Source organism: Xenopus laevis, chromosome 8L (assembly GCF_017654675.1).
Source record: "Xenopus laevis strain J_2021 chromosome 8L, Xenopus_laevis_v10.1, whole genome shotgun sequence".
NCBI lineage: Eukaryota > Metazoa > Chordata > Amphibia > Anura > Pipidae > Xenopus > Xenopus laevis.
In genome coordinates, this window is record NC_054385.1 from 14,659,961 (window position 1) to 14,732,049 (window position 72,089).

Consider the following 72,089-nt stretch of genomic DNA (forward strand, 5'->3'; position numbering starts at 1 on the left):
GAAAAAGCGAGCAAAATAATAACAATAAATGAGAAGGGGTTCAGTCAGTCTATTTTCGGTTGCTGATCCTCAAAAACCAGGTACCATTTTCGGTTGCAGTCTGCAGAATTGGCTAATAAATTACAGATTATACAAAACAAATAACAAATGCTGATTCATTCAGTATGATGTAGAGAGTGATATTCTGAGACAATCTGCAATTGGTTTTCATTTTTATTATTTGTGATTGTTGCGTTATTTATAGTTTTTCATTCAGCAGTTCTCAGGTTGCAATTTCAGCAATCTGGTTGCTAGGGTCTAAATTCCCCTAGCAACCATACAAGTGATTTAAATAAGAGACTGGAATATGAATAGGAGAGGACCTGAATAGAAAGATGAGTAATAAAAAGTAGCAATACATTTGTAGCCTTACAGAGCGTTGGTTTTTTAGATGGGGTCAGTGACCCCCATTTGAAAGCTGGAAAAAGTCAGGAGACAAATAATTAAACAAAACTATACTTTCCATCTTTCAAATGGGGGTCATTGTCCCCATCTAAAACAGAGCCGGGCAAGGACTTCCACCAGCGCACCCCCCCCCCCCCCCGTTCTGTAGGACCATTTCCCACCTAATCACTCACAGTTTTTTTTAATAAAGAAACCTTACAACACATTAATTAATTAAAAATTTATTTTTTATAAATATGTAATGTTAACAAACAAAAATAAAGTACACTCTACTTTACTGTACCTGCCAGCCAGCAGCACCCAAAATATTGCCCCCAATCTGTACCTGTGCCAGCCAGCAGCACCCAAAATATTGCCCCCAATCTGTACCTGTGCCAGCCAGAAGCACCAAAATATTGCCCCCCTGAAGTCTGTACCTGTTGTGCCAAAAAATGCATTGCCCCCCAGCCCCCCCCCAAGTCTGTACCTGTTGTGTGCCAAACAGCTTCAACTCCAAAACCAGCAGCAGCAGTCAGCAGAATAGTCACCAGGCAGCCACCGACAGTTTTAGTCAGGAGTCAGCTCAGCTCAAGCCTCAGGAGAGAGCAAAGAATGCTGCACCACCCGCACGACGCGCCAGGCCAGGTCACCTGACCTGGTCACCGTGACCACACAGGCGCATTGTCGCGCACAGCTCGCTCCTGACGTCACTGCACCCGCCGGCGCTCCTCTTGCTGCAGCCTGCAGGCACATGATTGGATGCGCAATTGCGCATTACGTGCGCTGCTGCCTCTGAAGAAGGATCCGACGGATCCAGCCAGCAGGGCAAGTAAGAGACTGGCTGGGTCTCGGGGAGTCGGGAAGGGTGGAAAGCAGAGTGGAACTCTGCTGGGGGCCTGGGGCAGCCGCATACGGGAAAAGGGAGTTAAAAATTAAAAAAATTTTAAAAAAATTTAAAAAATGTAAAAAAAATATATATATTTTTTTTCTTTTCAAAATTGCGCCCCCCATGACTGCGCCCTAGGCGGGCGCCTACTCTGCCTACCCCTAGGTCCGGCCCTGATCTAAAAAAAAAACAAATGCTCTGCAATGCTACACGTTTATTTGCTACTTTTTATTACTCATTCATTTTATTCAGGCCTCTCCTATTCATATGCCAGTCTCTTATTCAAATCAGTGCATGGTTGCTAAGGCAATTCGGAGCTTAGCAACCAGTTTGCTGACATAGAGCTGCTGAATGAAAAGCTAAATAACTCAAAAAACACAAATCATAAAAAAACACTTGCAAATTGTCTCAGAATATCACTTTCTAATTCATACTATATGTAAATGTAAAGGTGAACAACTGGTGGCGTGGCTTGGAGCCGTATGGGAGCAGACGTGTGAGAGCTTAGCTCCGATCCCCGGCCTAAACTATCCTGCAAAAATCCTAGGCATCAACCCGCAAAACGGACGCTGGAAGTTCTCCCTTGGATCCCCTTCAGAGAACCCTTATGGGGCAAAATCGAGCGCAAAAGCGAGCCTCAGAAGCCGCGGCCAAATTAGAAAGATATAGCAGAGAGGCCTACTCCAGCCAAGATGGCGACTCAGAGGACCTCCCGGTAAAGGAGCCTACACTGACTGATCTACTTACAGAAATCAGATCATCAAAGGATTCCTGGACCTCTCTAATCTGTGCCAAGACGGAGGAGCTCGAAGTTGATTTATCGATTATAAAGTTAGACCTTCAGAAACTGCGCTAAAGAACATCCAGCCTGGAACGCAGACTAAGTTCAGTGGAGGATATCTGCAACCCGCTACCCGAGAACATCCAACAGTTAAAGCAGTCGATACAAACCTGCGCTAGTAAATCGGATGATCTCGAAAACAGGCTGCGACGCAACAATCTTCGATTCATCGGATTTCCAGAGAGGGCGGAAGACACCTCCCCAGAAAGTTTCATAGAAACATGGCTGACTGAGCAGTTCTGAAGGGAGGCCTTTTCGCCAGCATTTGCAGTCGAGAGGGCGCATCGGATCCCTACAAAAGCCCTGATACCAGGAGCTGCTCCCAAACCAATCATCGCAAGAATGCTGAACCCGCGATAGAGATATTGCGCTTACACAGGCCCAGAAAAAGGAATCCTTATCCTATCTAACAGGGAGAATCTCTATCTTTGGCGATTTCTCAGCGGAGATACAGCGTCAACGAGCTCGCTTCATCGACTGCAAGTGACGGCTGAGAGAAATGGGCCTGTAATATGCGATGTTATATCCGGCACCTCTAAGAGTGATTGCCGACAACACTTTTTTTCACATCACCGCAAGAGCTTAATGGATGGATCGAGATAAAGTTGAAGAAGTAAAACTCCCTACACCGCCTGTTTCCCGGGTGACAGTCTCCTAGATCAACGTTGTCAAGGTTGGATCGTTACCAGGTTGTATAATCCGTGAGACCCAATTGGGCTTGCGGCTTCCTCAACTGACATTGTTCTATTTCCAGAACTCTATCTCCTCTTCATTCTTCGCTATTGACTGTTACTATGCTATGCTATTAATCCCAGGGGGAAGGGGAAATAAAAAAAAAATTAAAAAAAACGCAAATTATTGCACAGACATATAAGCTACTGAAAGAATAATGGGAAATTGCAGGGCCGCCCATGTGATATTCCTATGACCGGGGAGGGGGGGGTCACAGGCACCCAAGTAAAAAAAAAAAGGAAGCACCACCCGTTAATACATTGATTAACCAAAGTTCACGGCCTCTTAGGCCAGGTGCTAAGCCAGAGTTCCAAACAAATGCTGTAAACGTTACTTGTTAACTGTTTGGGAATGCAAATCAGCCAGCAGTTTCAAAACTGGTCTGATGGGGAGGGAAAAGGGGTTTATATACAAGGGTTAAAAATGTTCAAGGTTTTCACAAAAAAAATGTTCAAGTATGTTCATTTCAGTATAACACATGTGGGTCACTCCACTGCTACAAATGGAAGACAACTGACAGTAAACATACAAAAAAAACCAAATGACCAAGGTACTTAGTTGGAATGTACATGGATTAAACGACTGCATAAAACGCCGGCTAGTTATGGATTTCATTAAAAAAATCAGGTGCCAAAATTAGGCATCTACATCCAGATGTGAGCCAATTTTCCTGTTACTCTCAATCGCATACGGTTCTGTCGCGTATTGACTTTGCTTTTGTCAGCCGAAGAGCACTACACTGGGTAAGGGGAGCCAAATACCTAACCAGGGGGGTGTCTCATCACGCGCCCGTAGAAGTCCAAATTATGATGGAAAACTTACAGGTCAAACCACGTTGGTCCTTGAACCCTGCCTGGTTAAATATACTAGATAACCAAAAAGCCATAGATGATGCTATAGTTGAATATATGTTACTTAATGAGCATACGGTGGATCACTTAGTACTTTGGGATGCCCTAAAGGCACATATTAGAGGGCTGTTCAACCACGAGATTAACTCATTTAAAAAACAATCCAGCTTGGAACAGGTACAACTAGAACAAGCAATTAATAGGATCAAGCTGGAGGTGATAAATGACCCGACTGCTGGGAAATTTGCTGAGTTATATAAGGCGCAAAATAAATATGAGGAACTGCTAAAGGGGAAAGCCCAAGCCAGTTTGGATTTTAGGAAACTAGCCATAAATGACTGTGGTGACAGAGCTGGAAAGATGTTAGCTCACCTAGCCAAAACAAACACCACCCCTCCAGCTATTAATATACTAAAAACCCAAGAGGGACTGCTCACCACCGAGCCCAAGCAAATACAAAGTATACTGGTTCAATTCTACACTGTTTTATACAAATCTACACTAACTGCCGAAACTATGCCGCTAGTAGTAAATTTTCTAGATACGGTTAAACTGCCACTTCTAACTGCAGAATATAGAGAATTCCTGGAAACAGACCTATCCCTTATGGAGAAACAGGAAGCAATAGATACATTTCCCTCTGGGAAAGCCTCAGGAGAGGATGGAATCCCGATTGAGATATATAAAAAGCATGCAAGAACACTGGTCCCAATCCTACTAAAAGTGTTTGGAGAGGCAGTATCTAAAGGCCATCTTCCTGCTACAATGTACCAAGCAGCAATTGCTCTACTCCCCAAACCCGGCAAAGACCAGACACTAACTGAGTCATATAGACCCATATCATTGCTGACGGCAGATGTCAAAATACTGGCAAAAATATTGGCCACGAGACTGAAAATAGTAATCTATACCTTAGTCAGGGATGACCAAATGGGGTTCATGCCGGGGAAAACTACTGCCCTCAATGTCAGAAAATTAATGCACAGTCTCACAACCTCGCATACCAACTCGGGCTCCAGGGCCATTGCTGCCTTGGACATTGCCAAGGCCTTTGATATGGTGGAATGGCCGTATCTGTGGAAGGTCTTGGCGGCGTTTGGACTAGGCCCCAGGTTTATTGCATTGGTGCAACTCTTGTATAAGGCCCCATGGCTTCTCTTAGGGTAGGGGGTGGGGATTCTCCCTCCTTTCTGCTTACTAGAGGAACGAGGCAGGGTTGCCCCCTGACCCCTTTGTTGTTCGCTCTAGCAATAGAGCCCGTAATAAACCTCATAAAAATGTCCATACAACCTAAAGTTCTATATATGCTGTGGCACTCTCCTACAACGCCCCCAAAATCGTTTTTCGGTAAGCTGGAATCCCAAATAAAGGAGTTCATATGGGGCAAGGGAAGGCACAGAATTGGGATATCCCTTCTGAAATGTCCAAATCAGGGTGGAGGGGTGTCACTCCCGGACTTTCATGTGTTATATTTAGCAGCACAACTATCTCATGTCAGCCCATTAACTCCAGAGGGTCCGTGTACTCTGCTATTTAATTTATGGGGACTACAATACCCACCTAATCTTAAGGCATGGCAGGCTTTGCTCCTAGCACCAAAATCAACAGGGCATAATCCCATAGGCAAAGCAACAAGAGAGGCTTATGTAACAGCTAAGAAAATTATGCATAACCCTTGCCTAGATCCTTCTACCCCCCTGTGGAGCAATAGAATATGTGGGGACCTAGCTGACCTACCCCTGCCTAAATGCTGGGCGGAATGTGGTATCGTAACCATAGGAGATGTCTGGGAAGAGGTCAGAATGAAGCCTTTTATAACTCTGATAAACCAATTTGCCCTACCTGAAGCACAATGGCTAGTGTATGCAAGAGTGCAGGGGCAGCTTCAAAAAAACCATAGACTCACTCCTCTCATATTGTAGGAAAACCCATTAATAAACCACATAAGGTCGGGGACCGGAAAATGCAAAGTGTCAACTATATACAAAACAATACAGAGGAAAGGATGCAGTGACGTTACCCATAAAAGTAGAACTAACTGGGAAAGAGATTTAGGGGACTTGACGAACACCCAATGGGCTCTAGCGCTTAAAACCCATAAGCAAATCTCCAAGGACTGTAGACATGAGATGTTACAACTATATATGATCCACAGAGCTTACTATACTAGAGAAAAACTTCATAAAATATACCCGATGTTTTCACCAATATGTCTAAGATGTAAGCAGGAGACGGGGACCCTCATCCACACTCTATGGTCATGCCCAATGATAACACCATTTTGGGAAGAGATCACTAGTATACTTAGCAAGGTCATGGGCACACAGGTAAACGTTGTGTCTACTAGGGGTTTTCACTAGCCCCGATTTACAACCAGCTAAACACTTCCTTGGTAAAGCTCTATTCCAAGCCCGCAGGCTAATTACAAAACATTGGAAAGCTGACGCCGCACCCAATGTGAAACTATGAGAATCTGAGCTACATGAAGCAGGAATACTAGAAAAGTACATCTATAGGAGAAGGGATAAACTCGCAGTATTTACGAGAATTTGGGGAAAGTGGTTTGAGTACTGCTCGGAGAAGGAATAACATGACCGGCCAATGTGTGTTGTAATAAATTTTCTGTAATAGTATATGAGTTAAGGGGGGCCTGTACAGAAAAACAAGCATCTATCTTGTTGCATCCATAAAGTTTTAAAATATATCCAATCTGCGTATTGGAAACCTCCAATGTCTTATGCCTGCATATGCCAATTGTACTGTTGAATCTGAAATAAACTTAACTTGAACAAAAAAAGGTGAACAACCCCTTTTAGAAAAACAGCCACAAATATAAATAAAAATAATTGAAAAGAAGTCTTTACTACTGATGAACTACCCAAAAACAACTGAACAACTTGTTGAAGGTGAACAAACCTTTTTAAAAAAAAGGGGGTTCTATGGAGTAATAGGGTGACTTTATGTGCAGCAATAAAGGATTTAAAGGAGAAGCAAACCCTTTTTATTAAAATCCCCTACCCCCTACCCTACATAGACCCTCTCCCTGCTCCCTAGGTGTTACCCTTTGGTAAATGCCCCTAAGTCTTTACTTACTCCTCATTGCAGATTCAGGGCATTCACGGGCGCCGTCTTCTTCTCTTCTGTAATATTCCGGTCTTCTTCGTCACATGCACAGTTGTTCGGGACTGGAAGTTTGCGCCAACCAAGATTACCGTAGAGAAAAAGATGGTGCCCATTTTTTGTGGGGTAAACACAGAAATATAGGTGTACACCCCAAAACCATATATTTTTAGAAAGTACACATTCTACCGATTCTAAAATGGGTACCCATGCCTTTCTGCTCCAAACTACTGAGTCGCAAGGCTTTCTCAAAATTGGCGGTTTTGGTGAAATATCTGAAAATTGCCTCAAAGCTTCAACTTTCCAGAAAGTACACATTCTGACTAATCCAATATGGGTAAATATGTGTTTCTACTGCAAACTGCCAAACTGTAAAGCAATGCTGAACATAACGGTTTTTATCAAATTTCTGAAAATTGTCACAAAGCTTGAATTGTACCCCATTATATGCCCCACATTTTGTAACATATCAGCATGAAACATCCTAAATATGAACGACAGGGGTCTACTGAACACTTTGATGCCCAATATGTATAGATATACCAAACTATGTGGCGCATGGAGACGCCCAAATGACAATAGTGTATATACATGACGCGCTGGCTGCTGCAATATATGCACCCCGGTATGTGTATTATGTGACATAAGACCCCCTGACAGTACAGAGACCCTAGAAAACCATATATTTTCAGAAAGTACACATTCTGACGAATCCAATATGGGTAAATATGTATTTCTACTGCAAACTGCCAAACTGCAAAGCAATGCTGAAGTAACAAAATCGTCACAAAGCTTGAATTTTACCCCATTATATGCCCCACATTTCATAACGTATCAGCATAAAACATCCTAAATATGAACGACAGGCGTCTACTGAACACTTTGATGCCCAATATGCATAGATATACCAAACTATGTGGCACACGGAGACACTCAAATGGATATATAGTAGTTAAAATTTACAAAGCAAAACAAAATAAGACAGAAAAGCGTAAAACACAAATAAATCCAATAAAACCACAAAAATCAACTTTTTTTTCCCAGACTAGTGTAATCGGCCGTCAGAAGCACAGCTTGAATATTTTAGCTGGGCCAAATAGGTTAAACGGACAGAAACAAGTGAACACAACATATGCAGAGCTGAAAATGAAATAAAATGGCTAAAAATTAGAAAAAAAAAGGCTAAAAATGCACCAAAATTGCAATATAATCACCAAAATAACATACAAAAGGTATTGCACAGTACAGTTATCGAATACGCTATTTCGTAATGGCAATAAAACATGTTTTTTTCAGACAAAAAAGAGACGATGGGGGGGCGTGGTTTGATGGCACACTGAGCAGGTCGCGCTTTTACTGAGCTCCGGAATCTTTTTCGCCCACATCATATCATATGACGACCAGAAACAGCAAAATGGGCAAAACTAACAAACCTTCGACACCCGGACCCAGCCTGAAACCGACTGGGCCTAGTAAAGATATAGAGGAATTCTTTGGTAAATCGCAGACTGACCTGGACGGGCCGGATGAAACCAACATGGCCGATGAAGAAATGCAAAGTGTGCCACTGACCCAGAGCGGAGATCAGACTGACCAGAACTCTATACAAGCCCTGCTTCAAGAGTTACCGAGTAAAGCAGATCTGGCTAAATTGCTCGCCGAGATAAAGACATCACTCAAGCAAGAGGTATCTGTTATACCACAAGTTCTCCTCTCTGGAAGAAACGCAAGCAGAAATGCAATCTACAACAGCCGCGCTTTCTGCAAGGCTTGACTCACAGAACCGACAGATCTTTTTCCTGAAAAGGGCAGCAGAGGATGCTGAAAATAGGAGCCGCCGCTGTAACATACGGATTCGGGGTGTCCCTGGGGACGTCGAGCTACCAGAGGGGGGACGACTTGTGGAAGTCATATTCCGGCAACTACTAGGCCTGGATAAAGATCGCCCCGTACGTATCGACAGATTCCACAGAGTGGCGTCAGCTAGGGCCGGATTCCCCCCGAGATATACTTTGCTGCCTTCATCACTACAGCCAAAAGGAAGACATCCTCCGGGAAGCCAGGGAAGCTGGAGAACTTAAAATTGAAGAGATTCGGATTGAACTATTTCAAGACCTAGCATTCTCCACGATAGTGCAACGACGCCTCTTGAAGGGCCTAACCGAGACACTGCGGCTCCGCAAGATTCCCTACAAATGGGCGCATCCGTTCGCCTTGTCAGCACGCCATGATGGTCGTTGGCAGCATCTGCGTGAGCCGGCGGAGGCCGAGAGATTCGGCACGGCAATCGGTATACCAACGCCAGATGTCACCGGCTGGGCTAATTACCTATACGGGAACAATCAACCAGTGAACATGGACCGCTGAATGTTGTACGGTAATATGAACGGTATTGCAGTCCCAATAGACTAACTGGTTGAACCAATTCCTATAACTGCCATATCTTTATGGGACCACTCTGGGCAGTACAGTTTAAAGTTTTTCTCCTTTAAATGTTTGCCATATTGTTTGTTATATGTTTTAGCACAAGGTCTTGCATACCAAACAGTGTAATAATGCTGTTTCTCCCTTTACATGCTTGCGTTAAGTTTTTTTGTTTTTTTTTATAGGGGTTCTATAGCCATATACGAGTGGGTACTAACCCCTTGGGAGACCATGGCCCCATCACCTAGTCTAACACCCTACACATAGCGCACCCTTAGCCCTGACCCTGTCTCTGGGAGCCTGTTGGGACACATGGTCAAGAGATCTCACTCGTACTACAAACAGATGGCATAATGATGACATTAAGGGCCCCTGGAGTGAGTTAGGCATGGCTCAACTCATAAGACCATAGGAGAACACTATTGCATTATGTTTGAAAGAGACCCGAGCTGAACTACACTCTACTCTATTTTCAATGCGAATACCCATGCACTCAGCCATTGTCGCTGACTTTCAATGTTTTTTTTGCTGAAGAAATCGGAAGATGTTTGGCGCAGAGGCTCTGGAGCTACACCTGTTACGGTTTACCCTTCTTTCCACCTCCCCCCAGCACTTACGCTCCTAAATTGCTGGCTACACTAAGTGATTCCTGTCACTCCCCGTGAGCAAGAGCGAACAACTACACCCTCACATCTGTTGAGGGACACCCCCCCTTTTTTGCCACCTACTCATTCCTAACTCCCGCTTTCCTCAACCCTCTCTCTAATTCTACCCAGCACTCTCACTCTCTGACCTTCCCCATACCCCGCACCCCTTAACACCCCCCCTTTTTTTTTTTCTCTCTCCTCCTCCTTCTCCACCCCAACCTCTCTATACACCCTCACCCAGCTTGACCCCCCCCTCTAAATAAATCTATCACCCCAACCACACAGCAAGATGGCACCATTGGATGGCTCAACGACGGACAAAGCTTGCACACCGGTCAGAATACTTAGCCTCAATGTAAAATGGCTTAAACTCCCCACAAAAGAGAATATTGCTCTCGGCAGAACTCAAACGGCACAAATCACAAGTAGCGTTCATACAGGAGACGCACTTCAAGAATACGAACGTACCTAAATGGGCAAATAAATATTACCCTACCATCTATTATAGCCACCCACAACAGAGCAAAACCAAAGGTGTAGCCATATTATTTGCAAAGAACTTCCACTTGAAAGTCCTGGCCACAAAGGCCGACCCGCGAGGCAGATATATGTTTCTTAAGGGCACCCTAGACAAGGCCATAATCACATTTGCAAAGCTGTATTTGCCAAATGAGAACCAGGACACTGAATGCAACCGTATTCTAGAAGCCTTACGGGACTTTTCGGAAGGACAATTGATACTTGGGGGGGACTTCAACATACCCCTAGAACCACACTTAGACTGCTCTGTAGGCAAAACTAGTGCGGCGGTGAAAGTAATCCGCAAGATTACACATATGCTGCATGAATGGCAGCTGGTTGACGCCTGGAGACTACTTAAACCCCAAGAAAGGGACTACACCTTCTATTCTGCACGACATTCCAGATATACCAGGATAGACTATATCTTTGTGTCACAACACCACCTGGACACTCTGGCAAAGGCGGATATCCATACCCGCTCTTGGACGGACCATGCACCCATCACCTTGGATGTGGCAATCGGAGGCAACCACGGCAAGTACAATAATTGGAGGCTAAACGAAACAGTCCTGAAAGATGTCTCTACTCTGAAAGACATAAGGCAAGCACTGACCAATTACTTTGAAGATAATGACAACGACGAGGTTAGCCCCATTATGGTCTGGGAAGCACATAAATGCTATATGAGAGGGATACGAATACAAATAGGCGCTCGACGCAAACGGGCCTGTACAGCACAATACGATGCCCATATAGCTCAGATCCGGAATACCGAGATGGTTTGCAAGACCAACCCAACACCTGAAGAGACCCAGAAATTGGCCGATTTGAGGAAAGAATTAACGGACCTTCACGGTTTCTATGTGGAAAAAGTGATAACTAGAATGAAACATTATTATTACTACGAGCATGGCGACAAGTGTAGCAAACTCCTGGTTCGCCTTCTGCGGTCCCAAGTCACTCAAAACCACATCTACAGCCTTAAGTTCAAAACTGGAGAAAGTCTACATCATACGCCTCAAATCCTAAAGGAATTCCACACTTTCTACCAGGCATTGTACCAAATAGAGCAGTCAAATGCCACGAAGGGAGCGCTCCATGAAGGGGACATCGCCCAATTCCTCAGCTCTACACCCCTACCCAAACTAACACTTGCTTTAGAAGAGGATATCACCATGGAAGAAGTACGGACAGCCATAGGCGCTACGCCGACAGGCAAAAGTCCGGGACCTGACGGCTTCACCGTGATGTACTATAAAGAGTTTGCAGGAATCCTGATCCCCTTCTTGACTAGAGCTTTTAACTCATTACAAAACCAAGCGAAATTCTCTAGGCAATCCCTGGAGGCGCATATTACTCTTCTACTCAAGGCCAACAAAAATCCGGAAGACCCAAGTAGCTACCATCCGATCTCTTTGATCAATGCAGATATAAAGCTTTTAGCAAAAATATTAGCCACAAGGATCCAAACGTATCTGGGGACACTAATTAATCTCGATCAAGCTGGATTTGTCCCAGGTAGAGAATCTAGAGACAATATAAATAAGCTAATTAACATACTCCACTACTGAAAGGTTAAACGCATCCCCCTTATGTTACTGTCGACAGACGCCGAAAAGGCCTTCGACATTTAAGTTGGCAATACCTATTCCGATGCATTAAGGAATTTGGCTTTGGCCCTCGTCTTTGCCATTAAATAGAGGCACTATATAGCGGTCCAGCTGCTCGAATTAAGGTGAATGGCACACTCTCTGAATATGTTGACATCCGGAATGGCACCAGACAAGGGTGCCCGCTCTCGCCCACCCTTTTCATATTGGCGCTGGAGCCCCTTCTCACCCAGATTCGGTTATACCCTGACATTACTGGACTACAGATTAAGCAACATCACCATAAAATAGCGGCCTATGCCGATGATTTACTTCTTTTTGTGACCAATCCACTCATCACTGTACCCAGTCTTAATCGTCTATTAGCAACCTACGGCAAGATAAGCAACTTTAAAATAAATTTTGGCAAATCCTTGGCTCTCAATATCTCTATTCCACCTCACACCATCCAAGGTCTATCTCTAAAATTTCCATATACATGGGCCAACAGCTATATTACCTATCTAGGAATTCAGATCACGAAAGACTACAAGGACTGGACCGCCCTCAACTCTAAAATCATACTTGCAAAATTGAAGAAGGACTTAACATACTGGGCTAAACAGCCGATATCTTGGCTAGGAAAAATTAATGTGGTGAAAATGAATGTGATGCCACGACTTCTCTACATGTTCCAATGCCTCCCATTACCCTTTCCGACATCCTGCCACAAATCCTTCCAAACTACCATTTCCAAATTTGTATGGAATGGCCGCCCTCCCCAGATTAAAGCGAGCACACTGTGCAAGAGTAAGGCAGATGGAGGACTTGCCCTTCCTGACTGCCTAAGATACCACAGAGCGGCGATACTAAACAGAATTATCGATTTGGTCGCACAACCTAGATGATAAGCATGGATTGAAAATCGAGCGCAGTCCACCTGCACACACCTTATCCATTTGCCTTGGGTGCACAAAATCCACCGCCGCTTAACCCACACTTCCCACCCAGCTTTGAATTATAACTTGGATGTCTGGGACACACTAAAAACTCAGTTGAAGCTTACAGCGTCTCCTTTCCCCTCTCACCCTGGTGACTAACAACCCAGCGTTTCCACCTGCTCTAAACACCAGCTCGTTCAAGGAAATGGCTGGTAGACGGCCACCTCCAGTTTGCGCACCTAACTCCAACAACCAATTGGCAGGACTTGAGAAATTGAGACTGGCTAGACCAGCCAGCATCTTACCTGAGTTCCAATATTATCAGATTAAGCATTTCTACAATTACCTAGGTGGGAACTCTCGCCTTGGAAGAGACCTTACACCCTTAATTGAACAGCTATGTCATACCCAAGATCCCCCCAAACATACAATTTCCCCGTCCTTATATGGTCCTGCATCTCTCTACAGCATGCCTGAGAAGTAAGGAGTCCGATATGAGAGCGAGACATGTAGAGATGGTTGGGAAACCTGTTATAATCCTTAGCGTCTAACAGATGGTATCGTGTTGAAGCCACAGCATTCTTGAACACAGATTCGAATGATCTGTGCGTGAAGCCACCCCATAAAATGTGAAGAAAATTGCAGGTTCTAAGCTTGTTTAGAAGCCTGAATGGTCCTGGCACCTGGTTAGCGTGGTGAATTGTGCAGGACTGTAGTAGTCTGTGTGAAAATTGTGGGGTGAGTAGCTGGCTCCTGTGTGGTCTGACCCGTGGTTGATTTTCCTCTATATCTGATTCCTCCTGCAAGCACTGTGTTTTTTCCGGTACCTTTTGTTAGATTGACGCGGCGGGAGAAGAGGAACCCTTTTGCTCAGTTATTGTAGATCTCTTCCCTTGGACTGCTAGTCTGGGCGTGCTCTAGATATCGCAGAGTAGACGCAGCGCTCGTTGCTGCCAGTTCCATCCATAATAAGAATCTGTTACTCCTCTACGACGCATAGTCTGCCATTGCGAATCGCACTTGCTAGTAAATCTCCCTTCGAAAATTGCCAGAACTGCAATCTGGCAAAGATATCATTATCGACTGCAAAAGCGCTTCTGCTGCGACTGCTCCTGTATGCTGCCGCTAGCTAAGAAAAATGCCGTATCTCCTTTCGCGCCAACGCTAGTCCATACCACCAGTTGCACGCGGCGAGGGCCCGTGAGAGTGACCAGAGCGCAGCGGAGCGCGAACGTCGCTATTGCGCTCCGACGTTCACTGTTAGGAATTATGCCGCGAGAGTCATCGTGAATCGCACAACCAGTGAATACCCGGACTATGCACGAGCGGAGCAAAAGTTCTGTCCTCGGGGCTATCTGATGTTGCCACTCTCTGTCTGCACCTGGCCGACAGTTTCTTTTCTAAGTGCGGCCTTCCGACTCAATCTCAATGGGCAGAGCTTAAGGCTCAATCGCAAATTTCGACGACGAATAAAATATAGGAGATCGCTGTGGCGCTGGGCGGTTGACTGGTAGACAGGCGCCCTTCACTGCGAGCGCGTATCGACTGTAAACATTGATCTGCTTCTCATCCCCCGAGAGCCATCAAGCGAGTCTATCCTCATTACGGTAGCAGAGCCGATAGACTTTACTCCCAGCTGTTCGGTGTGCGAGAAGTCTTATGGCGGATTGCTCTACCACCGTCTAATCCGTTAGTTTGGGTCAGGATCCTGAAGCAACCAGGCTGGCGCCGTCGGAGTTGTAAGTTATAGACCCGCTGTATCGCCATGCCTCTGTCTTATGGTAGAAGAATGCAGAGGCAGGAGCACACGCCTGAGTGGGGGCTCACTATATCCTTGACATAGGAAAGGGAGCGCACTAATTCTATGGATAGGGCTCACCTTACCTCGATTGCTGCCCTGTTGGGGAGCTTGAGGTAGTTGGGTAGTAGAACCCAGATGGGGCTCAATTAGATTCGGGGAGCACGCTCCGGGTTGGGGGCTCACCCTGTCTAAGAGCTCGCCAACAATCGCTGATTCGTTGAGCAGAAAAATTAAAGAAAAACTTAAGAATAAAAATGAATAAAAAAAATAAATAAATAAATAAAGAATAACTGAGAGGAGTATGAGGTATGTCCGCCTCCGAGCAGGACAAACAAAAAACTGGAGATAGAAGGAGACACACAGGAAGAGGAGGAGTCAAAATTCATTCTTGTTTGTCCTGCCTCCAGAGAGGAGAACTTAACCCCATACGTCCTGCACTGACAGGTAGGCCGTATGCATAATCATCACATATTGCCATTTTAAACTCCACATATGGAGTTAGTCTGTCAGATGCAGTTAGTCTGTCCTACTGCCAATCATTTGTGGCGTAGGGTTGTGCCAAGGCCACCCCCCTCTGATGGTGCAGGTAATAATGTCTCTTCTCAACCCGAGACTTGGTTGGACCTGGATAGAGAGGGGGAAGGTTGGGAAATTCTTGACCTGCACATTACTACACAATATCCCCAAAAAACTCCAAACTGTCATTCACATAACATAAAAGCTAAACAATATCCCACAGTAACAGCAACAACCCCGGAGACCAACTTGCCTTACTATTCACACTATCCCACAGTAGCAGCAACAATCCCAGAGACCATCTTGCCCTACTATACTGACTATCCCACAGTAACAGCAACAATCCCGGTGACATCTCGCCTTGCTAAAAACTATCCTACAGTTACATCAAAAATTCCAGAAACCATCTTGCCCTACTATACACACTATCTCAAAGTAGCAGCAACAATCCCGGAGACTTTTCTGCCCTACTATACATGTTATCCCACAGTTACAGCAACAATTTCAGAGACCCTCTTGCCTTACTAAACACTATCTCACAGTAACAGCAACAATCCCGAAGACCATCTTTCTCTACTATACACACTATCCCAAAGTAGCAGCAACAAGTCAGGAGACCATCTTGCCCTACTATACACACTATCCCAATCAAAATCCCGAAGACCATCTTGCCTTACTATACACACTATCCCACAGTAGCAGCAACAAGTCAGGAGACCATCTTGCCCTACTATACACACTATCCCAATCAAAAATCCCAAAGACCATCTTGCCTTACTAAACACACTATCCCACAGTAGCAGCAAGAATCCCAGAGACCATCTTGCCTTACTATAATCACTATCCTAAAAGTAGCAGTAACAATCCCGGAGACCATCTTGCCCTACTATACACACTATCCCAGTTACAGCAAAAATCCCAGAGACCATCTTGCCCTACTATACACACTATCCCAAAGAAGCAGCAACATTCCAAGAGACCATTTTGCCCTACTTTACACACTATCCCAAAGTAGTAACAATTCCAGAGACTATTTTGCCCTACTATACACACGATCCCACAGTTACACCAAAAATCCCAGAGACCATCTTGCCCTACTATACACACTATCCCAAAGAAGCAGCAACATTCCAAGAGACCATTTTGCCCTACTATACACACTATCCCAAAGTAGTAACAATTCCAGAGACTATTTTACCCTACTATACACACTATCCAAAAGAAGCAGCAACAAATCAAGAGACCATCTTGCCCTACTATACACACTATCCCAAAGTAATAACAATTCCAGAGACTATTTTGCCCTACTATACACACTATCCCAAAGTAGTAACAATTCAAGAGACTATTTTGCCCTACTATACACACTATCCCACAGTTACAGCAAAAATCCCAGAGACCATCTTACCCTACTATACACACTATCCCAAAGTAGCAGCAACCATCCTGGAGACTATCCTGCCCTACTATACACACTATCCCAAAGTAGCAGCAACAACCCCGGAGACCATCTTGCCCTACTATACACACTATCCCAAAGTAGCAGCAACAACCCCGGAGACCATCTTGCCTTACTTGCAGAATTAGGATTTCACCCACATGGAAGCAGCACCATTTTATAGGACAATCTTTGTCTCACACACACAGCGTCATGTGGTCAAGGTGGGGCTGTAAAAAGATACAAAGTAAAATGTATGGAGCTGGTGCCAGGCAGAAATAGCTGCAGTGTTATCTGGAGAGAGAGAATCATCACTGGTATCTTACTTAAACTTGCTCTTGTCCTTTTTGTGGGTTAAAAGGGGGGTCAGGTGCCCCCCTTATGGATGCCTATGTTGAAAGGTCTAGAACGCACTACTTACACCACCATTTGCCAAAAAAAAGCCCATTCCTGAAGGCCGTAATGCCCCCAGACATATAAGCATTGCTAGTCATGGAGTAAATATTGTGGCACCGGTCTGCAGATTGTCCCACCAGCCAGAAAGTAAAGCTGGTTTTCATATAATGGAAAGACTGGGATAAATACCACTTTATCTTCACCTCATCCCACAGCCTCATTCTTACCGGCTTCAGATCATTAGGCTTTCTGTTCTGCTTATTCCCAACCTGGTTCTATTTAAAAAAAAAAAACCCTTAAGCATTCGGTAAATGGATTATGGGGTCTCATGATTATATTCTTATTATTTTTAGGCATCAGTATATTTTTAAAATTGCTGGTTGGCTGCTGGATCTGTGCCCGGTGAGGTGGATAGCTGTTTAATGGGCAGTCTATAAGGTTGCAGAAAAACATGGGGAGTTTCTACCTTATAATGATAATCTTTTAGCATAATGCAGGCAATAGTGATACACAGGCTGGCCCAATACTGTCTGGACCTGGGCTGAAGGTTGCATCAATGGTAGTGATGACAGGATCAGAAAATGGTACACCCAAACCCAATTGAAACCCTCTACTTCCCAACCCAAACCAGCCGGTAGGTCTTATCTACTTACAAATTCCTCTCTGAAAATTAAAACATGGATGGGATCAGCCACCAAAACTAAGGGAACCTGCTAAAAGTTTGTCCTGCCTGAACCTTGGACTCAACTCATTGTCCCAGAGCTGCAGGTCCCACAGGTTTCACCTGAACCCCATCATCCCTAGTGTATGAGTTACTGTGGACAAACTACATTGCACAGAAATTGTGTGCTTATCCACAGGCTGCAAATGAACCCAGTGTGCCCTTGGCATAATAGTGTGCTGCAGTTAGTCTGTCCTAATGCCAATCATTTGTGGCATAGGGTTGTGCCAAGACCACCCCCCTCTGATGGTGCAGGTAATAATGTCTCTTCTCAACCCGAGACTTGGTTGGACCTGGATTGAGATGGTGCATGTAATAATGTCTCTTCTCAACCAGAGGCTTGGTTGGACCTGGATTGAGATGGTGCATGTAATAATGTCTCTTCTCAAGCAGAGACTTGGCTGGACCTGGATTGAGATGGTGCATGTAATAATGTCCCCCTCTGATGGTGCAGGTAATAATGTCTCTTCTCAACACGAGACTTGGTTGGACCTGGATTGAGATGGTGCATGTAATAATGTCTCTTCTCAACCAGAGACTTGGCTGGACCTGGATTGAGATGGTGCATGTAATAATGTCCCCCTCTGATGGTGCAGGTAATAATGTCTCTTCTCAACACGAGACTTGGTTGGACCTGAATTGAGATGGTGCATGTAATAATGTCCCCTTCTGATGGTGCAGGTAATAATGTCTCTTCTCAACCCGAGATTTGGTTGGACCTGGATTGAGAGGGGGAGGGTTGGGAAATTAATGACCTGCACATTACTACACAATATCCCCTAAAAACTCCAAACTGTCATTCACGTAACTACCTAGTTGCTATAGTTGCTAGTTGGCAACCAGTAAACATTTACATTTCCTAACTTAAAAGCTGCAGTAGAAAACATATTTTCAGAAACCAGAGGAACAAAAAAATAAAAATAAAGACCAAATGGAGACCCTCTCTACATCATTCATTTTAGTCTGCAGTAAACCTTTAAAAACCAAAACCAAATGCAGTGTCTTAGAACACCACTAATAAAATAACATTTTAAGATTAACTCCTCGTTTGTAAAACACTAGTCATATGGAAACAGTAAATAAAATGGCCTGCAACAAAGAATCTGGACAAGTTGCTTTCCCTGCCTGCAATATTTCACCATATGTTAAAGATAGGTCAGTGTTTTATACGGATTTCAGCCAGGTTTATGTTAGAATTACACAGGGCCGGAACAAGGGGTAGGCAGCCGCCTAGGGCGCAATAACGGGGGGGGGGGGGCACACTTCTCAGGGGGAAAAAATTTTTTTTCACTAATAAAAGTTATTTCCCGTGATGGCCTTAAGTGTAAAAGCATGATTCTAAAAAAAAATCCCATGCCCACAAGGGCTCAAACCCCCTGGGGTTTGTTTAATCCCATTATTAAAGCAAGCAGGCAGCAGGCTATCATGGGGCCTTGATAGTTACTGGTAAAGATGGGGGGCTGCCTTGGGGCCTTGATAGCTGTTGGTTCAGATGGGGGGCTGCCTTGGGGCCTTGATAGCTGTTGGTACAGATGGGGGGCTGCCTTGGGGCCTTGATAGCTGTTGGTACAGATGGGGGGCTGCCTTGGGGCCTTGATAGCTGTTGGTACAGATGGGGGGCTGCCTTGGGGCTTTGATAGCTGCTGGTACAGATGGGGGGCTGCCTTGGGGCCATGATGGCTGCTGGTATAGATGGGGGGCTGCCTTGGGGCCTTGATGGCTGCTGGTACAGATGGGGGGCTGCCTTGGGGCCATGATGGCTGCTGGCACAGGTACAGATGGGGGGACTTGGGCCTTGGGGTCAATATTGATACATAATGGCTGCTGGCACAGGTACATGGGGGCAGTGTGATGGCTGCTGGCAATGTTACAATGGGGCAACATGATGGCTGATGACACAGGTACATGCTACCATGACATCACAGTTTACGTGTGTCAGTAAACCCTTCATTTGCACTTTGTTTGTTTATCAGGTTAAAAAATGTTTCTTTTTTGGTGTACCTTATTTTTGCTTGCAAACATTACCTATTTATATAAATTAAAAGTTTCATTCAATAATGAGTTTCCTTTAATCAAAAAAACGTAATGTTAAGGTGGGGGGGGGGCTGATTGGAACCCTTGTCTAGGGTGCCAAACTACCTTGGCCGGGCTCTGGAATTACATGTAATCATGATCAAGACACGAATATATTTGGTGGATTTACAATGATTTCCCTTTCTATTCTCCCTATCTTTCACCTGAAACGTACAATGCTACTGGGCTGCTGTAGCCAACAAAGCCAGGGATCCCCAACATTCTCAGGCTGGATTCAGATTCTTATTACTATATTTGTATTATCGCCCTCCACTATTTATCTCACAATCTGTCAATTGAACCCCTGCGTGTTCCTCTGGTCAGATCCTCGCAACCAAACAGATGCTGTAAAACTCCAAACCCGAGAACTGCAGGGCAATAGGTTGAACACAAAATAAAGTTTATTGGTTTTAGAATTCCGTACTTAATAATTAATGTTAAGGGCAACATGATTATAATGGAATAGTTTAGCGACTTAATGCAGAGCTAGAAGTTCAAGCTATGTATATTCAATTATACTAAATATGCAGTACAGGATAGCTGCCATTGCTAAGCATCCCCTCTGTCTATTCACTGTATCATAATATGCTGAGAATTCCTGGGAAGAGAGTTGGGAAAATATGTAAAAAAAACACAAAAATAAATATGTGCAACAGACGATGAAATATATATCCTATATGTGCACTATGCACTAAAAAGAATTGGGTACAGCTAAATTAGAAGCATAAGATCACAGTGAATAAAGCTAACTACACAACAATTGGAAATAGATATACAGTAGAACCCCCATTTTTTTAAGGGACAATACAAAAACAGTATAAAATCCCAGAATATGTAGTCAGGGAAATGCATTATACAGGTATGGGGAACGTTATCCTGAAATCCGTTATTCAGAAACTTCTGAATTACGTATTGGCCGTATTTTAAAAACAGTAGTTTGTACTTGATTCCAAATAAGATATAATGAATCCTTATTGGAAGCAAAACCAGCCTACTGAGTTTCTTTAATGTTTACATGATTTTCTAGTAGACTAATCCAAATTACAGAAAAATCCATTATCTGGAAAACTCCAGGTCCCGAGCATTCTGGATAACAGGTCCCATACTTGTTTATTGGTGTGACACACACAAATGTGTAAGATGAGTAAAAACCTAAGATCAGGGGAAAATGTAAATTGGTTTTACTGTAGTTTTGCTGGATAGAGTATTGGTTATACAGGTATGGATCCCTTATCTGAAAACCCATTATCCAGAATAACTCCCAAGGAGGCAGACACGGGCTTAGTGGCCGTTGCTAGCGAAAATTCGCCAGAAATACAATCCGTAGGGACATCACCAATTTACTAACAGGTATAGAGGACAAAAGAGTTCATCACTAATTATGTTTTATGCCCTTTCGCCAGGAGAACAATCGTTATTCCACAAAGTGCAAACTTTACAATACGTTACCCTTTTCGCCAGAGCAGGCTTCGTCAGGTTATACCTAGCAAACTGAAAAGATGACGCTACATCCTCCTCAATCTTATATCAGTGACATCATATCCTGTATGCCGAAAAGTCATTAAAAAATGTCAAGACGCTGTATTTCTTTCATTTTTTAAAAGTGCGATTATGTTTAAAAATTTAACTGTTAAATATATTTTTGTAAACATTTTTTTTAACCATTTCACCAACATCACTTATAAAGACGTCTATATGACCTATATGTACCTGCCATATTTAACTTGACCTAAGCGTAAGTGTACCAATGAAGTTTCGCTAGGAAGAAAGTAACATTAGCAAAAGTTTGCTTAGAAATGCTTGCGCAGATTCATTTATTTTTGGCGAAACTTCACCAGTGTTCTTCTACGTAACTGCATGAGTAAATTTTCCCCATAGACTCAATTTTAAGCAAATATTTTTTTTAATGATTTACTTCTTCTCTGTATTGGTGTCAAAACAATCCTATTGGCTTTATTTAATGTTAAATGATAATCCAAATTATAGAAAGATCACTTATCCGGAAAACTCCATGTAGCCTAAGCATTTATTAGATCCTATACCTGTAATAAAGAAATATCCTGTATCCAAAACACTGATAACATCTAAACTCCTTCTTAAATTCTATACACCACTTCAGTGGAAGATTCCTAGAGGCAGATTCACTAAAAGGTGAATTGTCGCCAGCGAAGGCTTCGTCACACTTCGCGCCTCTTTTGATGACTTTTCGCTAGCATTACTTCCACAGTGCGAGCATTTCAAATCAAAATTATGATAGCGATTGCTTCTGCCTAGAGAAACGTTGTTAGTCCTCTTACGCTTAGGCCAATATAAATATGGCGGGTACATTTAAGTTGCATTGACGTCTTTATTAGAGATGTTGGTGCAAATGCTTGAAGTGGCCACTTTTTATTACAAATCTCCAATCAACCTGAATAAAGACAAAAGAGACCCTATAATGCCCTACACATGAGCCCACCCTAAAATGAATGTTCCATGCCCCTCAAATGTCTGGGGGAAAATGTTAATCAAAAAAGTTCAATAGTTAGGACTTTTGCAGGCAATCCCGCTTAAAGAAAGGACTTTATCTGAACCACTTGCATTGAACCTACCCAGCCTGTGCTTTGACTTACTGTATAGGGAATTCCATGAAAATGGAAACTGTAGGTGCACATAGGTGGGGCTCTCCTCACCCCAAATGTGCCATGTAAAATCATTATCACAATACTGGAACCCACACTTATCACACACAGGATTCACACTCACGCTGGTCATTACAACCACAGTATTCTATACACCCGTCTGTTGTGTGCCCTTAGTACAACAGAGGCTCATTGTAACTAGGCCTTACTTACTGGGAGCCCAATGCACACACACCCTTCACTGTTGTCCCCTATCCCAGGCTCTGGATTTATCTCTTCCTTGTGGTGGATAAAAGTGATTAAAGGGATTTTTCACCTTTGAGATAGCTTTTAGTATGATATAAAGAGTGATATTCTGAGATAATTTGCCATTTTTAAATGTTTTATTATTGAAGGTAAATAATTATAAAACTATATAAAATACATAATGAAAATCAATTGAAAAGTTGCTTAGAATTGGACGTTCTATAAATAAATTAAATATAAAAGTTACCTTAAAAATGACCCACCCCTTTAACTTCATGGTCCAGCCCTTCCTTTATAGAGTCAGAGAATGAAAATGTCACCCAGGGATACATTATAGTGGGTTTCTACCATCGTGGGTAGTTAAGAGACCGGCTACTTCTAGCACTTCCCTTAAACGCAAGGCAAGCTCAGTGCTCAGAACAGGACCTATGATTAAGGGATTTACTCCCGAAACGCGTTAGGTTCTACAGCAGCAACCCCAATAAACCTATTCCAGAAGTGCCGTCTGCCTGTTCTGAGTCTATTGCTCAGAACAGGAAACTGAGGTGAGAAAACCACAAGAAGTATTTGCAGGATTTAGTTGTGACCTGCACGCTTTCATTTCTATGGTCACAGTGGCCACCAGCCACCCCCATGCCTCATGCAAAGAGACACAGCAAAGTTGGAGGCCTGCCCACACCTTCCCAAGCCTCACAGCAAAGGTTGACAGGGAATGAGTTCCTTTTTCTTCAAAAGCAAGTAAAATTATTTAAAAAAAATTAAATTATTAATCTGAAGTCAACTGGTTTGGGCTCATGTACTACTATTTACCAGTAGTGATGTGTCGGTTACCAAATCCAACATGGCAGCAGCCATTGGTCATATGATGTTGGCAAGGAGGAGCAGGGACCGAGGGGAGCCCAGACTTGAATTTTAAAAAGTTAGAATGTTGACAGGAAGGGTTGTTATTCTGAAATATTCCCTTTTCCATGGCATTTACATAATACCTTTGTATCTCTCCGGATGGTTTATTTCAGGGGTCCCCAACCTTTTTAACCCATGAGCCACATTCAAAAAAATTCAAAAAATAATTTCCTGTGGGGGTGCCAGTGGGCTGTGATTGGGTATTGGTAGGTCCTGTGTGGGTTTTATGCAACCAAAACTTGCCTCCAAGCCAGGAAATCAAAAATAAGCTTCTGATTTGAGGCTACTGGGAGCAACATCCAAGAGGTTGGAGAGCAACATGTTGTTCACGAGCCACTGGTTGGGGATCACAGATTTCGCTTTTTTCCTAAGTGCTTTTTTCAGCTGTTGTTGAACGGCAAGTCCTATAGCACCACCTAGCAACCTCCCACTAAAAGGCTTATATCAACATTATATCAACATAAATTCTTCTCAGGTATTGGTACAGACCCTGTCACTTCCAATGAATACAGTAAAGGTGGCCATAGACGCAAAGATCCGCTCGTTTGGCAACATCGCCAAAGAGCGGATCTTTCCCCGATATGCTATTAACAAACATGGCTATATCGGGGGTAATCTGTTTGTTTGGCCGTATGGCCGAACGATCCGATTACGATGTTCCATGGGCTCCGGCAGGATCGGTCAGGTCAAAATCAAACCTGACCGATTGACCAAACGACCGATCTCCGCCGGACGAAAGATGTCCGCACACGCCACACACGATCCGAAAATCGGGATACGGATGCCCTCTAATGTAGATGTGACAGGACTACAATCTGTGGCACAGTGCTGTGTTTGTATAAAATGGTATTCCACAGTGACATCTAGTTACTTGCATATTACATTGTTATTTACTAGACATTTTAGGAACTTCATTTGAATATCTGTCACCTTGTGATTAATGGAGCTTGGCCTCATATTCGGGTTGTTGGGGTGTGACAGGGTGGAATCTTTCTGCTTCTGTTATAATCAATGTGTACTGGGCCAAATCTGCACTGTGTATTCAAGATGGGACCTAACAGTGTTCCTTCATTGATATTTTTTTTTTGTTTTTAGTTTTTAACAAAAAATCTTCAAGATCTCATTTCATGACACTTTTTAGAAAACAAAACTGATAATACAAAATAGTATTTACAAGGTAACAAATGTCAGAATAAAACGTAAGAATGTGAGCAGAGCCCAAAAGTCTCAACTGCTAACCATATATGTGACCCATGTCAGATTGGTGCCCCTCAGTCCAAACTGAAAATCTAATCAACCAGTGCACTTTTCTGGCAGGAGCCAACAGCAGATTAGGAAGTAAGAGGAGCCGCAACTCCTTCGCCACCTGTCTGATACAGGTACAGATGGGGGGGCTTGTGCCTTGGGGTCAATATTGATACATAATGGCTGCTGGCACAGGTACATGGGGGCAGTGTGATGGCTGCTGGCAATGTTACAATGGGGCAACATGATGGCTGATGACACAGGTACATGCTACCATGACATCACAGTTTACGGGTGTCAGTAAACCCTTCATTTGCACTTTGTTTGTTTATCAGGTTAAAAAATGTTTCTTTTTTGGTGTACCTTATTTTTGCTTGCAAACATTACCTATTTATATAAATTAAAAGTTTCATTCAATAATGTATTTTCTTTTATTAAAAAAACTTAATGGTAAGGTGGGAAATGCTGGGGGGGCGCTGAATGGAACCCTTGTCTAGGGTGCCAAACTACCTTGGCCGGGCTCTGGAATTACATGTAATCATGATCAAGACACGAATATATTTGGTGGATTTACAATGATTTCCCTTTCTATTCTCCCTCTCTTTCACCTGAAACGTACAATGCTACTGGGCTGCTGCAGCCAACAAAGCCAGGAATCCCCAACATTCTCAGGCTCATTCAGATTCTTATTATTATATTTGTATTATTGCCCTCCACTATTTATCTCACAATCTGTCAATTGAACCCCTGCATGTTCCTCTGTTCAGATCCTCGCAACCAAACAGATGCTGTAAAACTCCAAACCCGAGAACTGCAGGGCAATAGGTTGAACACAAAATAAAGTTTATGGGTTTTAGAATTCCGTACTTAATAATTAATGTTAAGGTCAACATGATTATAATGGAATAGTTTAGCCACTTAATGCAGAGCTAGAAGTTCAAGCTATGTATATTCAATTATACAAAATATGCAGTACAGGATAGCTGTCATTGCTAAGCATCCGCTCTGTCTATTCACTGTATCATAATATGCTGAGAATTCCTGGGAAGAGAGTTGGGAAAATATGTAAAAAAAAGAAAAAACACAAAAATAAATATGTGCAACAGACGATGAAATATATATCCTATATATGCACTATGCACTAAAAAGAATTGGGTACAGCTAAATTAGAAGCATAAGATCACAGTGAATAAAGCTAACTACACAACAATTGGAAATAGATATACAGTAGAACCCCCATTTTTTTTAAGGGACAATACAAAAATAGTATAAAATCCCAGAATATGTAAAGTCAGGGAAATGCATTATACAGGTATGGGGAACGTTATCCTGAAATCCGTTATTCAGAAACTTCTGAATTACGTATTGGCTGTATTTTTGATTCCAAATAAGATATAATGAATCCTTATTGGAAGCAAAACCAGCCTACTGAGTTTCTTTAATGTTTACATGATTTTCTAGTAGCCTAAGATCCAAATTACAGAAAGATCCATTATCTGGAAAACTCCAGGTCCCAAGCATTCTGAATAACAGGTCCCATACTTGTATATTGGTGTGACCACACACAAATGTGTAAGATGAGTAAAAACCTAAAATCAGGGGGATATGTAAATTGGAGTTTTCACTGTTGTTTTGCCGGATAGAGTATTGGTTATATAGGTATGGATCCCTTATCTGAAAACCCATTATCCAGAAAAACTCCCAAGGAGGCAGACATGGGCTTAGTGGCCGTCGCTAGCGAAAATTTGCCAGAAATACAATCCATAGGGACATCACCAATTTACTAACAAGTATAGAGGACAATTCGCTCACAAAAGAGTTCATCGCTAATGAAGTTTCATGCCCTTTCGCCAGGAGAACAATCGTTATTCCGCAAAGTGCGAACTTTACAATACGTTACCCTTTTCACCAGAGCAGGCTTCGTCAGGTTATACGCAAATAATTCCTCGCTAGCAGCGCCGGCCATTCAACGGAGGGAACACCGATGTTTTAATATCAGTCCGGCTTTATTGTTTCACACAGTGTAGAGTTACATTCACAGTCGGTGCGCTATATCAACCTACGCGTTTCGTGTCTAAGTGAACGACACTTCCTCAGGGTTACGTCAGGTTATACGTAGCAAACTGAAAAGATGACACTACATCCTCCTCAATCTTATGTCAGTGGCATCATATCCTGTATGCCGAAAAGTCATTAAAAAATGTCAAGACGCTGGATTTTTTTCATTTTTTAAATATGTTTAAAAGTTTAACTGTTAAATATATTTTTGTAAACATTTTTTTTAACCATTTCACCAACATCACTAACAAAGACGTCTATATGACCTATATGTGCCATATTTAAATTATCCTAAGCGTAAGTGTACCAATGAAGTTTCACTAGGAAGAAAGTAACGTTCGCAAAAGTTTGCTTAGAAATGCTTGTGCGGATTTATTTATTTTTGGCGAAACTTCACCAGTGTTCTTCTACGTAACCGCATTTTGAACGAATAAGAGTATGCGCTGTAGATTAACGTTTGACGAAATTGCGCCTTTTGAGGCGAAAATTCGACCATTAGTAAATTTCCCCCATAGACTCAATTTAAAGGTGCAGGCACGCTGACGACGCGAAATTCAAATAATATTTAAAGCCTAGTCTGTCTGTTGGTAATTGCCCGTGATAGAACTGGTTTCTAGTGGTTCCTGAGCCTTGTGCATCCGATTTGTTCTGTATCTAGTCTGTTTGATTACCCGTGTTTGACCCAGCCTGTTCCTGACTATTCTGCATTCTGTATCCTGACCCTTGCCTGCCTACGACAACTCTTCCTGCTTAACCCCTTGATTGACAACCCGGTTTGACCCTAGCCTGCCTGACGAGACCATCTCTACAATACACAGGGTCTCTGGCTGTGCGGGCAATGCCTGCATACCGAGTGGCTGCAGACAGTCCGAAGGGTCAAGACTGATAATGCAAACGGTTTATCAACAAGCCCCACAGCCAAGAATCGGGAGCGCTGTTCTCCAGGGGTTGCATTAGCCAGACTCATGCACACCACATCAGCTGACATTTCTTTTCTTTCTGTGCACTCTGTGCCCAGAAGGATCCATCTCAACATACACCAGCTCTCCTCCAGTCAGAGCAATCATTACCCGACACTGATTTACAGCACATTTCACAATGATCTTTTTGCCTGGTGTTTTCCACTCATTTACTCTCGTCTGCATGTACGTGTCTGATGCCATCAGAATACACCTGAACCAAAGCCTCATCACCCAGTACGGAGCAGGAGACAGTTGGAGTAGTGACCAGAATCGGTCACCAATGGAAAATACCAGAGTGGTATTTATAAAAGATACAATGACAAACATTATATTCATCTTAGATGTGCCTCATAACAGTCTATACAGCATTGGGATTACCAGGCAGTCCGAGACAGCCATTTTAGACACCTCAAGTCCATTACTCAGGACCCGGAGAGATGATTGTGGCCCTCGACTGCTAGCAAAATATAGCTGGGCGTGTCTTCATCGACCAAGTCAGCAATCTGGCAGCAATCTGGCAGCACATAATAGGGGAGAGTCTGTCCTATTCATCAACAAGCACAAGGTTCTTCAAAGGGCGTTGCTGAAAAGAAAAAAGTATCTCCTTCCTTAATGGACATAGCAGAGGAGAAATCTGGCTCATCACCACCCCCCAAGTGAGCAATTTGTGGCTACAGAGTTTGGAAACCATTACCTTTACCAAAGATAGCCTGTTTAAGCACACACATAGCTACCGCAGCTGAAACAGTTTCAAAATATTTCAGGCAGATTTCTGCAACCATTTCATAATCAGTTTCTAACGCAATCTTAAAGCTATCTCCTTGCTCAGCTTGAGCCAAAGAAAAAAAATATGGATTTGGTTTTGTGTATATCGGAGCAGACAAATATCATGCCATGCTCTCGATCATTCTGTCTCCTAGTATTAGTACAGGTACAGCGAATATCTGGCATATCACCAAAATTTTTATCAAATGTGCACTCCAGTCAGTCCGTTTCATTCTCCAGGAACTGTAATAAATAAGTTTCCAAGCTCTTCCAAGAGCTCACTTTACTTCCACACAATTAAATCAATCTCATAATCCATCTCCAGGCAAACATAGGGTTTTCAAAGCCAACATCAACTCCTCCTAGAGTGTTAGCCTTGTGTGCTTCCAGTGGTGAAGAGACTGAGTCTAGCTGCCACATCTCTGTTTAGAATATATAGTAATTTCTGTTTCTCAATTGCACTTATCATTACAGCTCTGCCTTTGGGAAGCACTGAAAGGATATGACCAGGTACAATCCCCCAACAGCCACTCTTTCCAAAGATTTCCTGATGGATCTTTATATCTTAGAAGGATGGTAAAGCAAGATAATAATGTTTCCTGAGTCTCTGCCTACTAAAATATAATCATTTGTGTGACCAGTCAAGCAGAATGCCATAAGAGAGTGTATAATACGAAACACCTGCACAGTCAGAAGTGTATGCACTTTACAAGTGTATGAGATCCACTGTACAGGACCCTATGAAATTCTCAAAAAGTGCTGTCCTGAGGATTGCCTACACCGCTAACCATTCATGCAAAATATACAGCCCTGTTGGATAATACAGTATATGGATACTAGATGTCACATGACCACAATAAGGCACAAGACTGCATGATTCCTGTGTATTAGATATCCATAAAGATATAGAGAAAGGCTACTGCCAATTGCTGTGACGAGAAGCACTGATAATGTCAATGATTGTGTTATAAGTAAATGCTGCCATCATGTGTGCAGAAATAAGAATAATTCATATAAATATATATATATATATATATATATATATATATATATATATATATATATATATATATATATATATATATAGTATTCCAAGGTTACACACACACCGTATTAGAAATCAATAATCAATAATATAATCATTTATTATGCATCCACATTGACGTTTCGGTTCATGGTCTTGAACCTTTCTCAAGATGCTTTACCATCAGGCCCGAACTTAGGGAAAGGCCCCCTAGGCCGGCAAGATGTTAGGGGCGGCCGCTGCTGCCACTCCTGGCTCCGGCTGCAGAGTCCTGCTGTGTGCGCAGCGGCAGCGCCTGTCAGCACTCAGCTCTCTACTCTCTCTGGCCGCAGATGATCGCTTCCGGGCAGTCAGACTCAGTATGCGCACGGCACGCAGCGCACGCTGTGCGCGGTGACGTCATCACGTCACATGACTGCGCATGCGTCACTCGGCGCCAGCGGCCAGCCCAGCCAGACTCACTCAGCCTGAGCTGAGGGTACTAGAAGTCTAGAACATCACATGGTGCTAGTCTTTTCAGAAGTTGGCCCATCAAGTAAGTTAAAAGGAGGAGGAAAATAAAGACAGAAAAATTATTTGGTGTTCTTTTATTTGATAACCCTGCAGCCTAAAATTTAGTCCACTAAAATTGGCCAGATATTTATTGAGTAAGGATTGCATTGTGCTGTTAATGTGGTCCTACCCCAATTGGTCTGTTTAGGCCTCCAATGTAAACCTATTTGTTGGCCCAGGCCAAAGCATTGTATCATGTGAATTTGGCTGGCTGCCCGCGGCCCGCCCCTTGCTGCAAGCCTGCAACTGAAATCATTCAGCAGTGGCTGTGGCAGAAGTTATTGCCCTATTTTTTTTTTAATTATTGCAACAGTTGGTAGGTTAAAAAGTTAATTTCATTAATAATGATATAAATAATAAAAATTAGTGCTATGCAATGCTGTCTGCTGAGAAATATTAACTACATAGATTATGCTGCTGCTAAGATTTGAAAATGGAATGAAATTTATTTTTTATAATTAATATTTAACTGATACTGCCACTGCCCACTGGAGCACAATTGACAGGCAAAATACCGGCACTCACGATAAATGAATCATAAATGCCTGGGTCAGTGACTTCTAATATCCTTATCCTTTACAGTAGGGGGTACATTATCCCTTATAATACATGATGATACTCCGAGTTCCCTGTATAACTCAGCCTGCAGCCTTGTGCCTTTATATGGTCACAGAACAACCCCGTCAGTAACTTCTAATATCCTTATCATTTACAGTAGGGGGTACATTATCCATTATAATACATAAGTGATACTCAGAGTTCCCTGTATAACTCAGCCTGCAGCCTTGTGCCTTTATATGGCCATAGAACCCCCTCAGTGACTTCTAATATCCTTATCATTTACAGTAGGGGGTACATTATCCCTTATAATACATAAGTGATACTCAGAGTTCCCTGTATAACTCAGCCTGCAGCCTTGTGCCTTTATATGGTCACAGAACAACCCCTCAGTGACTTCTAATATCCTTATCATTTACAGTAGGGGGTACATTATCCCTTATAATACATGAGTGATACTCAGAGTTCCATGTATAACTCAGCCTGTAGCCTTGTGCCTTTATATGGTCACATAACCCCTCAGTGACTTCTAATATCCTTATCATTTACAGTAGGGGGTAAGTAAGAATATAGATGTGCAGGGTAATTATATAACAAGGAATATGTATATAAACAGTGCGGTGAGTGTGTAACACTGTATATGTGTCTGTGTGACTACATAGGTATGCAGTAATTGTGCAACACGGTTGAATGCAGATGGGGTGCACCTGTAATAGGGGGTTAACGTGTGGCTGTATACAAATGTGTAACATTAGATGTGCATATGGTTTGTCAAATTTGCATGTAATAGGTGAGTGTGTAACAGCATGCAGGCGTGTAAGGACTCTAGTTATTATTCTCATGTCAGTCAGTGTTGTAAGTGGCTGGTTCCTCAGGAATAACCCACAGAAGTGCAACACTCAGCCAGCCACAGATGTTGGTTTTAACACACACATACATAGGGTTGCCGGTATTTTACAGGCCTGGCTGGTAAAAATAATGGTTGATCCCAATGTTATTAATAGGGAATAAAGATAAATATATAGGAAGGTCAGTGATCCCAATGTTATTAATAGGGAAAAAAGATAAATATACAGGAAGGCCAGTGATCCCAATGTTATTAATAGGGAATAAAGATAAATATATAGGAAGGCCAGTGATTTCAATGTTATTAATAGGGAATAAAGATAGATATATAGGAAGGTCAGTGATCCCAATGTTATTAATAGGGAATAAAGATAAATATATAGGAAGGCCAGTGATCCCAATGTTATTAATAGGGAATAAAGATAAATATATAGGAAGGTCAGTGATGATCCAATGTTATTAATAGGGAATAAAGATAAATATATAGGAAGGTCAGTGATGATCCAATGTTATTAATAGGGAATAAAGATAAATATATAGGAAGGCAATATTTTTTCCAGAAAAGGTGCAACCCTACACATACCCCCCAGCAGTGACAGTGGACAAACAGAGGCACATGCAGAGATACACTGTGTCCCTCACTGTCAGAGTTTTTTTGAGTGGTGGGATGATTTATTGTACTACAACTCCCACCATTCCCTATACAGACCCTTTACCCTCTTGTACCTGAGCTGAGTCTCCATCTGGCAGGGGCTTCTCCAGGTCCCTCTGGGCTGATGTGAGGCTCAGTCTGTCCCTAGCTGTCTCCTAGCAGATCATAAAAGAGCTGGGAAGGGGCATTTTGGCTGATTAGACCAAGCCATGATCCCTAGGCTGGTAAAAAACTAAATGCAAGATGGCCATGCGTTCCACAGCAGAACGCAGGCCCTTCACCTAAATCATGAGCAGCGGTGGCAGTGGGTGGTGGAGCACTTCAGGGCTGGAGGCCCCCACATTAGTTACTCCACTATGTACTCCATGCTGAGCGTGCTGGGACACACACAGCACGTCAGCATCAGCAGCAGGAGAAGAGGAGTGGGAGGGGCCAAGCCACAGTGGGAAATAGGGAGGAGGAGCGGTCCTAGAGCCTGCCGGATTTCCTCCAAAGGGCGTTTCTAATTAGAATTATCACTCTGGACTCGGAGCGGCCCACTTAAAGTATAGAGCGGCCCCACGGACATTTGCCCAACTCTGCAAATTGTCAGTCCGGGCCTGTGTTACATTATTCTGGGATTTGTAGTCCAGCAACAAAGTTTGGTTGATCAGTGCAGTGCAGCAGGGTTTACTACCGGGTTTACTACCCCTTTAAGCCTCTGAAAGAGGGGGAAAATCCTTCTTGACTCCAAGATGCAATGGGACCAGTCCCTGGATCAACTTACTACTTTGAGCTATCTTCCATAAACCGTTCTGTATTCCCTTACTTGCTAAACACCATCCAACCCCTTCTTATACCTATTTAATGTATCAGCCTGTACCACTGATTCAGGGAGACAATTCCACATCATCACAGCTCTCACTGTAACAAACCCCTTCCGAATATTTAGCCAGAACCTCTTTTCTTCTATTCGGAATAAAGGTCATCACTAACATTAGTTTGAATCAAGTTTGTGTGGTTTGAATCGAGTTTATGTGATTTGAAGCGTGGCAGTGTGGGATGGTATGTTGCATGGTTTCTCTAGGTCATTGCCAATAATAGAAATTATAGCTATAACTTTATGGGTGTATTTTTCACCCTTATCTACTGTTACTATAAAAAACAAACCAATGGGGAATTTTGTGTGATGTAAGAAACTTTTCTGAGGAGGCTGTTGCATTCACCGATTGAGTATTTTCTTTTAGCTTTCCTGTGACATGGCTGTGACATTGCATATCGCAAGCTTGCCAAAGAAAAAGCTAGAAAGCAAAGTAATGAACTGGAGCATACATGAAAAATGGAGACCTACTTTGAGAAAGCTAGTAGAGTAGATCTTGATGTTATACCTGAAGAGGTTGACTCTTCTGAGTCACCTTGTTCTTCATCTTATGTAAGAACAACAGATATTACAGAGGAATACTCACACAAGGAAGATGTTTCTGCAGAACAGGCAGATAATTCAACCTTAATGACAACTGCTGAAGGAACTCAAGAAGAACCATGTGAGGAAATCTCTTCACCAAGTTCAAGGATTCTTGAAAATAAGAGTTTTGAGGTTAACCTAAACTTTTCTTCTGATCCTGTTGACTGGGATAAACAGAATGAAAAGCTGAAAGATTTCTTAGCTTTTCATGGTGTCAATCAAAACAAGGAGGCTCACTTCTCATCATCCGTCAGGCACTATCCTGACAAAAGCAGGTGTATGTCTGATACACTGTTTAAAAGTGAACGGCCAAACGGAGAATCTATACCACGACCATGGCTAGTATATTCTATTAAGAGTAAGAAGATTTTTTGTGCAGCTTGCTATCTATATAGTGGAATCGGCATGTTAGCACATGAAGGATTCAATGATTGGAAAAATGCATCCATTCGACTAAATGAACATGAAGAGTCAAAGTTTCACAAAGACTGTTATTTGCAGATGCAAAACAGGGCAAAAATTAGCGGCAGAGTTGACCAGCTTTTTCTTGAGAAGCAAAATCAAGAAATAGAATACTGGAGGAATGTCTTAAAAAGAGTTGTTACGGCTGTGAAAACATTGTCATCGCGAGGTTTGCAATTCAGAGGTACAGATGAAAAATTTGGGTCACTTACAAATGGCAATTACTTGATGCTTCTAGAAGCAATAGCTGAACATGACCCCTTTCTGGCTGAGTACATCAAGAAGTATGGAAACACTGGTTCTGGCAGTACATCATACTTGTCCAAAACTGTATGTTATGAATTCATTGATGTTATAGCCTCCAGTGTGCTAGAAGTTATCATAAATGAAGCAAAGCAAGCAAAATATTACTCAATAAGTGTTGATTCAACTCCAGATGTATCACACACAGACCAGCTTGCCTTCGTTATTCGCTATGTTAACAATGATGGCATCCCCAAAGAAAGGTTCATTAAATTCATTCCAAATGTGGGTCATAAAGCTGAAAATTTGTTCAGTGCAGTCATGGACACTCTGAAAGAATACCATATTGATATAATGGATTGCAGAGGACAGTCATATGACAATGCTAGCAACATGTCAGGTACCTATTCTGGTCTTCAGGCTCGAAATAAACAGGTGAATCCTCTAGCTGTATACATCCCATGCTCTGCACACTCGCTAAACCTTGTTGGAACTAGTGCTGCAGAAAGTTGCAGGGAAGCAGTTTCTTTCTTTTACATTCTGCAACAACTATACAACTTCTTCTCTGCATCCACTGCAAGGTGGGAAATGTTGATCTCTCATTTACAGCAGAAGGCTACAGTAGTTAAGAATTTATCTACTACGCGGTGGTCAACAAGGAGTGATGCATGCCTCAGTCTGAGAAGATCATGAAAGGAGATCATAGAAGCACTGGATGCAATAGACGATGATGTTTCTCAAACACCAAAAACTCAAAATGAGGCTGCAGGACTAAGCAAAAACTTGCAAAAGTTAGAGACTGCCATCATGACAGTATTTTGGAGCTTCATTTTAGAGCGGTTTAATGCTACAAGCAAACGCTTACAGTGTGTGAATATTGACATTGGTACAGTTGTAAAGCTTTATGATGGTCTCACCACACTTGTGCAAGATACCAGGGATGAATTTGAAAGGTTTAAGAGAGATGCTAAGGAATTATCTGGGCTAGAAGATTATGATTCATCTACTGCAAGACCAAGAAAGATAAAATTGCCATTTGATGTCAGCCCCCAAGGACACATACAACTAAGCCCAAGAGATCAATTCAGGGTTAATACTTTCCTCCCTATACTGGATAAACTGTCCCATGAGCTTAGAAGGAGAGCAGAGGCTTATAAATCACTGAACAGTCATTTTGGCTTATTTGAAAATATGAGCATGCTTAGCAATGAGGATTTGCTTGCCCAAGCAAATCATCTGTGCAGTCAGTACCCAAATGACTTGGATGACAAACTGCCTAATGAATGCCTGCATCTCTGCTCTTATTTAAAATGTATTGGTGCCCTGTACATCACTGTATCTCAGCTGCTGAAAACCATTGTTGAAGACTCACTGGAAGTGATTTACCCAAATGTGTATGTAGCATTACGCATTTTTCTTTGCACACTTGCAACAAACTGCTGTGCTGAAAGATCCTTTTCTTGCTTAAAAAGAGTGAAAAACTACCTGAGATCTTCTCTTAGTGAAGAAAGGCTAAACAGCTTTGCTCTACTTGCAATTGAAGCTGAGATTGTCAGAAAGTTTTCTTATGACAACATCATTGATAAGTTTGCAAAGATGAAAGTTCGTTCTAAAAGGCTTTGTTAATCGTAAAATTTTCAGATTTTCTCAGACTACACTTCAAGATAATTTATGTTATTTTTTTTACTGTATTTACTAATATACATATTGGTTATATTTAAAAGTTATTTATGGTTTAATACATAATTATTTCCATTTTATTGTCTGTGTTATTTTATTTTGCATAAATGATTGGATAAAGATTCGCTTCCAGAAAATGCAGGGGGGGGGCGGCACAGTAGCTGGGCCTAGGGAGGCAAGAAGGGTAAATCCGGCCCTGAGTGAAGGGAGCAGGTCTGGGCCAGCGGGGCACCGAAAGAGCCAGGGCCCACCAGGTTTTTTCCCAGGTGCCCCGCCAGCCCAGTCTTACCCTGGAAGTGCAAAACACATTTCTATCCTAATTCTTTGTTGAGCTTCAGTTCCCCTTTGAACATAATGTGGGAAGTTATGTGGGAGGGAGAAGGGGGCACAAATACATTTCAGAAGCATGTCCTAAAATGGACACCATACAGTATGTGAATATATTATGAACAAGTCATACTGGTGTCTTTGGCAAGTCGGCCTGCACCTCCATCCCCCCAATCCCTAAGTCCTCCACCTAAATATTGTGTCCCTCCTGTATCAGCAGCACGTAGCCTCATTCAGGGACATAACTAGCCGGGCCACAGAGCAACATCTTTTTAAGTCCTCTACTGGAATGTAGCCTTGCCACCTTTTTTGGAGAAAAATACCAATCTTCATATATATTTAGCTTTTCCCTATTAATAACATTTGTCAAGCATGATTTTTACTTGTCTGGCGGCAACCCTACTGGGGTACCTCTACCTCCTGGGCCCTCAATCAGCTGTACAGTTGCCTCTCATCATTCTCCATAGTGTGTAATACAGCAGGCCCTATTGTCACAGTGGGCCCAGGATGCTGTATGGTGGTAAAATACCGGCCAGGTGGCAACCCTAACCACTTCCAAATTTAAATTTGCCACCCACTTGCTCTTTTACTGCAGGTTTTGGAATACGGTGGCAAGGAGGATGGAATACCAGTAGGGGGTGGGGGTACTGCAGGTGCACACTGGGCCTCCCCTGAGGATTTTTTTGTATAGAGAGGGTGGCCCTAAACCCCTATCAGTCCATCTGAAAGGTTTCCTTAGTCACCCTCCTCGCTTGGCCATTGCTCCATTTCCTGAGAAATATATTCTTACCAAAAATAATAACAATAATAATAACCAACACTTACAGTCCCAACTACTGAAATAATTGTGCCTTACTAAACACACTACCCCACTGTCCAAACCACTGATAAAAGTGTTACTTATTATACACACTAACCCACAGTTACAGTACTGCCAACCACTGAGAATAAACCACTGAGATGTGCTAAGGAGACCTGTCACCCCATTCCTTGTTCTGGGTTCAGCCTCTTAGAGGGCCAGGCCCGGACTGGCAATCTGTGGGTTCTGGCAAATGCCAGAGGGGCAGCTATAAGGTCCCATAGAAAGTCAGTATTTAGTGGGCTGGTGGGGGGCTGTTTGGGCCTCTGTGTACCTGAAATGCCAGGGCCTATTTTAATTCTCAGTCCGGACCTGTAGAGGCCTTATGTTCCTTTATAGGAAAATTAAACGCTCAATGTCCTGATCAGTCACAACACTGCTACAGTGTATATAACACAACTAATCCTATTCTAACTGCTACTCACACTTCCTACTCACTTGGGTCCCGCCAGTGTTTCTCCTGCAAAGTGGCTTCTTCAATAGATGTTCCTCCTGTGGTTTTTCTCCTTTTATATTTTTCTTAACTCCACCCCTTCTTATGTGTTTCACTACTCTCTATTGGCCAATATATATATATATATATATATATATATATATATATATATATATATATATATATATATATATATATATATATATACACACACAGCTAACATTTATCAAACCCAACCCTACACCCTAGTGGTAGAAAATGGTAATTACCAAACAATAACTTTTCTGAATCCCCTTTTAGGCTAAGGACACACTGGGAGATTTGTCATCTATGTTTAAATATTCTCTACCACGGATGACAGATATCCCCGAAATGCTTTCCCACTGACAATAAAGCAATTCACCGTCAGAAAACCATTATGGGTAGATTTGCATATACTGTATTTTGTGTATAATCTTCTCTATTCCTAGAAACTTTATCTTTCTTCCTGGGAGAGAGAGAGAGAGAATAATGTTTCCCCAATGTAATATAATAAGGATATCAGAAATTGAAAAAAGCTGATACACTGATCGTGAAACTCCACACAAATTAATTGAAACAGAGAATTCTGTAGGTCTTATTCACTGGCACAACTAGAAGTGTAACCCAAAACTCCTGGAATATTCTCTCTTTAAACGTATTGGGGGTTATTTATAAACACTGGGCAAATTTGCACCTGGGCAGTAACCCATAGCAACCAATCAGATTAATGCTTTCAGTGTTCACCCTACAGCTGGCTAAAAAAAAGATAATCACCGATTGGTTGCTATGGGTTACTGCCCAGGTGCAAATTTGCCCAGTGTTTATAAATAACCCCCATTCTGGGACTTTAACAGTCACTGGGGCTCATTTGAACAACGGGTTCCATTTGCATGTGGGCAGTAAATCACAGCACTAACTGCAACTGTTGAAAACGCAAATTAACTGTTTGGTTGCTATGGGTTACTGCACAGGTGCAGATAAATGAGCCCCAATGTGTCTGATTCTCTCATTGTTCTGCCTTATCTTTTTAATATTACTGACAGGCACAAAAGGATATCTACTTCTTCTCTGTGACTTTACTCTCTGCATATTTCCATTGACCCTATTATTATTCTACATTTCACCCCTTATTCAACATTAATGTCTGAGTAAGTGATTAATATTGCATATGTAAATAATACGGAGCCCCATAGGCTGAAAGAGCAACATGGTGGTGCTGCCCATTGCTCTGAAGGGTTGCCCAGTAGACTGCTCAGCTAACAATACTATTTGCTTTGTTCCCAATACTTTTGCATATGAAAGTAAATCGCTGGCAAATAAATAATTAGATACAAACTATGTCATTTGATAAACTGCCATTGGGTGGAGACAGAGGACCTTGCTTATATAGTAAAGTGACTAACTCCAAAGATTAAGGGGATATTGGCGTTTATGCTATTTAATGTGATTCCCACTCAAAAAAAGAAAAATACTTTGCATGGACACAAAGTTTTTGGACAGACAAAACTCTATTTATAAAGACTATAAGTGCTGTCTTGTGAAAAGACAATACCAATGTGTATAAATATAATTGCATAGAAAGGAGTGTTGGCCCAGAGAAAAAACAAATCCTGTGTACTGTGGCTGAATAGGAAAATTATGAAGAATCTAAAGATCAGTATTCTATGTGAAAAGGCTTTGTACATATATATATATATATATATATATATATATATATATATATATATATATATATATATATATATATACACAAACACACACAATTTGGAAGAATACGGTGAATACGGTGAAATAAGCTAAAATCCCAGAGACTATCTTGCCTCACAGAACATTATCCCATAGTTACAGCAACAATTTCGGAGGCCATCTTGCCTTAAAAAACGCCATCCCACAGTTACAGCAACAATCCCGGAGAACATCTTGCCTCACTAAAATGTATGTGAGTGTGTGTAACTGTAAGTGTGTATTAATGTGTAACACGTAATGTGTACGTAATGTGTAAAATGTGTGCATTAATACTAACCTGGGGGGTTACAGGCACCAGATCCATCCTCTGCGACGTGGGACCAGCTGGAGGCTCTGCAGGAAATTGTCCCATGAAGACCCAGTTTGGGGATCCTCGCTGGGCGTAGGTGAGGGATTCAGCAGACGCACGTGTTCCCCCCTTTCTGACTGCCCAGCTTGTTGCCTAGGGCAATAACAACAATTATACACAACATTAACATGTCCTTATATATCAGTACCTGCTGCTACAGTCTGTTCATGGATTGTAATCACATAGAAGGATGCTGCATTCATATTAGAATATACATATAATTATTCTGACAGTAGTTCTCTGTATTGGACCAGAATATCCAGGACTACGTTTTTTCATTATGTTAAAAGTGTACATAAACCTAATCCCTCGTACCTCTTACCAGCAGTTGTTCATCAGCATGTACACTCTTTCAGGAGACATCTTGGGTTTGAAGAGCCTCAGTCCAGCTGAGATTTTATCCACAGCCTCAGAGTTGAAAACAATGTTCAAATGGAATTTCACACTTGCTGAACACTTCCTACACGAACACTCCTAAATGAGAGAAAAGAAAGAGCTTAGCTGGGCTAAGCACTGACCAACACTTCACTTCATATTTTTGAAACCATGATATAATGAAATCAGGATACACCAATATTTTCCTATTCCTGTACCCATTTCATGAGCTAAAGGAGGCCCTGGCCAGAGGATGGAACTTCATGTGAGGCTTGTATTAATAAAGAATGACAACCGCTGCTTAATACAGTCATTTATGGTGGAGTTTGAAATTGTTTCTTTATTGTGGCTTCTGAAGCTGAAATTATTTGCACTTACCTGGCCATCCCGAAATCTGAAACCTTGACGACCAATGATTCCCCCACCAGGCAGTTGCAAGCAGCCTATTGGAGAAATGGAGTCAATTACGTTTGGGTCAAAGGGGAAAAAAACCAACCCAGATTCATAGGTTCTGAAGGTATTAGAAAGGAAGAATATGGAAAGATGAGAGTCAGAAATGCATCACAGGTTGCCACTGGTTACAGGACTTGGGCAAAATATCAGATTTTAAAAGGATCAGTCCTACTTATATAAGCATCTTGGCCTCCTCAGACATTATCCCTTCCCAAATCACCTTTAATGCAATTCTGTGAACCTTCCTTCATGTGCCATCTTTCACCCAAACACTGATTCTATCACTGTGATCCAAGATGGCACATGAAGGAAGGTTCACAAACTAATCTCTCCCATGTCCTCTGTACATTCCTGTGTCCCCAGGGATTTGCTGTCTCCACAGGGCACATAGTACTTTATAAAACATAAATAACAGGAACAGCAGCAGAGATTGAATCCAAGGCTGATGAATTCATGGATCAAAAAGATATGGCAGCACAGTAACTGCACTGACTCAATAGGCCACACATGCAAAAAAATGCTCTGCGTACATAATAAGCTATGTATGTACTGCACATCTAAGTGGAAATAAATGCCATATAAACCTTACTCATCAACAGGGTACACTTCCCCTTTAAGAGCAAGGGACAGAGGTGACTTCATACCTAGGGATTTTGACAGTTGGATCAGTCCGTTGGTTGATACTGGGGCGAGAGGTAAGTGTAAATTCTCTCTGAGAGTTTTTTGCCAAATAATCCTTTAATTTAGTTTAAAAAAAGAGGGGAAATAGTTGGGTGATGCCCTCAGTCTAGCAGATGTTGCTCTTCTCACTGATTTTAGTGAATTCAGAGAATTATCCCCTAAAATGGGTTTTGGAGATACAGTACCTTTAATCTCAGCACTGGTTGGGAGACACAGACCCAGGATTTTGGAAGTTATGCAGGGCTGACACAAATATACACCTTTTCTATAGCAAACCCTTAAGAAAATAACATTTGGGGACCCCTGTGGATCATTTCTGTTCCCGGTATTGACAGGCTCCTTAGAGTTTTGCCCCTCTGCCCGTGGGTATCTGCCCTGCTATTAAGTACCAACACTGTAGCTAAATACATGCTCCATTTATCCAAATCTGGAACTAGGGGTGGGTAGCAGAGTCACATGCCATGGGGATAATTGGGGGGGAAGCTAATGAGTGGGGGACATACAGCAGGGTGTCATATAAGAAAGGTGACTTTACAACTAGGGATTTGTCAGTTGGTTTAGTCCTTTGGTTTTAATTGTGGTAAGTGTATATTCCCTCTGAGAGATGCTTATTTTAGTGAAAAAAGAGGGGGAAAAGTTGGGTGATGCCCCCCAGACTAACAGATATTGATCATGTTACTGATTTTAGTGAATTTCCCCCTAAAACGGACAATGCCTTTATTCTTAGTGCTGGTTGGGAGACGCAGACCCAGGGTTTGACAGTTGGTTTAGTCCGTTGGTTGGTAGAGTGCTGAATGTACTATCCCTATAAGAGATTTAGGGGCTGACAGCAAATATACACTTTTTCCCAATTGAAGCCCATAAACAGATAACATTTGGGGACCCCTGTGCCTCACTATAAATACTTTATTTGTATGACCAGTATTAACAGGCTCCTTACAGTTTTGCCCCTCTGCCCCTGGGTATCTAACCTGTTCTGATATACCAACCTTAACATGAATTTAACGGAATACATAGCAATGTCTTTTCCTTTCATGTCTCATGTGCATTCCCTTCAAATGTCCCGGCTGTGGGGGGCAACAGGGTACATGGTAGGGCAGTATTGATTCCAATCATATTTAATTGCTATTCTGTAAATGTTTCCTATAGCAGGGGGTGGGCAATCTGCACCTGGCCAGTGATCTTATGTACTATGTATTCATTCTCTCTATACCAATGCTCATTTCTGATTGGCTGCTGGGAGGTACTGCATTGTATACACTGAGTGCCAGTACCCGCTGGGAGTGACACAAAGCTCACGTTTAGGGTAAAATGGCCAGATCTCCACCTTCCTCTGTATTTTATAAGAAATATTAAATGTTAAATGCATTATCCTGAAGCTAATCTGTCAATTTGTTCTCTTCCCATACAGATTGCTACAGTGCTACCCAAATCAACAGCGATTTTGGACTGTGTTTTTTCCTGGCTTCTCCTTAGTTCAGATTTTAACATTCTTTTCTGAACACATATAAGGAGAGCCAGCGTCTAAAGAGGGAGACCCTCTGGGGTACCCCGGCCTTGTGCCGGCCCCTCTGAGCCAAAAGCCAAAAACATCTCGGCTTTTTGGTTTTTTTTTTTTGCTTATTTTTTTTTTTAAGATCTGGCATCATTTTTTCAACATCTGCCATCATTTTTTTTTAACATCTGGCATCATCAAGAACAACATCATCTTCTATTAAGAGGTAATCCTGAAAATCCAATTTATAGAGTTTATGATTTATTTTACAGAAAACCTGCCCTAAATTCAAGGGGGAGCAATATGTAAGGTCACACATCTCTTTCCCAGGCCATTGCTGGTCTTCAAATAGTAAAGTGCACCTACCCAGGGTAGTTTTCTGCTGGTCAGACTGGCCCTCTAACTGGCCATCTAGGGGGCAGAATTACAATATTGAAAGGGACATCAGAATTAGAAAGACTTTACAAATTGACTCATTTCTTGATTACTTACTGACAATTTGCAGAATCCCATGGGAATGGAAGGTCACACTAGGGGGCACATTTACCGAGGGTCGAATATCGAGGGTTAATTAAAACTCGATATTCGACCGTCAAAGTAAAATCCTTCAACTTGAATATTGAAGTCGAAGGATTTACCGCATTTCCTTCGTTCGTATGATGGAAGGAAAAATCATTTGATTGATTCGAACGATTTTCCTTCGATCAAATAAAGCTAGGAAAGCGTATGGGAACCTTCCCCATAGGCTAACATTGATGCTCGGTGGGTTTTAGGTGGCGAAGTAGGTGGTCGAAGTTTTTTTATAGAGATAGTACTTTGACTACCGAATGGTCAAATAGTCGAACAATTTTTAGTTAGAATCGTTCGATTCAAAGTAGTAGTCGAAGGTCGAAGTAGCCAATTTGATGCTCAAAGTAGCCAAAAAAATACTTTGAAATTCGAAGTATTTTTATTCTATTCCTTCACTCGAGCTAAGTAAATGTGCCCCTATGTGTAAGAAATATTTAATCACACATATGTTGAGATTTTTGTACACGTTCTGATGAGTCAGTAACCAGGGTGATTTGTACTTGTACTTACCTGCAGGGGGGCATGTGAATACAAAATGCTATGGGTGCTTAAGTTTTAATATTTTGTCTGGTCACTCCCAGAGTTGAAGCTCCTGTCTGGTTGCTAGGGCTTAATTGCCCTAACAACCACATAGCAGTTTGGAAATAAAATTGGGAGATGTCACATACAACAGAACCTTGGAGGATATTGTCTCATTAACTAGTGATTGATTCACTAAGACTTACTTTATGCAAGTAGATGTTACTAGCTTTGTGAGAAAAACTACTTTCTGTTTAATTACCTACATTTGCCATGTCTAGAGACAGCGACAAACATGGGGATTTCAAACCCAAAAAAGCGCAAGAGAGAGGAGAGGAGTCGTGGAAGCGCCAAAAAGAACAGAGATGAGCGCGTGACCTGCCAACCTGCAGCGGAGGAGCCGGTTCCTATACAAGACCAATGGAACACCCTCAGGAACATCGATGGAGAACTGGACATCTTTGAGGACTACGGGGAAGAGAGCTACCTGTTCTATAAAGCCCTAGAAGAGAAATTCCAAACATCGGGGATTCTCACGAAGCAGACCACCATTGCGGAAAGTGATTGGCGGGAAATCATCACCATTTTAATCAAAGTGCACAGACACTTTTCACTGGACTTCTCCACCTTGTGCCTTGCTGTAAAATACATGGCAAGGTACATCTCTGGAAGGCAACTGAAACCTGGCATCCTGAAACCAGTGGGGGCCACTAGTTTGTATCTGGCCATAAAGATCATGGAAGACAATCCACCTAATGCAGAAGAGTTTCTGGAGGTCTTTGGTGAAACTCTTTACTCACCAAGAGTCTTGGCATTTGTGGAGGATATGATGCTGTACCGACTGGAGTGTCGCCTGCACCAACCCACCGTAGACTTTTTTCTGGAGCACTTCACCTTAATGAGTGTATCCGTGGAGATGTTTTTTTATGACAACATCACTAGAGTAGCCAATGCTCTTACAGCTGCTAGGGGCATTGCAGCACTGACCATGATGAAGTATGAATTTCATACTTATTTACCATCTTTAATGGCTCAGTGCTGCCTTAAAGCTGCTGAACACATCCTTGGATACAACTTATTAGTGGAGTTGCCCAGCGACCATCCAAGTCAGATCGTGCAGAAATGCCTCAGGAAAACTTTACTCCTGGCATCAGCCAACAAAGAATTTTTACAGCAACTTATGCCAGGAGTCTTTCCTGAGGTATTTCCCAAATTTCCTCCCCCCACCATCCAGAGAGGAAGAACAGGAGCCAAGGAGCCAGCCAGGCAAGCCACGTGAAGAGTTAAGAGCCAAGGAGCCAGTCAAGAAGCCCAGTAAAACATCAGCTAAAAGGCCAAATAAAGAGACAGGAGCAAAAGAGCCAGCCAGTCAGTCCAACAAATTGGCAAAAAGACCAAAAATAGAGGCTTCTGTAAATGATCCCAAAGATAGAGCTGAGTCAACAGCAGCAGAGGCAGTCGCAGCCACGAGAAGAACAGCACGGAACACACAAAGATGCTGTAAATTTTGTAATGGCACACGTGCAAACACATATCCCCATACGCACACAGACACACACTGAACACACTTTCATCCCACTGACATGACCCCCATACATATTTACATACACACACACATCTGAGTCACAGCTGCCAGAAGGGACAAGCAGTACCATACTGGGGACAAGAATATGGTTAACGCACGCAAGCACCTTTATGCCACTCGGTAGACCCTGCATTCCTTTTCACTCAATCCCTCTGCAGACTGCAAAGCCGGGTCTGTAGGCTGCAGGGGGACTAACGGAATGCAGAGGAATGCAGCATTCACCTTCCTGCTTAAAGGTACTTATGTGTATGTTGTCATATTCTCTTCTGTTTCCCTTCCTTACGATGCAGCTTCACCAGCGGTGCTCCTCCCTTCATCCAAAATATGGTTTTATATACGGGAGCACACTTAAGCCGCTCTGTGGATTCTGCATTGCTTTTAACTCCATCCTTGGGCTGTAGAAGCCGGGTCTGCAGGCTACATGGGATGGAATTGAAAGGAATGCAACGTTCATCTAGCAGCTTAATGGCGCTCATGTATATGCTGCCATATTCCCTTCTGTTTCCCTTCCTTCCACCACAATTCCAACAGCAATGCCCCCCCTTACATCTAAAAGATGGTTTCATACATAGAAGCACCCTTAAGCCACTCGGCAGACCCTGCATTGCTTTTCATTCCATCCCTCAAACTGCAAAATCCGGGATCCAATGGAATGAAGAGGAATGCAGTGTTCACTTAGAAGCTTAATGGAGCTCATGTGTATGCTGCCAAATTTCTTTCTGTGTCCCTCACCCTGCTTCCCTTCTTTAAATATGGAGCATTGATCCTGGGAGCAGAACCGATCGCCGTTAAGGGGTCAGGAAGGAATTTTTCCCTCTTGTGAAGCAGATTAGACCAAGCTTTACAAAGGTTTTTTTGCCTTCCTCAGGATCGAAAAGCCCAATGTATTCCATCAATAAAGCTGTGACTTACACAGATTAACCACAAAGAAGCTGTGTGTGTATTTATTCTGGGTATTGGTGGGCTGGGAATGAAGGTTGGTCCTTCCTTAAAAAAGCCAAGGTAACATATACAGGGAGGGGAAGATGGGAGGGTGAATCAAATAGCCCCAATAACAATCAGTTTAGAAGCTGCTGTGTTGTTGCTAGGGTCCCATTTTCCTTAGAAACCAGATCAGTGACAGAGAGGGGGTGAAAACAACCTAATAAAAAGGGGTAGTTGGAATATATAATGTGGTGGCCTAGGGTATAATAGCATGTAATCATAAGGAGAAGAGAGCAGAAAGTCTATAGGATTTGGTGGTCATTAGAAGAAAGTTACCCTGTGTGGGTAAAGGGCCAGGGTGGGTGGTCTCCCTGTTTGAGTAAAGGGGAGGGCGGCGGTCTCCCTGTTTGGGGTAAAGGGGAGGGCGGGCGGGCTACCTGTGTGGTAAATATGGGGAGGGGGGCGGCGGCTCCCTGTGTGGGTAAAGGGGAGGGCGGGCGGCTCTCCTGTGTGGGTAAAGGGGAGGGTGGGCGGGCTCCCTGTGTGGGTAAAGGGGAGGGTGGGACGGGCTCCCTGTGTGGGTAAAGGGGAGGGCGGGCGCCTCCCTGTGTGGGTAAAGGGGCAGACGGGTTCCTTTTTAGAGAGAGAATAGGGCTCACAGTTGGTTTTACTCCTCTGGGATTGTCTCCCCCATGAGGGGCCAAGCTGTTTACTACAGGTGACAGATGGGTGCTGCTGTGTATTAGTGGCACCCGTGTTCTGGTCATTATAATTAATATATCTTTATAATTATTATGGGATAAGAGGATCTCTTGAAGTGGGAAGAAAGATGTCCTGATGTTGGGCTGCCCTTACCTGCCCTTGATGTTGCGGAGATTCACCTGGGTGGGAAGAAGTGCAGCCCACAAGCAGGGCAACAAGGAGGGCGGGGAGAAGCACCAGAAGCAGGGTGGGGTGCAGCCCACAAGCAGGCAGCAGGGAGGAAAACAAATCTCGTTATACCCTCTCTCATTGCATAACAGCCACCAGTGGGAATTTTCTACTGGCGCTAAGAAAACACGGCCAAAGTGTGAACACACCCTCTATGGGGGCCAATAAAGACTCTCACTGGCCACAAAAGGAAAGTCATAGGATTGGACATTTCATGGGACCGAGAAGTAATCACCACCTGTTCCTACAACTGAACCTTCAAGCTGTGGGCCTTAAATCAGCCCCCATAGTGACTCTTCAGGCTGTGTAGATAATTGAAATAGATGTTTCTAAATCCTGATTACCAGGTGTGTGTCCCTCCTGCTACAACTCTCATTACCCACTGTTACTATGTGGCCCTCCTGCTACAACTCCATAGTCTTCCCCGTTCAACTATAACTTCCTTATCGTCCCGACAATGGAAGGCCACATGACCAGCACCTCTAATACCTGAACTGTTGGCGCTGGTGGGACCCTGCGCTAATGAGATATTTTGTTAGAAATATCTTGTTTTTATATTCCATTAAAATCATTTCCCCTTCTCCTGTGCCTGGTGTATCTCATCCCAGCCCCTACTATCCCCGCCGTCCTCATTACATTCTATTGCACTGGTTTCCCAGGGACGAGACAAAAGCCCCAGTTATTGGGCAGTGGTGCCTGCGGGTATTTCTATTCACTGCACAAACACAATTAGTCAAACCAGAATCTTCTCCGGTTCTGTGTGCCAGAGGTGCGGGGAGTTGGGCAGAAAACCACACACAATGAGCTTCATGTGCTGCGTAACAACTGATGCCTTGTGTTTATTATAAAGGAGAAAGAACAACCCTGTTGGCCAATCACAATGCAACTCCTGTGTGGGCCTTGTGGATAAAACACATTTGCTATAGTAAGTACATATCTAACATGTGACTTATGGTACATATACTGCAATCACTAATGCAGCCATTGAGGGAAGCTTAAACTGCCTTTTCCATTCAGTACCATGGACAGCACTCTGTGGGCTGCAGCTCCTATTGATTGACACACTGGTTGGTGGCACCAAGCTGTCACAGCAAAGAGCCACTTCTATACAAATACAGATACAATTTTATTCATTATTCTATTAGATATCCTTGTACCACTGATATAGGCTGGCTCTGTGGTCGGGCACGTAACGTATAGGTTTACCTAAGTATGCTTCCACCTGGGAACATCTTATCTTCCACATACTATTACGGTACCAAGGGCTTTCTTACCTAAGCATGGTGGCATATGAAGGCCCATATGAAGACTCCCCATTTCGAGCTATTACTTACCTGAGAGTGTCCCAGGGAAATGTCTTCCTCGTGTCTTCTGATCTCCAATTCTTATCGCCTTTCTGCTTTTATCCCTTCTCTTTTCTTCGTGCCTTCCTTACTGACATTATTCCTGATAAAGACAAATGTTTTACGAAAAATATTTATATAACAAAATTATATATAGGTGTTTTTTTGAGCTTTCCAAATCTACTATAATTTATGTGCAATCCCAAGTTTGTTAAAAGATATAGACTAAAAAATAAAATCGAAATGAACGCTGCTTGAGCGATCGACATACTTTATGTTCCTCATGGAAGAATGGAACAGAGGCAACTGCAAGTGTGGAGGAATCTCACCTTAATGCCACAGGCAAACGCTCGGAGAGAGAACGACACTGATTCCCTTGATTCAATAGGAGCTTTATTCCCCGACAGTACAAGGAAAAGAAGATTTCAATAAAAGAGCTCTTAAAGGGGTGCTTAACCTTTAAGTTAACTTTTAGCATGTTATAGAATGGCTAATTCTAAGCAATTTTCAATTGGCCTTCATTTTTCCTTTTTTAGATTACTTGCCTTCTTCTTCTGACTCCAGCTCTTAAATGGGGGTCACTGACCCCATCTTAAAACAAATGCTCTGTAAGGCTGCACATTTATTGTTATTGATACTTTGTATTCATTATTCATGTTTCTATTCAGGACCTCTGATTTTTTTTTGAAAAATACATTGTAAAGATTGCTTGTAAAGATTGCTTTAAAAAGCTTTATTGTGAAATTACTTGATTGTATAAGTATAACATTGTTAACAATATTCTGTCAAGGTGAAACTATCTGTTTTTTTTGTACAAATTTTGCAGGCTTATGAAAAAAGAATAAGTCAATTGGACACTTTTGTAACACGTTATGAGCACTTCAAGCACTTGCACAGCACTGGCATCTTGTGGTGGATTTTAGGTACTGCATTTTTAAGTCTGTACAATGAGATGTACTTTTTGGAATGTCTAGCACTGTCTATGACGTCATACTTGGCGCCAATTTTAAATGGTGTATAAATAGCCACACTAACATATGCACTGTATCCTTGATAAAGGCCCAAATTGGGGCCGAAACGTTGGAAATGCATTAAAGAATAAAATACCACAGTTTTATTCACTGAAGAATGGTGTGCGACTCCTTCTATCATTTTATATATACACACACACATATATATATATATATATATATATATTAATGACACATTTTCAATAATTTTAAAGCTATCACTAAACTGTTACTACTGAAAGCACCGCACTGAGAAACGTCCAGGGAAGATTGTCTGGGATCAAATATCGAAGTATTAGCATATATTCTGTAAATATTCTGAAAAGGAATCACAAAACAAACCCCATAAACCCCCAAAGTATTTAAGTACTAACCGGCTCCCTTGCACTGATCAGTTCCGGACTGTGTCGCGCGTCAATTCATTCCATAAACTGCAGGAAAAAGAGTGAACACAAGATGGTGATAGAGCAAAGGTTCCATAAAATCACATTCAGGAGTAAAAATGGACAATAAATGGCGCTAAAGTGACAGTTAAGAAAATAATGGGTCTATAGATTTTGAAAGGATAAATTAGACGGAGAACATAAAACATTAGGGAACAATAGTGAGCAACTACAAAATATAGAGGGGTGAAACGATTCTGTAATTCAGTGTATCCACACAAGAAAAAAGCCACTATACACACTGTGTCACTGTTACAGTCTCTACCCTGCAGAACATTGTGTCATATACACATTATCCCACAGTTACAAACTCTACCCAAATAATACCTTGATTTACTATTCACACTATCCAATAGTTCCCGTCCTTTCCCCTGAGAAGCTCTAGCCTTACTATACACACTATTCCCCAGTTACAGCTCATTCCCCTCATCTTTTTTTTCATTATAGATTTATGGAGTATTCAAGGAAAGAGAAGTTGGAAGAGAAAGAATGAGAGAGGAAACAGAGAAAATGGAATCATGGGAGGAGAGAGAAGAAAGGGTGACGGTGAACACGAGAAAAGGAGATTGGGGCATTTCTGTCATATTTTTGTCAAGTCAAAGAAATTGATTTAACCCTTCCACCCTCAGAGAGACCTACAGTACCCAGCAGATCTATTTGGACTCAGACTAATGTTTCATCCCTCTCTACACTACTTCTGCGCACTTCTGAATACGGAATTTTACAAAGTAGAGGAGTAAAGTACTTCCCAGTCTGACCCGCACCCAACTCAAACCCACAACAGTCTCCCAAATTTCAACCTGAACCCCCCAACATCTGGGTTTGAGGTCAACCAGCACATCACTACAGGGGAAGAGTCAAATATGTTTTTGGTATAACATGGGGACAGCCGTGTGTTTTTAGTGGAGGTCATTTGGTGCAGTATAACTTTATACCCTTTATACACCATTCCCATTAGAAGAAAGGAGGTTCCGCCTAAATATTCAGAAGGGTTTTTTTACAGTGAGAGCTGTGAAGATGTGGAATTGTCTCCCTGAATCAGTGGTACAGGCTGATACATTAGATAGCTTTAAGAAGGGGTTGGATGGTGTTTAGCAAGTGAGGGAAGTTCTGAGAGTGCTTGCTTCTCCTAAGAGAGTAAGAAACAGGTTGCTTATCGCCTGTACCTCATCGAGCCCGGTCGGGTCCAATGCTCACTACAACCCAGTGACACACGGGTATGCTCTTAGCTACCCTGTAGGTGTGTGCCTGTGACGGTCTGCATGTCACCGTTGGCCTGTTTAACAACTGATCCCGTAGTTTGGTATGTTGCCCCTAGACAGCTCTGCATGTCCATAGGTGTTATCCTGTGGAAGAAAAAAAAAAAAAAGGTATAAAGCAATAAGTAATAAAAGACTGTCCTTAACCTCTGAGGCAGGACAAGAATGAGGAGTGAAGGTGGGCAAGTCATTAGCAAAGGGGCCATTGATTAACGTTTTGTCTGCCTCAAGGTGTAAGGTAAATAACCACACGTCTGCATGACCGGAGGGCCGACTGAGAAAAGGTCTTCTGCTTAAAACAAATGGCATTTGAGTCCCTAACGTATGACTCACTTATTATGCTTCAATTCTAGATAAGATGCTGTTATGACAGCATCTCTGGAGTATGATGATCAAATGTCTTAAAGGGATGCAACCCCACCGGTGATAAGTCCCATTGGCCCCCGTTCTGTTTAGCTTGGCTCTATTGAATTGAACTGCTCACAAAGATCCCCATCCATCACATTGACAGGGAAGTATATTAGTGGAAGCTGAAGTGGTCTCTGCCCACAGATTGGAGGATGCTCTGAACGCAGGTGCATTTCCACATGCTGGAAGAAATCATGATCCTCATGTAATGAATGGTACAAGGATACAAATGCCTCCTGATAGGGTAGTGCTACCACCAGGGATTCTGAGCCTCCTGGGATTAGTGTTGTCTTCTGTACCTAAAGAACGGTCTCTCCCCATCATTTACAATTACTTCAGCCTTCTGAGAATCTCCATTCAGAAGACATCTGTCCCATAATGCTTCATTACCAATAGGATCCTCATCAACATGATCATTGGTATTAGAAGGTCACCGAACTATGCAGCTATTTCCAAACTTGTCTGCTCCAGCCACTGTGTCATAGTCCAGGAGGTTGTCACCCAGCGTGGGTATGTGTCATCAGCTGGTTTTCGTTGCCCTTGTACCGCACCCATATGAAACTCTCCTGCACATCAGACAATATCACACGCTGCCCAATCATTTGTATGCCCACAATAAAGTTGGGAAGCTGCTTACTTTCACATTTTCTCAGAAGCTTCTTCGTTCCAAGGTCATATATCTTCAACAACTTTCCATCTCCAAACAAAACATGCCCCTGAAAAGGTGCAATTGCAGGGACCTCCTCAACAGATGTACAAATTCCAATTTCCCCCCCCCCCCATTATTCACCGGTTTGCAAGTGTATATTAATCCAGCAGCAACAAAAGAGGGATTCAGGATAAGGTCTTTAGACTCCCCCACCAAGACATAAAAGTCATCTCCAGTAATTAGTGAAGCGGCCACACTGCCACACTGAACGCAGACTCATTTTGTTCCAGCTGCACCAAATCAAGGATAGGGTTCATGACACAAATGACTGATGCCCACTGGCCATGTCAGCCTTGGGGGTGTAAGGGCCCGAAGGCGCAGTAGGAGTGTGGACCAAGGAGGAGGCAGGTAGCCAGCCGATATCGAAGTACACAGGATGAGACAAGAGAATGGTCGAAGTCCAGGCAAAGTTCAGTTCAGGCAGCGAAGGTTCAATCCAGGAAAACAGGCAGAAGTCGGTACACAAGAATCAATAAGCAGAAATCACACCCAGGAATACACGAAGTAAGACCTATACTTGGCAATGATAGTAATGTCCTGTGGCTTAATATAGGCAGATTTTGGCGCCAATTGGGCGCAATGGCGTCATCACGCTGGTTCCGGCGTCATGACGTTTTGACGCCGACGCACGTTCTGACGCCGGCGACCGTTCCGGTCGCCGGCGACCAATCGGCAGACGGGAAGAAGCGGGCGTCATCAAGCGGCGACCAGCAGGATCCACATGGTGAGGGCGATGGTCGCCATTTTGGACGCCGTCGCCATCTTGGACGCCGTCGCCATCTTGGATTCCATCCGTATCTATTACAGTACCCCCTTCCTCAGGGGGGGCCCCAGGACCGCCATGACTGGGACTGGAAGGAAATTGCTTATGAAACTTCCGGATCAGATAAGGAGCATGCACATCGGAATCCTTCACCCAAGAGCACTCTTCCGGACCGAAGCCTTTCCACTCTATGAGATACTGCAGCATGCCCCTGGAAACCCGGGAATCCAGAATCCTCTTGACTTCGAATTCCTGATGTCCGTTCCACCATCACTGGAGGGGAGAAGAAGAAGAAGAAGTTGCAGGTTGAGGAGGGAAACATGAAATACATTGGGAACTCACATCTCAGGAGGGAGTTTTAAGACGCACCGCCACAGGATTAATAATTTCGATAACAGGAAAGGGGACCGATGAATTTTGGACCAAGTTTGGGAGTGGGTACTTTGAGATGAATGTTCCGTGTGGATAACCAAACTTTATCACCAATGCTATACAGAGGAGATGAGATTCTTCTTCTATCAGCGAATCTTTTTTGTGACAGGGAGCTTTTCTCCAAATTGACTTTGGTGGAGAGCCAAATAGCGAGCATGTGAGCAGCTTGATCGTTGGCAGCAGGAACGTTAGTAAGAAGAAGGTCCTGAGGAAATGCAACGGGATTCAGACCGTATACACAAAAGAATGGGGATTTCTCAGAGGAAGCATGCATGGAGTTATATGAGCGAATTCAGCCCATGGGAGTAGATCCGCCCAATCATCTTGACATAAGGAAACATGGCAGCGAAGAAACTGTTCCAGTGCCTGATTTACCCTTTCTGCAGCTCCGTTAGATTGGGGTGGTAGGCGGAAGAAAATTGAAGAGAAATGTGCAGAGCCTTGCATAACGATCTCCAGAACTTAGAGACGAATTGAGAACCTCTGTCAGACACTATTTCAGCTGGAAGTCCATGAAGACGAAAAATATGTTGGATAAATAGTTTGGAGAGTTCTTGGGCAGTAGGCAATTTGCGAAGAGGAATGAAATGAGCCATTTTACTGAACCTGTCGATCACGACCCAGATGACCGTATGCCCCAGGGAGACAGGAAGATCCACAATGAAATCCATCGCCAGATGAGTCCAGGGACGAGATGGAATGGGTAACGGCAACCTTTAGGAGGGGAGCGACTGGACTTGGAGGTAGCACAAATGGAGCAGGCAGAAACAAAGTTCTTAACATCTTGCCGGAGAGAGGGCCACCAAACCAGACGAGACAGAAGTTCTGTGGTTTTCTTGATCCCAGGATGACCAGCCTGTTTGGAGCAGTGGGTTTGAGACAAGATGGAGTGGCGAAGTTCTGGAGGAACGAATGCGAGTCCCAAAGGGGTATCGTCTGGAGCAGAGGTTTGAGCCGAAAGTAACTGAGAAGCTATGGTGGGAAGTAAGGCGGCAACAATTTTAGTAGAAGGCACAATGGGTTCGGGGTCTTCAGAACACATACCTTCAGGAAGGAAGCTTCTAGACAGGGCGTCGGCTTTCTTGTTCCGGGAACCCGGGCAGAAAGAAATAACAAAGTTGAACTTGGAGAAGAAGAGCGCCCACCTAGCTTGTCTGGGGTTTAGACGTTCGTCACACTTCGCGCCTCTTTTGATGACTTTTCGCTAGCATTACTTCCACAGTGCGAGCATTTCAAATCAAAATTATGATAGCGATTGCTTCTGCCTAGAGAAACGTTGTTAGTCCTCTTACGCTTAGGCCAATATAAATATGGCGGGTACATTTAAGTTGCATTGACGTCTTTATTAGAGATGTTGGTGCAAATGCTTGAAGTGGCCACTTTTTATTACAAATCTCCAATCAACCTGAATAAAGACAAAAGAGACCCTATAATGCCCTACACATGAGCCCACCCTAAAATGAATGTTCCATGCCCCTCAAATGTCTGGGGGAAAAATGTTAATCAAAAAAGTTCAATAGTTAGGGACTTTTGCAGGCAATCCCGCTTAAAGAAAGGACTTTATCTGAACCACTTGCATTGAACCTACCCAGCCTGTGCTTTGACTTACTGTATAGGGAATTCCATGAAAATGGAAACTGTAGGTGCACATAGGTGGGGCTCTCCTCACCCCAAATGTGCCATGTAAAATCATTATCACAATACTGGAACCCACACTTATCACACACAGGATTCACACTCACGCTGGTCATTACAACCACAGTATTCTATACACCCGTCTGTTGTGTGCCCTTAGTACAACAGAGGCTCATTGTAACTAGGCCTTACTTACTGGGAGCCCAATGCACACACACCCTTCACTGTAGTCCCCTATCCCAGGCTCTGGATTATCTCTTCCTTGTGGTGGATAAAAGTGATTAAAGGGATTTTTCACCTTTGAGATAGCTTTTAGTATGATATAAAGAGTGATATTCTGAGATAATTTGCCATTTTTAAATGTTTTATTATTGAAGGTAAATAATTATAAAACTATATAAAATACATAATGAAAATCAATTGAAAAGTTGCTTAGAATTGGACGTTCTATAAATAAATTAAATATAAAAGTTACCTTAAAAATGACCCACCCCTTTAACTTCATGGTCCAGCCCTTCCTTTATAGAGTCAGAGAATGAAAATGACACCCAGGGATACATTATAGTGGGTTTCTACCATCGTGGGTAGTTAAGAGACCGGCTACTTCTAGCACTTCCCTTAAACGCAAGGCAAGCTCAGTGCTCAGAACAGGACCTATGATTAAGGGATTTACTCCCGAAACGCGTTAACCCCAACCCCAAAAAACCTATTCCAGAAGTGCCGTCTGCCTGTTCTGAGTCTATTGCTCAGAACAGGAAACTGAGGTGAGAAAAGCACAAGAAGTATTTGCAGGATTTAGTTGTGACCTGCACGCTTTCATTTCTATGGTCACAGTGGCCACCAGCCACCCCCATGCCTCATGCAAAGAGACACAGCAGAGTTGGAGGCCTGCCCACACCTTCCCAAGCCTCACAGCAAAAGGTTGAATGGGAATGAGTTCCTTTTTCTTCAAAAGCAAGTAAAATTATTTAAAAAAAAATTAAATTATTAATCTGAAGTCAACTGGTTTGGGCTCATGTACTACTATTTACCAGTAGTGATGTGTCGGTTACCAAATCCAACATGGCAGCAGCCATTGGTCATATGATGTTGGCAAGGAGGAGCAGGGACTGAGGGGAGCCCAGACTTGAATTTTAAAAAGTTAGAATGTTGACAGGAAGGGTTGTTATTCTGAAATATTCCCTTTTCCATGGCATTTACATAATACCTTTGTATCTCTCCGGATGGTTTATTTCAGGGGTCCCCAACCTTTTTAACCCATGAGCCACATTCAAAAAAATTCAAAAAATAATTTCCTGTGGGGGTGCCAGTGGGCTGTGATTGGGTATTGGTAGGTCCTGTGTGGGTTTTATGCAACCAAAACTTGCCTCCAAGCCAGGAAATCAAAAATAAGCTTCTGATTTGAGGCTACTGGGAGCAACATCCAAGAGGTTGGAGAGCAACATGTTGTTCACGAGCCACTGGTTGGGGATCACAGATTTCGCTTTTTCAGCTGTTGTTGAACGGCAAGTCCTATAGCACCACCTAGCAACCTCCCACTAAAAGGCTTATATCAACATTATATCAACATAAATTCTTCTCAGGTATTGGTACAGACCCTGTCACTTCCAATGAATACAGTAAAGGTGGCCATAGACGCAAAGATCCGCTCGTTTGGCAACATCGCCAAAGAGCGGATCTTTCCCCGATATGCTATTAACAAACATGGCTATATCGGGGGTAATCTGTTTGTTTGGCCGTATGGCCGAACGATCCGATTACGATGTTCCATGGGCTCCGGCAGGATCGGTCAGGTCAAAATCAAACCTGACCGATTGACCAAACGACCGATCTCCGCCGGACGAAAGATGTCCGCACACGCCACACACGATCCGAAAATCGGGATACGGATGCCCTCTAATGTAGATGTGACAGGACTACAATCTGTGGCACAGTGCTGTGTTTGTATAAAATGGTATTCCACGGTGACATCTAGTTACTTGCATATTACATTGTTATTTACTAGACATTTTAGGAACTTCATTTGAATATCTGTCACCTTGTGATTAATGGAGCTTGGCCTCATATTCGGGTTGTTGGGGTGTGACAGGGGTGGAATCTTCTGCTTTTCTGCTTCTGTTATAATCAATGTGTACTGGGCCCAAATCTGCACTGTGTATTCAAGATGGGACCTAACAGTGTTCCTTCATTGATATTTTTGTTTTTTAGTTTTTAACAAAAAATCTTCAAGATCTCATTTCATGACACTTTTTAGAAAACAAAACTGATAATACAAAATAGTATTTACAAGGTAACAAATGTCAGAATAAAACGTAAAGAATGTGAGCAGAGCCCAAAAGTCTCAACTGCTAACCAATATATGTGACCCATGTCAGATTGGTGCCCCTCAGTCCAAACTGAAAATCTAATCAACCAGTGCACTTTTCTGGCAGGAGCCAACAGCAGATTAGGAAGTAAGAGGAGCCGCAACTCCTTCGCCACCTGTCTGATACAGGTACAGATGGGGGGGCTTGTGCCTTGGGGTCAATATTGATACATAATGGCTGCTGGCACAGGTACATGGGGCAGTGTGATGGCTGCTGGCAATGTTACAATGGGGCAACATGATGGCTGATGACACAGGTACATGCTACCATGACATCACAGTTTACGGGTGTCAGTAAACCCTTCATTTGCTCTTTGTTTGTTTATCAGGTTAAAAAATGTTTCTTTTTTGCGTGTACCTTATTTTTGCTTGCAAACATTACCTATTTATATAAATTAAAAGTTTCATTCAATAATGTATTTTCTTTTATTAAAAAAACTTAATGGTAAGGTGGGAAATGCTGGGGGGGCGCTGAATGGAACCCTTGTCTAGGGTTGCCAAACTACCTTGGCCGGGCTCTGGAATTACATGTAATCATGATCAAGACATGAATATATTTGGTGGATTTACAATGATTTCCCTTTCTATTCTCCCTCTCTTTCACCTGAAACGTACAATGCTACTGGGCTGCTGCAGCCAACAAAGCCAGGATTCCCCAACATTCTCAGGCTCATTCAGATTCTTATTATTATATTTGTATTATTGCCCTCCACTATTTATCTCACAATCTGTCAATTGAACCCCTGCGTGTTCCTCTGTTCAGATCCTCGCAACCAAACAGATGCTGTAAAACTCCAAACCCGAGAACTGCAGGGCAATAGGTTGAACACAAAATAAAGTTTATGGGTTTTAGAATTCCGTACTTAATAATTAATGTTAAGGTCAACATGATTATAATGGAATAGTTTAGCCACTTAATGAAGAGCTAGAAGTTCAAGCTATGTATATTCAATTATACTAAATATGCAGTACAGGATAGCTGCCATTGCTAAGCATCCCCTCTGTCTATTCACTGTATCATAATATGCTGAGAATTCCTGGGAAGAGAGTTGGGAAAATATGTAAAAAAAAGAAAAAACACAAAAATAAATATGTGCAACAGACGATGAAATATATATCCTATATATGCACTATGCACTAAAAAGAATTGGGTACAGCTAAATTAGAAGCATAAGATCACAGTGAATAAAGCTAACTACACAACAATTGGAAATAGATATACAGTAGAACCCCCATTTTTTTTAAGGGACAATACAAAAATAGTATAAAATCCCAGAATATGTAAAGTCAGGGAAATGCATTATACAGGTATGGGGAACGTTATCCTGAAATCCGTTATTCAGAAACTTCTGAATTACGTATTGGCCGTATTTTTGATTCCAAATAAGATATAATGAATCCTTATTGGAAGCAAAACCAGCCTACTGAGTTTCTTTAATGTTTACATGATTTTCTAGTAGCCTAAGATCCAAATTACAGAAAGATCCATTATCTGGAAAACTCCAGGTCCCAAGCATTCTGAATAACAGGTCCCATACTTGTATATTGGTGTGACCACACACAAATGTGTAAGATGAGTAAAAACCTAAAATATAAATATATTTTTGTAAACATTTTTTTTAACCATTTCACCAACATCACTAACAAAGACGTCTATATGACCTATATGTGCCATATTTAAATTGTCCTAAGCGTAAGTGTACCAATGAAGTTTCACTAGGAAGAAAGTAACGTTCGCAAAAGTTTGCTTAGAAATGCTTGTGCGGATTTATTTATTTTTGGCGAAACTTCACCAGTGTTCTTCTACTTAACCGCATTTTGAACGAATAAGAGTATGCGCTGTAGATTAACGTTTGACGAAATTGCGCCTTTTGAGGCGAAAATTCGACCATTAGTAAATTTCCCTCATAGACTCAATTTAAAGGTGCAGGCACGCTGACGACGCGAAATTCAAATAATATTTAAAGCCTAGTCTGTCTGTTGGTATTGCCCATGATAGAACTGGTTTCTAGTGGTTCCTGAGCCTTGTGCATCCGATTTGTTCTGTATCTAGTCTGTTTGATTACCCGTGTTTGACCCAGCTGTTCCTGACTATTCTGCATTCTGTATCCTGACCCTTGCCTGCCTACGACAACTCTTCCTGCTTAACCCCTTGATTGACAACCCGTTTGACCCTAGCCTGCTGACGAGACCATCTCTACAATACACAGGGTCTCCGGGCTGTGCGGCAATGCCTGCATACCGAGTGGCTGCAGACAGTCCGAGGGTCAAGACTGATAATGCAAACGTTTATCAACAAGCCCCCAGCCAAGAATCGGGAGCGCTGTTCTCCAGGGTTGCATTAGCCAGACTCATGCAACCACATCAGCTGACATTTCTTTTCTTTCTGTGCACTCTGTGCCCAGAAGGATCCATCTCAACATACACCAGCTCTCCTCCAGTCAGAGCAATCATTACCGAGCACTGATTTACAGCAATTTCACAATGATCTTTTTGCCTGGTGTTTTCCACTCATTTACTCTCGTCTGCATGTACGTGTCTGATGCCATCAGAATACACCTGAACCAAAGCCTCATCACCCAGTACGGAGCAGGAGACAGTTGGAGTAGTGACCAGAATCGGTCACCAATGGAAAATACCAGAGTGGTATTTATAAAAGATACAATGACAAACATTATATTCATCTTAGATGTGCCTCCTAACAGTCTATACAGCATTGGGATTACCAGGCAGTCCGAGACAGCCCATTTTAGACACCTCAAGTCCATTACTCAGGACCCGGAGAGATGATTGTGGCCCCTCGACTGCTAGCAAAATATAGGCTGGGCCGTGTCTTCATCGACCAAGTCAGCAATCTGGCAGCACTAATAGGGGAGAGTCTGTCCTATTCATCAACAAGCACAAGGTTCTTTCAAAGGGCGTTGCTGAAAGAAAAAAAATTATCTCCTTCCTTAATGGACATAGCAGAGGAGAAATCTGGCTCATCACCACCCCCCAAGTGAGCAATTTGTGGCTACAGAGTTTGGAAACCATTTACCTTACCAAAGATAGCCTGTTTAAGCACACACATAGCTACCGCCAGCTGAAACAGTTTCAAAATATTTCAGGCAGATTTCTGCAACCATTTCATAATCAGTTTCTAACGCAATCTTAAAGCTATCTCCTTGCTCAGCTTGAGCCAAAGAAAAAAAATATGGATTTGGTTTTGTGTATATCGGAGCAGACAAATATCATGCCATGCTCTCGATCATTCTGTCTCCTAGTATTAGTACAGGTACAGCGAATATCTGGCATATCACCAAAATTTTTATCAAATGTGCACTCCAGTCAGTCCGTTTCATTCTCCAGGAACTGTAATAAATAAGTTTCCAAGCTCTTCCAAGAGCTCACTTTACTTCCACACAATTAAATCCATCTCATAATCCATCTCCAGGCAAACATAGGGTTTTCAAAGCCAACATCAACTCCTCCTAGAGTGTTAGCCTTGTGTGCTTCCAGTGGTGAAGAGACTGAGTCTAGCTGCCACATCTCTGTTTAGAAATATATAGTTAATTTCTGTTTCTCAATTGCACTTATCATTACAGCTCTGCCTTTGGGAAGCACTGAAAGGATATGACCAGGTACAATCCCCCAACAGCCACTCTTTCCAAAGATTTCCTGATGGATCTTTATATCTTAGAAGGATGGTAAATCAAGATAATAATGTTTCCTGAGTCTCTGCCTACTAAAATATAATCATTTGTGTGACCAGTCAAGCAGAATGCCATAAGAGAGTGTATAATACGAAACACCTGCACAGTCAGTAGTGTATGCACTTTACCAGTGTATGAGATCCACTGTACAGGACCCTATGAAATTCTCACAAAGTGCTGTCCTGAGGATTGCCTACACCGCTAACCATTCATGCAAAATATATAGCCCTGTTGGATAATACAGTATATGGATACTAGATGTCACATGACCACAATAAGGCACAAGACTGCATGATTCCTGTGTATTAGATATCCATAAAGATATAGAGAAAGGCTACTGCCAATTGCTGTGACGAGAAGCACTGATAATGTCAATGATTGTGTTATAAGTAAATGCTGCCATCATGTGTGCAGAAATAAGAATAATTCATATAAATATATATATATATATATATATATATATATATAATATATATATATATATATATATATATATATATATATATATATATATAGTATTCCAAGGTTACACACACACCGTATTAGAAATCAGTAATCAATAATATAATCATTTATTATGCATCCACATTGACGTTTCGGTTCATGGTCTTGAACCTTTCTCAAGATGCTTTACCATCAGGCCCGGATTTAGGGAAAGGCCCCCTAGGCCCGGGCCTAGGGCGGCAAGATGTTAGGGGCGGCCGCTGCTGCCACTCCTGGCTCCGGCTGCAGAGTCCTGCTGTGTGCGCAGCGGCAGCGCCTGTCAGCACTCAGCTCTCTACTCTCTCTGGCCGCAGATGATCGCTTCCGGGCAGTCAGACTCAGTATGTGCACGGCACACAGCGCACGCTGTGCGCGGTGACGTCATCACGTCACATGACTGTGCATGCGTCACTCGGCGCCAGCGGCCAGCCCAGCCAGACTCACTCAGCCTGAGCTGAGGGTACTAGAAGTCTAGAACATCACATGGTGCTAGTCTTTTCAGAAGTTGGCCCATCAAGTAAGTTAAAAGGAGGAGGAAAATAAAGACAGAAAAATTATTTGGTGTTCTTTTATTTGATAACCCTGCAGCCTAAAATTTAGTCCACTAAAATTGGCCAGATATTTATTGAGTAAGGATTGCATTGTGCTGTTAATGTGGTCCTACCCCAATTGGTCTGTTTAGGCCTCCAATGTAAACCTATTTGTTGGCCCAGGCCAAAGCATTGTATCAGCCCAATATAATGTGAATTTGGCTGGCTGCCCGCGGCCCGCCCCTTGCTGCAAGCCTGCAACTGAAATCATTCAGCAGTGGCTGTGGCAGAAGTTATTGCCCTATTTTTTTTTTAATTATTGCAACAGTTGGTAGGTTAAAAAGTTAATTTCATTAATAATGATATAAATAATAAAAATTAGTGCTATGCAATGCTGTCTGCTGAGAAATATTAACTGCATAGATTATGCTGCTGCTAAGATTTAAAAAGGGGAATTTTACTTTTTTTTTTATAATTAATATTTAACTGATACTGCCACTGCCCACTGGAGCACAATTGACAGGCAAAATACCGGCACTCACGATTAATGAATCATAGATGCCTGGGTCAGTGACTTCTAATATCCTTATCATTTACAGTAGGGGGTACATTATCCCTTATAATACATAAGTGATACTCAGAGTTCCCTGTATAACTCAGCCTGCAGCCTTGTGCCTTTATATGGTCACAGAACAACCCCTCAGTGACTTCTAATATCCTTATCATTTACAGTAGGGGGTACATTATCCCTTATAATACATGAGTGATACTCAGAGTTCCCTGTATAACTCAGCCTGCAGTCTTGTGCCTTTATATGGTTACATAACCCCTCAGTGACTTCTAATATCCTTATCATTTACAGTAGGGGGTAAGTAAGAATATAGATGTGCAGGGTAATTATATAACAAGGAATATGTATATAAACAGTGCGGTGAGTGTGTAACACTGTATAATACACAAAAGCCATGAATATCCTGTAAATTATATCCTTATAAACGGTGAGTTCTGATGTCATCAGTTATAAACAGTGAGTTCTGATGTCATTTCTGTCACATGACTCACTGAAACTTGTGTATTATAATAAATAAAGTACCCCCAGTTGTAAAATATGAGGATATTAGAAGTTACCTCGGAGTTCCATGACCTGTATAAAAACACTCGGCCTTCGGCCTCGTGTTTTTATATGGTCATGAAACTCCTCGGTAACTTATAATATCCTTATATTTTACAAGAGGGGGTACTTTATTCACTATATATGTGTCTGTGTGACTACATAGGTATGCAGTAATTGTGCAACACGGTTGAATGCAGATGGGGTGCACCTGTAATAGGGGGTTAATGTGTGGCTGTATACAAATGTGTAACATTAGATGTGCATATGGTTTGTCAAATTTCCATGTAATAGGTGAGTGTGTAACAGCATGCAGGCGTGTAAGGACTCTAGTTATTATTCTCATGTCAGTCAGTGTTGTAAGTGGCTGGTTCCTCAGGAATAACCCACAGAAGTGCAACACTCAGCCAGCCACAGATGTTGGTTTTAACACACACATACATAGGGTTGCCGGTATTTTACAGGCCTGGCTGGTAAAAATAATGGTTGATCCCAATGTTATTAATAGGGAATAAAGATAAATATATAGGAAGGTCAGTGATCCCAATGTTATTAATAGGGAAAAAAGATAAATATATAGGAAGGCCAGTGATCTCAATGTTATTAATAGGGAATAAAGATAAAGATATAGGAAGGTCAGTGATCCCAATGTTATTAATAGGGAAAAAAGATAAATATATAGGAAGGCCAGTGATCTCAATGTTATTAATAGGGAATAAAGATAAAGATATAGGAAGGTCAGTGATGATCCAATGTTATTAATAGGGAATAAAGATAAATATATAGGAAGGTCAGTGATGATCCAATGTTATTAATAGGGAATAAAGATAAATATATAGGAAGGCAATATTTTTTCCAGAAAAGGTGCAACCCTACACATACCCCCCAGCAGTGACAGTGGACAAACAGAGGCACATGCAGAGATACACTGTGTCCCTCACTGTCAGAGTTTTTTTAAGTGGTGTACAAAGAGGGATGATTTATTGTACTACAACTCCCAGCATTCCCTAAACAGACCCTTTCCCCTCTTGTACCTGAGCTGAGTCTCCCCTCTGGCAGGGGCTTCTCCAGGTCCCTCTGGGCTGATGTGAGGCTCAGTCTGTCCCTAGCTGTCTCCTAGCAGATCATACAAGAGCTGGGAAGGGGCATTTTGGCTGATTAGACCAAGCCATGATCCCTAGGCTGGTAAAAAACTAAATGCAAGATGGCCATGCGCATAGGCGGATGGTGACCTTTTAGTTTGGGGAGGCTAATTTAACCTATACCTGATATAGATCCCACAACATTGTGTTTCTAATATAATTGCTAGTCAACTGCTTCACTGAAAGAAATATAACAATAACTCCCTATTTTATTTTGCAGTTGATTTTTTTTTTTGTTGCTAAGTTAAAGCTGTGCCCCTCAGGGGCACTTCACCAATAATGCGACTTGAGACTGTTGCCTCAGGCGGCAGCACCCCACTATGTACCAGGGGCGGCAAAAATGCAGCTCCTGGTACTTAAAGAGCCTAATTTCCGGTTTTCAAACCGTAAATTTAGCTCTTCTAGCGCAGAGGGCACAGTTAAGCTCTCTGCGCTAGTGCACTGGCCCTCTCTGCTGCCCTGGTGGACCCCCCCGGACCACCTCAGGTGAAAAAAGGTAAGCGCACGGGTGAAGGCGGCAGCAACTGCTGTTGCCTCGGGCAGCGGAGGGGCCAGGATCGCCCCTGGTGACCCTTAATCCTTTGACAAAGAATGGTCAGTTATAAAGACAGCTAGAATTTTAGTCATAAAGCAGGCCAGAACTGCATTTTACAATGAGTATGAAATAACATCTATGCCACTGGGACAGAATGTTCTGTTATACAGATAGCTAGAATCTCAGCTGTCATAAAGCAGGTCAGGACTGCTACTTACAATGGGGATCAGATAGGAACTGTGCAGCCACTGGGACAGAATGCTCTTTTATACAGATAGCTAGAATCTCAGCTGCCATAAAGCAGGACAGGACAGCTGCTTACAATGGGGATCAGATAGGAATTTTTTTATTTTGTAAAAACTTATCAATTTACAATAATCATCAGCTCAGCTAAATCAAAACTGATTTTAAACTATTTACCACCAAATAAGCAAAATATAGTCCATGAATCTTTGGCTTGGCTCAGCAGTATCTCCCACCACCAAACCCTCTTGGAGTCCTTCCTCTGTCCATAAGTCCCAAAACAAACCTGGCAAAGTCTTTCCCTTTGTCCATGAAAAAGGTTTTCCTCCCTCCCCAACCACCACCTTCACCACCACAAACCCAGCCACAAAGTCCAAAGTTTGTCTTTCTATTAGTGGGCCATCACACCACCCTTCCCACATACACCCCCCCAACTCAGGACATATATATTGCTGAGCCAAAGAGCTTGCAGAACTTTTCCACTGAAAAGCATGAGCTGGTGTTATCACATTGTCTGTTTGAAAGAGAAACATGTCAGACATCACAGGCATTAGTATCATAAATACATCAGTATACGTCACAGTTTCACACCTCTCCATTTGGATGCATTCAGACAGCTTTGCTTAACCTCTCTTTCCCTCAGGAAACCCAAATCAGCCACCACAGACTTCACTATTTGGTCTATAACAACATTCTCATGGCTAATGGACCTTCTGCAGCGGAACTGCCATAAGTGGTACCTCATCACCGATATTATTAGATACACTGTCCCTATATCCAGGGGATGTGGGACAGACAGAACACCATAGGCTGTATCAGCATAGGACAAGTGTTTGATGTGGGGCACGTTGAGAGCCTCTGCCAGCCGATGTTTTAAAACTTTTGTCACAGGACAATCTACAAGAAAATGATCTAGGGTCTCATTAGTGGAACAGCCCCATGGGCACTCCCTCTCTGTGATGTTCAAAAAGCTCACATTGCCTCGGACAAAAAGTCTTCCCTGAAGAGCCAGCCAGTTCAGATCAAAATACTTTGGGGGCACCCTTCTGTCATTGAGCCACCGGAGGCTCTGAGAAAGGACATCCCCCACACAGTCCTTCAAGGCCATGGGACAACAAAGTAGCTCAATAGGATCCTCTGATAAATTTGTCTCCTTGTAACAGAACTCAGTTCCCCAATTCTAATGTCCCACTTTCTCAAAAGTTTTAGCCCGAGTCGAATATGCAGTGGGAGACAATTCCCGCGCACTCGGACCTGCTTCACACTATCGCCAAGCAGCCAATCTCCTACCAGAGGCAATGCCCAATTCTTGATGCAACATTCCCACAGGGAATCAGTTCTTTGGCCCAGGCTCCCAAAGTTAAACTTCAAGAAAATGGATCCAAAGAAAGCCACTGGACATAACATGCCTCCCTCTTTCCTCTGCAGGTAAGTAATGCCCCTTTTTACAGGATTCAGCCTGTTCCCCCAGATTAACTGGAAGAACAGGCTTTGGATCCGAGCATAGAGAGCTTCTGGCAGCGGATACACGTAGGAAACAAACAAAAAGATAGGGACCAGGTAAGTCTTCACGAGCTTCACCCTTTCTCTGTAGGACAGCTTCCATCCCTTCCATCGCTGTACCTTTGCATTTCCGGCATCCAACTTTTCTTCCCAGTTTTGCCTACCATCATCTCCCTTCCCAAATTTGATTCCCAAAATTCTAATCTGAGTTTGGGCTGTTGAAAATTCCTGGAGTGGAAAAGTCGGCTCCTCGTCTAATGACCAAAAAGCTTGAGACTTATCCATGTTGACCAGAGACCCGGAGGCCTCTGAGTAACTTCTGATTTTCTCGGACAGCACTCTCGCATCTTCCGGACAAGAGACTGCTACCGTGACATCATCCGCATAGGCTACCGACCTGAGGGGCTGGCTACGGGGAACAGAGAGACCCTTAATTCCACTCACCTGCAAACGCCTTAGAAAAGGATCGATCGCAAAAACATACAGCAGAGGGCTTAAGGGACACCCCTGTCTTACCCCGGCCCCAACCTCAAAGTTTTCACCGCGCCACCCATTGATAAGTGGAAAGCTTACTGCCCCTTTGTACAAAGCTGAGAGCCATCTAATGAATGTTCCCGGGATGCCATACTTTGCCAAAACGGCCCACAGATACTCATGATCCACTCGATCAAAGGCCTTAAGCCTGGTCCAGAGTTAGAAAGTAACACCCAGTATTTTGGACTTTGCATAGCTCCAAGGCTTCCCTAATAGTAAGGATCGCCCCAAAGATGCTCCGCCCTTTCACCGTGCAGAACTGGACAGGAGATAATAAAGTGCCTGAAAATGAACTCAATCTAGTAAAAAGTATCCGTGCGAGAAGCTTCCTATCAGTGTTGAGAAGGGCAATTGGCCTCCAATTCTCAACATGCTTTGGATCCTTGCCTTTTGACAGCAAGATCAAGGAAGATTCTCTCATAGAGGGGGGTAAGATACCCCCTTCCAGGCAGTCTCTAAAAACCTCTACGAGAACCGGAGCCAGCTGATCTTTAAACTTCTTATAAAATTCGGCTGTAAGGCCGTCTGGTCCTGGAGCCTTCTTTTTGGCGAGGCAGTCGATGGCAGCTTTGACTTCATCCTCCGTGATCTCAGCTGTCAAAGGCTCAAAGTCCAAATTAGTTACATCAGGCCCTGGGGTTGCCTCCAGGAAGGATGAAGTCCTCCCCTTATCCAAAGCCTTAGCCCGGAACAGAGAACCGTAGAAGTCTTTCACAATCCCAAGGATGCCCTCCCTTGATGTTTGTAACTCACCCTTGGGATTGATCAGACTGGTGACAAGTTTTCGCCCCCAACATTCTCTTTGCAGTTTAAAAAGGGGTCCGGTGAGTGAAAACTCCCATAATCCCTTTCCTGCACAAGAGATTTGTACCGGCTGTACTGACATTCTCTGATCTGGGCCTTCAGCTGGGCAATTTTTGACCCCTCCACCCCATCCGAAATAGAGGACTCCAACTTCTTTAAAAGAGTCAGGTACTTCTTATACCTATTTCCCTCCCTACGTACAGATAGCTTACGGAAGAAGGTCCGGAATGAGAATTTGGCATCCTCCCACCATGATGACACACAGTTGTAAAAATCTACTCTATCGAGCTGGTGGCAAAGAAGAGCCTCAAAAGACTGTTGAACTGACTCACCCTCCAGGGAATCCACACTCAGCCGCCACAGACCCTTACCCTTCACTGGAATAGATGAGGATCCCACTGTGAAAGAGAGTGTCAAGTGATCAGAGTACTCGACCCCAACTTCCTTCACATTAGTGAACTCCTCACCAGCCCTGACAAAAGCCATATCTAGACGGCCATGGATGTCCGCAGAAAATTTTCCAGGGTGGGGCAAGGAGGCATCAGTGGGCGGGCCTGTGAGATAGGTGGGTGTGTCACTGCCATCAGGGGGTGGAGCTATGCCACGGCAATCAGCCGATAGCCGGGTCAATCAAGGGAATCCTGCACAGTTTCCCTAATTTCAAAAACCATCCAGGAAGTTTTGACCCGGGCAACCCTTCAAAATACCGGTTGTCTGACAAGTGGCAACCCTAGTTCACACAAAGATGGCAAAGTGGAAAGTTCATGCATAAATACCCCCAGAACTCACAAACAGATGGTACAGTGGCAAGTACATGCATAAATACCCCCAGAACTCACAAACAGGTGGCACAGGGGCAAGTACATGCAAAAATCTTCGAGGGATCGCAACAGAAACCACAGTAAGCTGGGGCCAATGTGCACAGTCCCATAGCTCCCAACATTTGTGATTAAGAAAGAGGGATAAAAGTTGAGGCGCGCGTAGCGCGGCTAATTTTTTGGCCACACCCACTTTATGGCCACTCCCCCCATAAGTCATGCCCATTTAACTTTAACAAAAACAACATATAAAAACAGTCAACCGGCTGTAGGGTACAATGCTCTGTGACATCATGTGCTGGACACTTACCCAGCTGTTGTGTTACAAAGCAAATCCAGCTATGCAGAGTATAACAGAGCAGCAGCACAGAGACCACAAGTTAAGAAATATTGAAACCATTTTAGGACATAAATCTCCTAAGCACATGGAATGCAGCTTCACTTGGGACACCCATCAAATAAGGTTCTATTAACTCCTCCGTCCTGCCTGTATGTATACCTCACATTTACCCCTCCTGTCAGGTTACTCAACCTTCAAGTCTAAGCTTTCCTCCTTTAATGATTTCCTCTGAGCCCTCCACCCTCATAATCTCTCCTACAACAACTATCTTCTCCCTCAGCCTTCATATTCTCTAGGAGCCTGGCTGATGATAAGGCTGTGACAAATGAGGGGTCAAAGTGTGGGGGGGGGGGGGGTCCGGGGAGATTGTTAAAGTTTCGCTAAAAAGTGAAGGCTGAGTATGTTGAAGGGGGTGAGAGCGGTGAGAGATGCGCTGGAGGCACGGAGGAGTTAATAGAGATTTATTAGAAGGGGGAAACATAACAGTAGAAGCCGCATTCCTGTTGCTTCGCAGCATAAGCACGGACTTTAGGCTGTAATAGTTTCTGTAAATGCAGAGGAATGCTGCATAATGCATAGCTTGCATTTGCTCTCACCTATTGAAAGGCTGCAGTCACGTCTCCGTTTTGGATCCTCCCTCCTCAGCTCCCCACCCTCTCTACTCTACTCTGTTCCTGGTAGAGCGTGTGACGTCACTGTCATAGTCTCTTCTCGCGAGACTTCGGGAAAAAACCCAGGAACAACAAAAGAGCCCCAAATGAGGCGGGACATAAGGGCAACAACGCCGGACAGCGGGACAGGCATCTAAAAGCGTGTCTGTTCGGCGAAAATCAGGACAGTTGGGGGGTTTGCAGTCCCAGGGGGGGGCACTGCCCCCTCTTGCCCCCCTCTGTGGACGCCCATGTAGACGGCTGCTTCTTTCTGCACATCTATAGGTATGTGACGCCTTCCGGCCACCCCAGGTTGCAACATCAACCAGACCAGCCTGCTGAATAAGCATGTTTAAATAATAACTTTCTGATTTTCTCATTTTACCAGAACGATCTCCTGGTCCAAGGACCTGGTTGAAATCACCAGCCAGGATGACTGGAAGGGAAGTGTGCAGAAAAGGTCTCACTTCAACTAGCAGGGCCCTCCTGGCTGCCATAGACTGCGGCCCATAGATGTTTATAAGACGGAAACGACTTCCACTTATTGTGACATCCAGAAGCAAACAACGGCCCACCTGGATCTCAAGCAAACAGTGTACTGTAATATTGAGGCCACCCCGAAACAGTATTGCTACTCCCCCACATGGTTCCTCTGCTATAGACCAGAAGGAAGGCCCATGTCGCCAATCAGCTCTTGCCTTTCTAAGATCTGCCTGGGTAGTGAGTCGGGTTTCCTGAAGGAAAAAAACCTCAGCATCTGAGTTTGCTAAACTTTCGAATGCCATGAATCTTGTTCGAGGCAATCTCACACTGCAAACATTAGAGGTCAAGAATCTTATTGTAGGCTGCCCCATCATGAATGCTTGTGAGGATGTTTTTTCTTACCCAAACCTACAGCCTCCTCCCCATATCGCTTGACTTGAGGACCACAGCGAGATCTCATTCCATCCTCAAGACAAACACTCTCTCCGTCCTGATCACTGGAATGTTTTGCACCTACACCTTTCTTTCTGACAGTCTGGTCACTCCCTTCCCTTCCTCTTTTTTTTTAAAGGGAGTTGGATTTCCATTTCTTCTGTATTTCCCTGTTCTAGTTCGCTCTCTTCTTCTCTCTCTATTTTCTGTAGTTCCTCCTGCTCCTCTCTTTCAGCTCTGTCTCCCCAGGTCTCAGACTCCTTCTCCAAAACCACAAATTTGTTTTTGGTGGTAATAGAGAATGATGTAGCAGAACCTTCCCCTGGGTCTAACAAGTCAGCCTGCATTTTGGTTTTATTTTTTGTGTTGACTGTCTGCCAGCCATTCTCATCCTTTTTACCTTCCTTGTTGGTATTGCTTCTCACTGCTTTCCCACTTATCTCTCTGACTGGTTTTGGGTTCTCCTTTCTGCTTGTTCTTACTGCTTTCCCACTTATCTCTCTGACTGGTTTTGGGTTTTCCTTTCTGTCTGGTTTTGGGTTCTCCTTTCTGTCTGGTTTTGGGTTCTCCTTTCTGTTTGTTCTCATTGTTTTCTCCACAGGTTTCTTTGGAACAGTACTACTCTGTGAGTCCCTCACTTCTGTTTCACTTTCCTCACTGGTCTCTCTTTCTGGTGTTACAAAATCCTTCCTCATCTCCTTGTCAATCTCTGGGAAAGGGTGACTATATTATGGTAGGCCTCAGGGCAACTCATATGCACGTGTCCCATTCGATTACAGAGATTGCACCTTACATTTACACATGCATCTGCAACATGACCAATTGCATTACATAGGGCGCACCTCAGGACTGCACATGACCTGGCCAAATGGTTACTTGCTCCACATTTATAACACCTACGGGGCTGCCCAGCATAAAAACAGGTACCTCGTTCTTTCCCAATGAAAAAAGAATTGGGCAGGTGCTGTGGAAC

At 42.9% G+C, this 72,089-nt stretch overlaps 3 pseudogenes; all 3 read right to left on the bottom strand.

Annotated features, from left to right (window-relative positions):
- Positions 1–27,721: 27,721 nt before the first annotated feature.
- Positions 27,722–39,689, bottom strand: LOC121397073 (annotated as a pseudogene).
- Positions 39,690–51,956: 12,267 nt separating this feature from the next.
- Positions 51,957–52,908, bottom strand: LOC121397074 (annotated as a pseudogene).
- A 7,082-nt stretch (positions 52,909–59,990) lies between these two features.
- LOC121397075 lies at positions 59,991–61,022 on the bottom strand (annotated as a pseudogene).
- Between the last annotated feature and the right edge of the window lie 11,067 nt (positions 61,023–72,089).